This window comes from Sorex fumeus, unplaced genomic scaffold (genome assembly GCF_029834395.1).
Source record: "Sorex fumeus unplaced genomic scaffold, SorFum_2.1 ptg000143l, whole genome shotgun sequence".
NCBI lineage: Eukaryota > Metazoa > Chordata > Mammalia > Eulipotyphla > Soricidae > Sorex > Sorex fumeus.
Genome location: NW_026606200.1, coordinates 2,377,599 through 2,449,300, shown reverse-complemented (window position 1 = coordinate 2,449,300; position 71,702 = coordinate 2,377,599). Strand labels below are relative to the sequence as shown.

General features: G+C 46.8%; 3 protein-coding genes and 1 pseudogene across 3 annotated transcripts; 3 read left to right on the top strand and 1 right to left on the bottom strand.

The window, feature by feature from the left end:
* Positions 1 to 23,257: 23,257 nt before the first annotated feature.
* Positions 23,258 to 25,247, bottom strand: LOC130016031 (GTPase IMAP family member 6-like). The gene is made up of 2 exons (XM_056106788.1): positions 25,163 to 25,247; positions 23,258 to 24,194 (listed from the first exon to the last, which is right to left on the bottom strand). The coding sequence occupies exons 1-2, from the start codon at positions 25,245 to 25,247 to the stop codon at positions 23,404 to 23,406; spliced, it is 876 nt and encodes a 291-aa protein (XP_055962763.1). The 3' UTR covers positions 23,258 to 23,403.
* Positions 25,248 to 34,043: 8,796 nt separating this feature from the next.
* On the top strand, positions 34,044 to 35,036 carry LOC130016030 (GTPase IMAP family member 2-like). Its single transcript, XM_056106787.1, has one exon. The coding sequence runs from the start codon at positions 34,044 to 34,046 to the stop codon at positions 35,034 to 35,036; it is 993 nt and encodes a 330-aa protein (XP_055962762.1).
* A 10,606-nt stretch (positions 35,037 to 45,642) lies between these two features.
* On the top strand, positions 45,643 to 47,463 carry LOC130016028 (GTPase IMAP family member 1-like; annotated as a pseudogene).
* A 6,226-nt stretch (positions 47,464 to 53,689) lies between these two features.
* On the top strand, positions 53,690 to 57,886 carry LOC130016017 (GTPase IMAP family member 5-like). The gene is made up of 3 exons (XM_056106776.1): positions 53,690 to 53,912; positions 54,805 to 54,853; positions 55,814 to 57,886. Exons 2-3 carry the CDS (start codon positions 54,811 to 54,813, stop codon positions 56,698 to 56,700), a joined length of 930 nt encoding a protein of 309 aa, XP_055962751.1. The 5' UTR covers positions 53,690 to 53,912; positions 54,805 to 54,810; the 3' UTR covers positions 56,701 to 57,886.
* The last annotated feature ends 13,816 nt before the right edge of the window (positions 57,887 to 71,702 follow it).

The window sequence follows — 71,702 nt, the reverse complement described above, 5'->3', positions numbered from 1 at the left end:
GAAGTCAGCCAGCATTTGTGCCGCTTGGCTAATGTTTAACATTCATTAATTTAAAAAAAAAAAGGCCTTTGTTTCTGTTGAGACTAAAGTGGTCATCGAAGCCCTAGCCAAATAGGGCATTCAAACTCAATACATCAGGATCCTCTGAGAGCTGTATTACGGATTCACTACCAGGATCTCACCATTCTACAAGTAAGTGATCATTCATGTCAATAGAGGGGTTCGGCAGGGTGATACCATTTCACCAAAACTCTTCAGTGCCACCCTTGAGAATGTCATGTGACAACAGAATGGGTAGGGATGGAAGTGAAGATAGACGGTCGGCAACTACACCACCTCCACTTCGCTGATGACATTGTCCTAATAACACCTCTTGAAAAATAGCACGTCCACTTCCTCTCACTCCCACCACACAATCAAGCTCTGAATATTTCAGGGCTTTCTCCTTGGAATCGAGCCACTCCGAGCTCTTCTCCTCTCAAGACTGATTTTTTTAAGGTGCAAAGCATGAAAATTTGATGGACACATACATGATGAACTATTACTATAGTTAAACTAATTAACAGCTGACCTCATAGTGGCATTTGTGTGAGTAATATGACAGTTTCTGGAACCTACTTTCAAGCTAATTCCCGGTATTCGGTGCAGTTTTAGGCAACATCACCCCGTGCTGTATGTTTGAGCTCTCCACTGCACCTTCCTTACAACTGCAAATCTGCGTCCCCAGACCAACATCTTCCACACTCCCCCTGAGCCCCTGGGGACCCACCACCCGAAACTGCTTCTCTCTGCTGAGTTCATTAGATTTCACATGTAACTGAAATCACACGGTGTTTGTCTTTTCGTGTCAGCCTCATTCAACTTAACACAATGACCTCCACATTCATCTTGTTCTGGCAAATGGCCGTCTTCCAGCCTGAACAACATACCACTTTGTTCATGTATAATATAAATTCATAGACATAATACATAGGACATATCCATACACATGCATAGACGTAAGGCTTTCAGACATCTTCTGATGGAGAAGGGAAGGAACTTAAGAATGTTCAGAAAAAAGAAACCATCTAGGTTTGCTGCATTGGTGAGGTCAGTGAGCAATGGGTGCTTGATTCTAAGAAGCTTGGGCTGGGCTCAGCCAGTCAAGCTCTTGAGAGGTGCATGCGCGGGTTCTGGGGGAGCCTAGGAGCCGGTCAGTCTGACCAGCAGCAGACCAACCTCATCAGACTCGGCACTGTGTTTCCTCCCCACTCCCCTGCCTGCCCCAATCGACTCCATTCACACCGGAATCATGAATGCTTATAAATCAGAAAATCTCAAAGAATTAAAGGTATAAGGATGACTAGAAACCAGGAGGAAAAAATCATACTTTTTCATGTCAGGAAAAAAATGTTGACGAGACCCCCCCGTTCAACCCCTACTTGTCCATCTTCATCATTTTAGTGCCTTAAAGCTGCCTGAGGTTCAGGACCCGCGACTGTTCCCTCCAGGACCCACCAAGGCCTTCCCATGTTCTCCATCCCACTTTGCCGAGAAGCAGCTTGTTTTCAGTTTGGGGGTGTGGTTGTTTTGCTTTTCAGCAAAGGTGTTGTGCAAAGCTCCTGTTCTGTCTTGGAGGCCCCAATGGTAGACAAACATCTGCAGATGTCCCATCCTTGCTCCCAGGGACACATTGCCCAGGCCTGTGTCCCTCTTTTTTTCTTTTTTTTTTCTTTTTTGCCTTTTGGGTCAGTCCTGCTGGCAATGCTCAGGGGTTACTCCTGGCTCTGCACTCAGGAATTACTCCTGGAATGCTTGGAGGACCATATGGGATGCTGGGGATTGAACCCTGGTCGGCCGAGTACGAGACAAACACACTGGATCATGTGTGCCTCTGGATCATGGCCATGTGGGACCTTTAATAGACAGTGGTTGGATGTGGTGTCATTTTGGACTCCCATCCAGGTGCACTGAAGGAGAAGGGCCCACACCTCCCCTGTCATTTGAGGCTTGGCATTTGCCTTTGCCACCACTGCCACTCTTACCTGGAGCTTGCTGACTTCTAGAAAATGGTGACCGCCATGGCTCCTAGAGGACAGGCAGAGGAACGGCACCTGCTCCCATCTAGGGCAGCCCAGCAGAAACAGCTTATTGCAAAGTCCATGGCGATCTCGGCAGCAAGTTGCTCGGGTCCAAGATTCCTTTGTGTGTCCTAAAATTTTTGGTTTTTTGAATGGTGAAATATAGATACTCCAACATCACAATAGACTGTGTTTCCAAGGGTTTTAAAATCTCTTTCAGAAAACTTGGGACCAAGTTGATGGAGGAGGGTGCACTATGAATAGCACTGGGTTCAAAGTGCAACAAAAGAAAGAGCAAAACTATTCTGAAAGAGGCGCCACAGGAGAGGTACCTGGCAGTTGCCAGCAAACAGCTCTGGGAGAGTTTTCATGGGAGGGACCTCAAAACAGTATGGAGGTTCAGTGGTACAGCCCCAGAATTGGTGGAGGGATGAAGCAGATAGACACACACGTGGTGGTCAGGTGATATTAATGGAATAATGTAAGTCCACGCACAGATTTATCAATCTTACATTATGAAATTGGCAAATACTGTAAAATAGAGCTTTGTGTTTGTATTTCTTGGTCTCTTCCTTCTTCACTTATTTGTTATAACCCTAAAAATAGCTTCATTGTTTCCTTGAATGTTGAATGTTCCACAGTTTGTCTGATATAGGTTATATGTTTAAACAGTGGAATGTCAAGAAATAAAAGCTCTTTATTACAAGGAAAAACAAACAAACTAAATTATCTAACATCTGCCTGTGGGGCAGGTTGAGTGGTGGTGGGAATGTGGAATGGTGGTGAGATTGGTGTTGGAATAGTGAATTAATAAATTATTGTAAAAAACTTTATGAAAATAAAATTTTAAAAATTAATTAAAAAAACTTTTAAAAAACAAATAACTGTGTACTCCCAAGCACAACACAAAAATACAGTATATACACTAACAAGAATGCACATACACACTACATTCACACTAGGACTTACACCCTGAAGGCACTGGGCATGTTTCCTTTCTCTAGGGCGTTGTTCTTTTGTGGATTTGTTGATCCTTCCTTTGGCAGTGAACACACTGCAGCAGAAGGTGGGGGGTTGCTAGACACAAAACACACACCTAGAAGTTGTCAGATTCCAAATCCAACTCAGAATACGGAGCGTGTGCTTTGATCACGTTTGGTTACTGATAGACTCTGAGTGGTAAAGTGTGTCTGGAAGCATTGGTGGTGGGAAGAGGGAGAATTAGAAGTATGGCAAGCTATACAATGTCAATGGATGATATTCCAACCTATCGTGTAGTCATACCTGCAAAACATCTCTTTTATAAGGTGCTTCCCACCTGAGAGCACTGGGCCAGGAGACCACATCAAAGGAAGTTCCCCCTAAGCCAGGTGCTGAGGACTTGGATCTTAGCCCTCCACAGGAGCTTCTGGGGCCTCTCTTTGGCTCTTTAACCTCCTCCTTAGGCTCTCCCATACCTCTTTTGGGCCTGTCACTGTCCAGTGGAACCTTTCCTCAGAGATAGGAACCATAGTTCCAGAAGATTCAGGTTGGGGCAGAGAACAGAGACCTTCAGGTCTCTCCAGAAAGGCCAATCCTCCGGCCTCTCAGAGGACAGAGTTTCCTCAGCAGTGCAGCCCTGGAGCTCATGGTCTCAGATCACAGACAGGAAAAGATTGTTTTTTTTACTTGTAAAAAACATTCACTACCCAAATTCTTCTCAGGGTACGTGGCCTCAGAAAACGAAAGAGAAAATGAAAAAATTTCAGATGGGAAGTGGGTGGAGAGGAAGTGAAGGGCTGAGCTGGTTCTGTGCAAGGGGAGTCTGTGGAGAACAGATTGAGGAATTGTTTCTTCCTGGGGAGCAAACAGGATGAGGGTGTGGTGAGGGGTGAGGGACGCAGCAGGAACCCCTCAAGGCCACAGCCATGCTCCTTTCCACCTCCCTGTAGCCAAATTGTTGTTTCTGTGTGAAGCAGAGAGTTAGAGGGACGTTGAGGAGGACCCCCGTACAAACACCAGCATATAGGTCATGAAAGAAGCATGATGAGGAAGTTGGCATCTGTATATGTTGTCTGTTTTGCCTTGCAAGTCTCATGCCAATGACACCTTGGAGTCAGCAGCAAGTGTCAGCCATAATCGTGTCTCCCACCCTTCTCCAGATCATTCTACTCTGGGTTCCAACCAGCAGCCATGCTGCTCATCTCTGACCTCCCACCTCTTCACCAACACCCATGAGGCAACTGTACCAGTATATAACCATTTTACATGGTCTGATTGGTTTTCTTTTTAAGTTGTGAACTGGCTGGTCACCTACAAGATGGTCAGACTTCTTCATCAAGACCCTGAACAAATGGTTTGAGGCTTTTCGTGATCCTAGAGTGAGCAGATGCTATTGGGCTACAATAGCACGTGTCATGGATGATTTGAAGACATTACTGGTGCCTGCTCAACCAAATCGATGAGCAGCAGCATGACAAGTGATTCAAGTGATACATGTAGCCTTGTCATGCAGTGTGGGGAAGATGATTCAAATGATTTCAAAAGTGGGCAAAGGCCATGACCCAGTAACTGCCCAGGTCAAATCACAGCTCAGCCCCCAGCCTCTCTCTCACACTCCCCTGCAGTTTTCACTGCCGTCCTGGCCAGGACGAGCAGGGTACAATAAAACCCAGTGAATGCATGTTGGGAGAAGTTGATAGCAAATATTCAAACTGTGGGAGTTTACACTGTGCGTAGCATGAAGTGATATATCAGTCGGTTGGAAGCGCAAAAACAAGACACGCGAGAGGAGCGTAGAAGCACAGAGGGCTGGAGCTGGAGCAATAGCACAGCACAGCAGGTAGGGCGTTCACCTTGCTCGCGGCCGACCTGAGTTCAATTCCCAGCATCCCATATGGCCCCCCCATTTTTTTGCTTTTTGGGTCACACCTGGCGATGCACAGGGGTTACTCCTGGTTCTGCACTCAGGAATCACCCCTGGCGATGCTCAGGGGACCATATGGGATGCTGGGAATCAAACCCGGGTCGGCTGCATGCAAGGAAAACGCCCTACCAGCTGTGCTATTGCTCCAGCCCCCATATGGTCCCCTGAGCGCCGCCAGGAGTAATTCCTGAGTGCAGAGCCAGGAATAACACCTGTGCATTGCAGGGTGTGACCCAAAAAGCAAAAAAAAAAAAGAAATAGCACAGAGGGCTAAGGCTCGCTCTGGGTCAGTAACGAGAAAAGGCCTTTGGTGGTTTCTTTTTACTTACTTTCCTATCTTAAACCTCTCCCGAGAATTCAACAAAGCAGAAAAAAATCATCAACAAAGGAACACCGGGCACAGATTAGGGAAAAAAACAACCATCTCTCCTGTTAATGTCACCTGGCATCACCCAGCTTGCATGTCATTTATAGCCGTTGATTTGAAAGTACAACCTGAATGAAAATGGCTTGTCTAAGTAGTCTTCTCTTGGGTATATAGAGATGTCTTCAGGCCTGCCAGCCACCCTGGATGAGTGCTTTGTGTTCCTTCCCTTTTGTTTCTATTCCAGAAGAGAATGGAAGCGTTTATGGCACTAAATATGGAACTTTGAGTGAAGGCAAGAAAGTCTTCCGCTCTCAGAAAATCCAAGCCCGAAATAAACCCACTCTTTCCTCACATTTTTCTCACCTCAAGCCCAGTGACAGAATCCATATAATCTAACTGGAAGAAGGAAACAGGTCCCCTCCCACCTTATGGTCACTCTCATGATAGCTGGGCAATGTGGGAATGAATCTTGAAGTCAGAGGCCTGAGGATTTGGATGGAGCCCAGTTGTGCAAACGAACCTTCTTTCCCATGCTCAGCTATAACGACGGTGCATTTCCAGGGGAATTTAGTACCTGTGTCTCATGCTAAACACCCACAATCATTAAGAATAAAGAACCAGCACAGAGCAGAAGGGCTGAAGAACCAGCTAGCTGTGGGAGCCTGAACAGGTGGAGGAGGCCCTGCCTCAGAGGAGCCTTGGAAACCCCTGAGGACATATTATGTGCTGGGCTGGGGTCACCCTCTGCACCCAGATTTGGTTAGAATTTCTCTCCCCCAACAGCCAACTAGGTCCTTCCCACCTGCACTTCTGATGGCGTTGGTCTTCTCCAGCCCGGCCAGGTCATCTGCCCTCACACTCCGCCTCCCAATCCCAAGCATCCAGCTCCCCATCACCCCACCCAGGGACACTCGGCTAAGCCTAGTGCAGGCCCAGACCCCAACACCTGAGACACCTCACCCCAGGGATGGTGAATGCGTGGGGGACCTTCCACATGCCCAGGTGCCTGTGGGTGCAGGCAGTAGCACTGCTGTCTCCTCCCTGCGTCTTCTTGTGATGAGAAATCCCTGGCCCTCCCCACAGTGCGGCCCTTCCCACTCTTGGCTCTGTGGTCTTCCTGCACACCCCAGCTTCATAACTCGGTTCACAAATTGCATGTGCATGTGAGCTGAGATGAATAATAATTTCAACAGGGCAAAATCTCATCTAAGGAGATTACTCCAGATTACTAGGAGATCTGCTCAAGGGTGGGATTCCAACCAGGATGTGTTGCTTTCTTTCCTCAGCTAGTAATCCACTTAAATAGTTACAGTAAATTTACTTCTAATATTTCTGGCAATGTCATTTTGTATGAGCATAGTAAGAGATACCAAACTTAAAGTTTGATTAACAGAGTGTGTCCATGACCATGCTCTTAACTTATAGTTAAGCATTATGGCACTTGGCCTGGCCCATTTTGATGGCAGGGTAGCTCACAACTTGCCCTGGGTCCATCAGTCCCTCGTCAGGAACCAGATCTTGGAGTGCTAGGAACTAAGGGCAACTAAGGTTTAAGTCAAGTAAATACAGATGCCCAGGAGTAAATATTATTTTGGAGTCAATTAACTACCATGTTACATGGCATGGCATCAGTTGTCTTCCTGTGTCTATACAAAAAGGACATTGCTAAATAAACTATATAAATGACATCAAAGAAAAAGAAAATGAATATAGGATTATTAGTTGTGCCTCAGTTGCTTTGTTCTTGTCATGCTTAAGACCACTCTCCACATGTTCGGACAAGCCTCATGCATGAAGGAACCGGCAGAAGAACACAGGTGTATGGGACCCGGGGCGTAGATCTCTAAGCCTGCTCGGATTGGGACTGGGGCCTCCTCCACCCAGATCCCCCATCTTCCAGTATGTAGGCTTTACACCCACCAACTCGTGTAATCCCATCAACAGCTAAGACCCAGAGACCATAAAACCATGCTCCCAGAAGAGAACAGCGCAGAGTCTCCTGCCTCCGTGCCTGGCTCTCCTCACCGGGACCCTTGAAGAAGGGTGGGTTGAGTTTCCCTCACCACCCCTAGCAGAGCCCCGGCAGCTGAAGACCCCAGGTTCCATCCACAGCCATGCTTACGACCACTCTCCACACATTCGGACGAACCTCATGCATGAAGGAAACAGCAGAGGAACCCAGGTGTGCAGGACCCGGGGCATAGATCTCTAAGTCTGCTCAGATTGGGACTGGGGCCTCCTCCACCCAGATCCCCCATCTTCCAGTATGTAGACATTACAACCACCAACTGCCCCCCCTCCCCCGACACCGTGTAATCCCATCAACGGCCAAGACCCAGAGACTATGAAACCCTGCTTCCAGAAGAGAACAGCACAGAGTCTCCTGCCTCCGTGCCTGTCTGTCCTCACCGGGGCTCCTTGGAGGAGGGTGGGTTGAGTTTCCCTCCCCACCCCGAGCAGAGCTCCGGCAGCTGAAGACCTCTGGTTCCAGCCACAGCCATGCTTAAGACCACTCTCCACACGTTCAGATGAGCCTCACGCATGAAGGAACCAGCAGAGAAACCCAGGTGTGCAGGACCCAGGGTGTAGATCTCCAAGCCTGCTTGGATTGGGACTGGACCTCCTCCACCCAGATTCCCCATCTTCTACTATGTAGGCGTTACACTCACCAACTGCCATGTAATCCTATCAACAACCAAGACCCAGAGACAATAAAACCCAGCTTCCAGAAGTGCGCGGCTGCATTCATGGCAGCACGACATCTTATTATCTAGTTCTTACTCTGGAGAACCTCATACGCTACCAAAAGTATCCTGCCCACAAGGCAGAGTCTGGCAAACTCCCCATGGTGTACTCAATATGCCAAAAACCAGTCATAATGATGGGTCTCATTCTCCTGACCCTGAAAAAGCCTCGAATGTGGTCCTTTCTAAAATCTCAGGGCTAGGATAAAGGAGACATTACTGGTGCCTGCTCGAGGAAATCGATGAACAAAAGGATTACAGTGATACAGTGCTACAGTTGCTTTGTTCTAGGAGTGGCTCAATAAACCTTAAGTTGGAGCAGCAAAGTGTTATCCAACATCTCCCCCTTTTCTGTTTACAAAACACAAAACATTGAAATTTTAATACACCCTTGAACCCAGAGCAGTTTCTGTTAGAAAGTGTCCAATCATTACTCAACATCATGGTTGACAGTAGTCTGCACTGTCCAGAGGTGGTGAGAGTCATTTTTCTGAGTTTTGACAACAGTAGCAGTAGTGATCACAGCATTGAGTCTCTGAAGACCTTCAATCAGAAGTCTAACAAATTGTCAGGCAGCCATGTAAAGAAGCTAGAGAACTTTTTGCAGTCTCTCTGATGCTCACTCCTCCGATTTCCTTGTGACTTCAAGTTGAAATCGATTTGGGTGACTGGAGTTCAGAGGGCTAAGTAGTTTCTGAAGGTCTAAGAGTTGAATTCAGCAAATAAATTGACTCCTAACAAAACGTAGTGGAACCCAAAATTTCTTTGTGAGGTTGTCATCTGTTGAAATATAAGCATAGACTTTTCATCCTATGAGGAGTTTCCCCAATACATTCAAGTGAGAAAATATCTCCTTTTTAGTTTTTGTTTTAACATTCTCTATGTCGACATAAAGCCGCAGTGTTCCCTATTTAAAATAGGTAGCTCCAGAATAAGAGGCTACAGGGGTGTGCGGAATGGAAATTCTAATCTCCGCTTACCATTGCTCAAGTAAATCTAGTCACCATGAGTTCAGAGGTTTGGGTGCTATGTAGGGCTGGACTGTGGCTGTAACACCCTCGGGGCTAATACATTTTAACCATCTGGAACTCTGCTGGACAGAGGAGGAAAATATCTTGCCTACTCCATGCAAACTGTAGGGTATTTCGTGCATGGCCCAGTTACAGGACCAATATTGAGTATAGATGTTAGAGGCATTGACTCCTGAGTCAATCATTCCCTTAAATTTCTTTCTGTGAATCTCAAGAATTACATGTGCACCTTTGCCCTCCATAAGACGGGCAGCATAGGCTATCAAAGGATTAGTGCTGCCAAAATCTCCCCTGCTAAGGTGAGTGGATTGACCTGGCATAACAAAATGAAGCAAGAGAAGCTGAGCAATATGCTCTACCTTATCAAATGCCCAAACAGTAGGCACCATAATAAAGATTATTATTTCACCAGCATAATCAGAATCAATGACCCCGGCATGAACAGTGATTTTCCTTAATAGTTAAACTACTTCTCCTGATTTACAGCATTCAGCCGAAGAGAAGGACAACATGGAGGGCGGGATCCACAGATCCCGAAGGAAAAAAAAAAACAGATTCCAAAAAGAGCCGAGATCATCGGGAAGCCCCAGATGGGATAGGTACCGCATCCCGCCTCCCCCAGATGGAACCCCGGTGACCAGAAGCCTCTACAACCACAACTCGAGTATGCGGGAACTAGGACTTTTCCTCAAATCTGCCAGGACTACAACTCCCAGGTAACCTCAGATTCTGGAAGTCATGCCCACAGCCCGCCCCCCAGTGCCATATTTACAGCATTCAGCTGAAGAGAAGGACAACATGGAGGGTGGGATCCACAGATCCCGAAGGGAAAAAAAAAAAAAACAGGTTCCAAAAAGAGCCAAGATCATCGGGAAGCCCCAGATGGGGTAGGTACCGCATCCCGCCTCCCCGAGATGGAACCCCGGTGACCAGAAGCCTCTACAATCACAGCTCGAGTATGCGGGAACTAGGACTTTTCCTCAAAACCGCGCGGCCGCTCATGCAGCTGCGCGGTATCTCTCTATATACAAAGTGATCCATGGGAAGTAAACCACCCAACGTTTCTCTCTGAAAATCATAGTTAAGTTTGGAGCATGGCCACAGCCCCAGAAACACAAGGACTTAATGCATAACCCAGCAGCTTGGAGCAGAAAAGTGAACGGGCTATGCGTTAATCCAGGCCATCATGACTGTCCGGAGGGGAAAGGGTGTTGCCCCATTCGCCCTCTCCTCTCTGGAAAGAAAGATGGCGGCCACATGGGAGCCATGTGGACAGCAGGTATGAGCCGGGGGTGCGGGGGCGACTAAAACCTCATGGGAAAGGGGGCGTTCCGGTCCGTCCTTCATGCCCTACCGAGGTCACCAGTTGCCCCCCGCGAGCGGCTCTCCAGCACGGCCACGGCCCCAGAAGCACAAGGACTTAATGCAGAACCCAGCAGCTTGGAGCAGAAAAGTGAAAGGAATATGCGTTAATCCAGGCCATCATGTCTGCCCGGAGGGGAAAGGGTGTTGTTCCCTTCCACCCTCCTCCCTCTGGTAAGAAAGATGGCGGCCACATGGGAGCCTTGTGGACAGCAGGTATAAGCCGGGGGTGTGGGGGCAACTAAAACCTCATGGGAAGGGGGGCGTTCCGGTCCGTCCTTCACGCCCTACCGAGGTCACCAGTTGCCCCCCACGAGCGGCTCTCCAGCACGGCCACGGCCCCAGAAGCACAAGGACTTAATGCAGAACCCGGCAGCTTGGAACAGAAAAGTGAACGGACTATGCGTTAATCCAGGCCATCAGGTCTGTCCGGAGGGGAAAGGGTGTTGCCCCAGTCGCCTTCTCCTCTCTGGAAAGAAAGATGGCGGCCGCATGGGAGCCTTGTGGACGGCAGGTATGAGCCGGGGGACTGGGGGCGACTAAAACCTCATGGGAAGGGGGGCGTTTCGGTCCGCCCTTCACGCCCTACCGAGGCCACCAGTTGCCCCCCACTAGCGGCTCTCCAGCACGGCCCACGACTCCAGAGCACAGAAACCAATTTCTTAACTATCTGACTTTCAGTAGAAATACTTCCAGGGTCAATAAGTAAAATAGCAGAAATCCAAAACCAACATATAATTCTTGAACCCAGCTGTAGAAAGCAAATCACTTCACAATGCTTTGTCAGCATGTCTGATTTGGGGGGGGGTGGGTAAACGCTAAATAATAGTGGTGAATCTTTTATTGAAACAATGAATCTAATCAAAGCAGATAGAGTGTTAACTAGAATTCATCTGCCCCACAGGAACTGGGAGGGGTGGGGAGTGGGGTTTTATTGGGGTTCTTCATGGTAAAAAATAAGTTTTGGTAAAGGGAAATGTGCTTGATATTTGCATGACTGAGACCTAAACCTGAAAGCTTTGTAACCTTTCCCATGGTGATTCAATAAATAAATTAATTAATTAAAAACAAAAAAAATAATAATAATAAAAATAAACTACTTCTCCCTAAGAGTAGGCCTATAGTGCCTCATGGGATAGGTCCCCTTACCCCAGAATTTAATCTATAGGGACACTGGGCAGGGGTTATAGTAACCATATCAGGGCACGAAATATCCAAAGCTGAGCTTCCTGCCATAGTTGACTGTAGCAAATCTACTGATTGGAGCTCTGGGGCTCTGTTTTGGGAAGATGGGTTGCAGACTGGAAAGTCCCCTGGTTTAAAGGGGGCCTAGGACTCGCCCCCTTACTGGTTTCCCGAGATCGGGTTACCCATAGCATCAAATCTAGCATGGCAGTCTCTGGCCCCGTGGTTTCCCCTCTTACACTGCGGACAGGGCCCAGGTGGTGCTTTCGAAGAGGTAGGGGGTTTCCTGCAATCCTTTCGAAATACCTAATTTACCACAATTGTAACATCTTTTATGAACTTGTCTCTCTACTGCATAGGCCTCAACAGCCTTCATCTAGGCCTTATGTCTAACAGAACAACATACTTTCATGTAACCCATTATGTCCTCTTTTTCCTTAGTGGGTCACAGAATAGTCTGGCAATCCTCATTAGCATTTTCCAAAGCCAATTGTTTGGACAGGTTTTGCTGAGTCACTTTACACTTAAAGTGCAATGTAACCTGCTTATCAATTGCACCCATCAATCTCTCTATAAAGTTTGCATATGACTCTGAGGCTCTCTGAACAATCTTGGTATAACTTCCCTTAAATTCGACATCTGCATCAATCTTTTCCCAAGCACTTAGGGCTGCGTCATGGACATGAGCAAAAACAGCACAAGGTGGCAGGGTGACTTGCTCTTTTAGGTCTTGCCATGTCCTTTCACCTATTAACATCTCATAAATCAATTTAATCCCAGAAAATTTTTGTCCAGCATGACCTAAGTTATGAAGTTTTTTTTTGGCCTTATTCCTGAATGACATCCTCCATTGCATGTACTGAGAAGGGCTTAAACACGTTTTAGCAACCACATGAAAATCATGAGGTACATAATAGGCACTTTTTCACCATCTTATAAGAGATTCCTTACAATACAGATGTATAGATCTATACAAAATACAGGCCTTTTTAAAATGGTTGAATAAATCTATTCTTAATCCTTGATAAAAATGGAGGCTGCCTCTCCTCCATTTGGACTTGGCGATTGGGAGCACATCCTGAGCAGTCTGGACGCCACTTGGCTAAGCCATTCTCGGACTCAGAATCCGAAGGAGTGGCAGCAGACTCATAATCCGCATCACTTTCATCTGATGCATTGGAAGTCGAGTCATATGGGAAGACATGAGGATCTCTCCGTAGGGAACATTAATTCACCAGCATCAGAAATATTTTCACTTTGAGAGCACTGGAAACACATTTTTCTCTTTGGAACTTAGGTATTGGAGGAGCTGAGGTTTACTTATCCTTAATATCCTCCTCCTCAACTGTACTTCTCCAAAACAGGAGAATAGAATTAACAATCTCCCACATAACCCAGAATTCCATGGGGATCTTAGTTCCTTCTTTAGATGCCATGTAGACACTTTTCTTAACGTCTTTCCAAATCTTGGTGTCAGAGACCCTTCATCTGGGAACCACGGATTGACTTCATAAACTACTTCAAGCAGGACTTGAATTGGTCTCTGGAAATACAGTTTTCCGGGCTCCCTGTTCTTCAGGAGGGATACTGAATCAAATCCATAAATGACTTGGTCCGTTCATTCTGGCTCGAGAAACACTGAAATATCCTCAGAAGGCTCAAAATCTGTCCCATCTTAGTGAGTCGTATGGCTACGATTCTAAATCCTAGTGCCCTAAAGGATCCACTATTCCACTCTGCTCTCAGTGGGGGAATACAACTAGGACTTTAAAGTTACCAGTGATGCAAAAATTTGTACTTACCTCTGTAAGCAAGGATCCTTACCGTTAGATGCCCACCATTGGGGATTCAGGCCTTCACGCTCACCCAGGCATGCCAGATGTTCACTTGATCACTTGACTTCCCATTAATCGTCGATTTGCTCGAGCAGGCACCAGAAACGTCTCCAGTTGTCCCTGTCACGTGCTAGTGTAGCCCAATGGTGTCTGTTCATTCTAGGAACACGAAGAACCTAAAACCGATCGTTCATGATCTTGATGAAGAAGTCTGACCATCTGGTAGGTGGGTGGCCACGCAGTCTTTTGACATCCCGTGGAATCCAGTCGGTAACAGCTCTAGCCCAGCGGTCATCTTTAAATCTCATTACGTGACCAGCCCATCTGATTTTTGATGCCTTGGCAAATGAGACAGCATCCCTGATTCTTGATCGTCGATGGAGGTCAGAACTTCAGATTCTTTCTCTCATTTGAGTGAAACGTGATATTCCAAGTATAGCTCTTTCAATTCCTCTTTGGGAGACCTGAATAGTGTTCTCATCCTGTTTGCGTGAGGCAAAGGTCTCTGAGGCGTATGTTAGTGCAGGAAGAACAGCGGAATCAAAGAGATGTGCCCAGAGCCGGAGGTTCTTCGTCCTCTTAGCTATTTCTTCGACGCTCTTGAAGGCGTTCCAAGCCACTCTCTTCCTCCTGCGCAGCTCGGGTGCCAGGTTATTTGTCATGTTGACTTCTCGACCTAGGTATACGTAGCTGTTGCATTCGGAGATGGTCGTTCCATTGAGAGCAAATGGAGTGTCAGGAACGAGGCTGTTTCTCATAAACATTGTCTCGTAAGGTTCAGCTGTAGTCCGACCTTTCCACACTCACGGTCGAATTCGGCCAGTGTAGGATAACACTCTTTTGTCCTTCCTCAGGTAGCTTGGTTTTATCAGGTAACACCCATCTAAGGACACTGAACTTGTATTGTAAGCAATGTCCTTTCTGTGTGAACACAGGAAGACAGTTAATATTATGCTTTGTAACTTGGGAGTTGATTGACTCCGAATCATATTTACTCCTGGGCATCTGATTTCTTAACTCAGTTGCCCTTAGTTCCTAGCACCCCAAAAGCAGGGTCCTGACGAGGGACTGAAAGAACCCAGGGCAAGCTGTGAGCTACCCTGGCATCAAAATGGGCCAGGCCAAAGAGCCACGATACTCAACTATAAGTTGAGGGCATGATCATGGACAAATGCTGTCACGATCCAAAAGTAAGTAACGACGAGACTAGGACCCTGCTGGAGCTAGGAAGATTAACCTGGCCTGAGGACTGTGGGCCCCGGCGAGGAACAGCCAGGCACGGGGGCAGGAGACTGCACTGGTCTCGTCCAGGAGCTGGATTTTATAGTCTCTGAGTCTTGGCCGTTGATGGGATTACACAGCGCCAGGGGGCCAGGTGGTGGGTGTGATCCCCGCCTACTGGAATTTGGAGGATCTGGGTGGAGGATGCTCAACTCCAATCCGAGTAGGCTTGGAGATCTCAGCCCCGGAACCCGCGTGGATTTGTCCCTCTGCCAGTACCTTCATGTGTGCGGAGAGTGGTCTCAGCATGGTGGTGGCTGGTCCTGGAGGTCTTCGGCTGCCGGAGGCCTGGTCAAGGCGGGGAGGAAAGCTCAACCCGCTCCCCTCCAAGGGGCCCCGGCGAGGAACAGCCAGGCACGGGGAGAGGAGACTGCACGGTTCTCGTCTGGGAGCTGGATTTTATAGTCTCTGAGCCCGTAAACACACAACCTTCGGCGTGATAATATTTTAAAAGCCAGCATTAGTGCCGCTTGGCTAATGTTTGGTGTTATTAGAACAATGTCATCAGCAAAGCGGAGGTGGTGTAGTTGCCGACCATCCATCTTCACTCCCATTCCTTCCCATTCCAGTTGTCACATGATGTTGTCAAAGGTGGCACTGAAGAGTTTTGGTGAAATGATATCACCCTGCCAAACCCCTGTCTTGACATCAATGATTACTTCTTTGTAGAATGGTGAGATCCTGGTAGTGAATCCATAATACAACCCACAGAGGATCCTGATGTATTGAGTTTGAATGCCTTGATTGGCTAGGGCTTCAATGACCGCTTCCATCTCAACAGAATCAAAGGCCTTCTTTAAATCAATGAACGTTAGACAGAGCGGCATCTTGAACTCCCGAGAAACCTCGATGAGCTTGGTTATTGTGTGGATATGTTCGATGGTGCTGAATCCTTTGCAGAACCCAGCTTGCTTGCATGGTTGTCCTTCATCTAATGCTCTGCCAATCCTATTTAGGATGACTCGAGTGAACAACTTGTAGATGACAGACAATAGGCAGATGGGGCGATAATTGCCAATGTCATAGATGTCTCCCTTCTTGTACAGTAGTACAGTCCTGCTGGTTTTCCACTGGGACGGAAGCTTGCATTCAGACAGGTAGCGTGTGAAGAGCCGAGCCAGTGTATCGATGAGTACTGACGGCAGGTTCTTCAGGTGTTCAGGTCTGACCTTGTCTGGGCCGGGTGCTGTTCGTTTCTTTACTGACAAAATGGTGTGTCGAATTTCAGAAGGAAGAACATTGGGAACGACATATCCATCCTGTGAAATTTGGTACGTGGGCAGGTGGACGTGGCTATCGAAGAGATCTGAGTAGAAGTCATGGGTAATCTTCTTCATTGCCCTTCTGGAAGATGTGAGAGATCCATCAGGACTTTGGAGGGCAGTCATCTTGCTCTTGTAGTTGGGGAAGGACAGGTGGGCTTTAGAAATGCTTTTCCCAGCTTCTGCCGCATCTAGGAACACTGCTGCTCTTCTCTCTTTGAGGTCTTCCTGTATCGCATCTCTGCACTGCTTTGCACAGACATTCACTTGCGGTTGCCTGAGGCATGTGCCAAATCCTGTTGACGAATATGAGTTTTCAAAGACAGGCGTTTTTCTGTGGCTATGTCTCTCTTGGCATTCCTTGCACAATTATGGAGGTGCTGAACCAGTCAATCGTATTCTTTGTCAATGTTGCCAACACAGCATCTTCCCATGTTGCAGCAATAGTGCCAAAGAGCTCCCAGCTGGTGGTCATTCTTGGAGTTCTCTTCTTAAACTTTGCTGCCCTTTCTCCCCGCTCTGTGAAGTAGAATTTTGCACGAAGGAGACGATGTTCCTTTTCGGTTTGGAATTTTGGGACCAGAGCGACATCGGTCAGGCAAGTCCGTGGATTGAATATGATGTGGTCTATTTCATTGTGGAACCATCCAGTGGGAGACTCCCATGTCCAACGTTTAGATTTGGCCTTCTGGAACTGTGAGTTATCATTGATGATCTTGGTCGACATGATGAACTCAGACAGTCTCTCACCCTGTTCGTTCCATTCTAGATCATGGGTCCCGATGTGAAGTTCTTCGGCTGATTTTCTTGGTCCTATCTTGGCATTAAAATCACCGACAATGATCTTGTAGAAGGTGTGGTCTTCTTTATAGAACTTCTCCAGCTCCATGTAGAACTTCTCAATTTCTCCTTCATCATATTTGGATGTTGGTGCGTAGAAAACGAAGATAGAAACTGCCGGCAGTGAGTCACATCTATTCAAATGTAAAAAAATTAAACTATTTAATCTGCTGGAAATAATTTATTGGTAAGTTCAATTACCAATTAAAATATAGTTAACATTTGCTGTAACTGAGACTATATTCCAATTAAAACATTTAATTGGTGTAAAAAAATTATTTAAACAGAATACATCCACGGACATGAACATGTGATGTGCTCATGGGCAATAGTATGAGTATGATAGATATAAAATGCACTACAACAGGAAGAGTTAAACACGTTTCTATCAAACTGCAAAGAAATTGTGATGGTAAACTATCTCACATTGCTTTCCTCTTAATCAATCTTAAAACTTATTATAGCTAAATCAAAATTGAAGTATTATATCTTAGGTGAAACATCTATGATTGACATACTCAGAGTAACATGAGAACACTAGTTATCATACTGGATTCTGAATTATTTGGACATTAAAATCATACCTATAACAAATTCTTAAATGAAAACAAGGCATTCCAAATACCAAGAATCTCTTTTAACATGAGGACAGTGAACCCAAATGTGCCAAAAGAAAGTTAGATATATATTAATATGCAGAGAAATTGTTTTGTAGCTTTCTATCTTATGTAAGCAAAGAAAATGTTTTAGTAAAATGTTTAGTTAAAAAAATAGTGAATTCTTCTCCTCTCTGAAAAGAAAGATGGCGGTCGCATGGGAGCCTGGTGGAGAGCAGGTCTGAGCCGGGGGTGGGGGCGTGATGGGTACGTCATGGGACGGCGGGGGGGCACTCGGGCCCATCCTTCACGCCCGACCGAGGTCACCAGTTGCCCCCCACGAGCGGCTCTCCGGCACAGCCACAGTCCCAGAGGCACAAGGACTTAATACAGAAATCCAGCAGCTTGGAGCCGAAAAGCGAATGGACTATGCATTAATCCGCACCATCTTGCCTGCCCGGAGGGGAAAGGGTGTTGCCCCATTCGCCCTCTCCTCTCTGGAAAGAAAGATGGCGGCCGCATGGGAGCCTGGTGGAGAGCAGGTCTGAGCCGGGGGTGGGGGCGCGATGGGTACCTCATGGGACGGGGGGCACTCCAGTCCGTCCTTCACGCCCGACCGATGTCACCAGTTGCCCCCCACGAGCAGCTCTCCATCACGGCCACGGCCCCAGAAGCACAGAGACCAATCTCTTAATTATCTGACTCTCAGTAGAAATACTTGCAGGGTAATGAATAAAATAGTAGAAATCCAAAACCGCGCGGCCACTATTGCGGCCGCGCAACACCATTTAATTCTTGAACCCAGCAGTAGAAAGCAGATCATTTCACAATGCTTTTTCAGCATTGCTGAGTTGGGGGGGGGGGGTAAAGTCTAAATAATAATGGTGCAACTTTTATCAAAATAATGAAGCTAATCAAAGTAGACAAAGTGTTAACTAGAATTCATCTACCCCACAGACTTTGGGGGTGGTTGGGGGGTGGGGGTTTATCGGGGTTCTTCGTGGTGAAAAATAAGTATTGGTAAAGGGAATTGAGATTGATATTTGCATGACTGAGACCTAAACTTGAAAGCTTTGTAATTTTCCTCACAGCTATTCAATAAATAAATAAATAAATTTTAAAAAATAGTGAATTTTTCAGAAGAATTCTGAGTTTGTTCTAGCAGGCACTTAAATTATTTGTAAATCACATTACCCTAAGAAAGATTAATTTTAATAAGGATAGAAAATTTTTCTACGTTCCTCATCATTTACTGCAAACTCTTTTTCCTGATGTACATGTTTCAATCACTTGATCACTTCACATCCCGTTACTCATCGATTTGCTCGAGCAGGTGTCTAATGTCTCCATTCGTCCCTGTCACATACTAGTGCAGCCCAATGGTGTCTGCTCGTTCCAGGAAAACAAAAAGCCTCAAACCGGTCATTCAGGGTCTTGACAAAGAAGTCTGACCATCACATAGGTGAGAGGCCACGCGATCTTTTGACGTCCCATGAAATCCAGTCGGTAATGGCTCTAGTCCGGCGGTCGTCTCCAAATCTCATTACGTGTCCAGCCCATCTGCTTTTCGACTCCTTGGCAAACAAAACAGCGTCACTGATTTTTGACCATTGACAGAGGTTGGAACTCCGGATTCTTTCTCTTATTTGAGTGAAACTTGATACTCCAAGCATAACTCTTTCGATTTCTCTTTGGGAGACCCGAATAGCATTCTCATCCTGTTTTTGTAGGGACCACGTCTCCACTACTTCCACTACCTACACTACCTAGCCGCCGCCATGTTCCAGGACGCTTTCAGGATGCTTGGGCCGAGACTCAACACACAAGTGTTTTCTTACCACAGAACCAGGTAAGCAGAACTCTGTGACCTTGGACTCCAGGCTCAATGGACCCGAGAACAGAGATTCTCTGCCTGCTCCCACCAATCTCCAGCAACCAAGGAATTAAAACTAGAAGCCCCACCCTACCCTGCCCTGTCTGCTTCCACCAACCTCCAGCGACCCAGGAATTACACACAGAAGACCCACCCTACCGGTACTAGAAAAATACCTCACTGGCAGACCTCCACTACCTCCACTACCTAGCCGCCAACACACTCCAGGACATTTTCAGGATTGTGCGGCCGCTTTGTGGCCGCTCGACATATTATAAGACACTTAATACCCATCTTCCAGAATTGCCACACCATATTTGGTAGGGTTCAAATATGGTTTGAACCATGGGAACACCTGCAAGGGCGATTAGAGGCCTCTCTAAAAGCCTCCATCCCTCTCGGAGAGCATGGAAAGCTACCGAGAATATCCCGCCCACACACCAGAGCCTAGCAAGCTATCCGTGGCGTATTCAATATGCCAAAACCAGGAAATACAATGGGTCTCATTCCCCTGACCCTGAAAGAGCCACCAATATGGCAGCATTAAGAAGGATGAGGAAGGAGAGACTGATAAAATCTCAAGGTCGAACTGGGCTGCCAAAATGAAGAAGGATAAAAGTGACCGTCTGGGTTTGGGCCCTCAGTGATGAGACACAGTGGGCTTCACGGGATGGGGGTGGAGGCAGCCTTTTCCTCCCCATCCCAATGAGACCCCAAGTCGCTGACCATGAACGGCCTTTCTGGCTCCTGATCAAGCTGCTCAACAGCCATGATCCAAGAGACTCAGGAACAAATATCAGAGCCCTGCAGGTTTGGGCAGAAATCCCTTCAGATTTAAGTGTCAAAATTTCAGAATTTCAAAATTGCACAGCCGCTACTGCAGCCACGCTGCAACATCATATGTTATTCATAACCAGCAATAGAAAACAAGTTGTCTACTGTTGCCTTTTCAGCAGATCTGAGTGTTGGAGTAAAATCTCAAATAATAATGGTGGGTCTGGTGTCAAAGTATTGTATGTGATCAAAGTAGAGAGAAAGTAATGTGGAAATCATCTGCCCCACAGGTAGGGGGAGGGTGTGGGATGGGGGTATACTGAGGTTGTTGGGAGTGGAGAATGGGCACTGGTGAAGGTACAGGTGTTTCATTGTATGACTGAGACTTAGACCTAAAGGCTTCGTAACTGCTCTCATGGTGATTCAAAAAATAAAATTATAAAAATCTTTTTTAAAAATAGTAATGTGGAGTTCATGCCCAATTCAATCAGCTAATCAGTGGCGGAGTAAATAGCAGTACTCCTACATAAAATAAAAAGTGACTGTCTGTACATGTTTTAATTGAGTGAAAATTCTCGTGTTATTTTTATTTAGTTAAATGCTAGGAACGGGAGTGAAGATAGATGGTCGGTAAATACACCACCTCCGCTTTGCTGATGACATTGTTTTAATAACACCAAACATCAGCCAAGCGGCACAAATGCTGGCCAACTTTGACCGTGAGTGTGGAAAGGTAGGACTACAGCTGAATCTTACGAAGACAATGTTTATGAGAAACAGCCTCGTTCCTGACACCCCATTCGCTCTCAACGGAATGACCATCTCCGAATGCAACAGCTATGTATACCTAGGTCGAGAAGTCAACATGACAAATGACCTGGCACCCGAGCTGCGCAGAAGGAAGAGAGCAGCTTGGAACGCCTTCAAGAAATAGCTAAGAGGACTAAGAACCTCTGGCTTCAGGCACATCTCTTTGATTCCACTCTTCTTTCTGCATTAACATATGCCTCAGAGACCTGGGCCCTATGCAAACAGGATGAGAATGCTATGGGGTCTCCCAAAGAGGAATTGAAAGAGTTATGCTTGGAATATCACGTTTCACTCAAATGAGAGAAAGAATCCAGAGTTTCGACATCCGTCAACGATCAAGAATCAGGAATGCTGTCTCGTTTGCCAACGTGTCAAAAATCAGATGGACTGGTCACGTAATGAGATTTATAGACGACCGCTGGATTAGAGCTGTTACCGACTGGATTCCACGGGATATCAAAAGACCACGTGGCCGCCCACCTACCAGATGGTCAGACTTCTTCATCAAGATCATGAACGATCAGTTTGAGGCTCTTCATGTTCCTAGAGCGAACAGACGCCATTGGGCTACACTAGCACGTGACAGGGACAAATGGAGACGTTACTGGCGCCAGCTCGAGCAAATCGCCAATTAACAGGAAGTCAAATGATCAAGTGATCAAATGCTAGGAGTTTCTGGTAGTGTATGGCCCAAGCCATCAGGAGTTGTGAGCCTGCAAGAACACACCAGGAGCCGAGCAACAGTCTTAGACCACCAGTCCAGAAAACGGAGAGGGCCTGAAGCTAAGGGGCACATTGTTCCCTTAGAGTTCTTGGATTTACTGTGGTTGGGTTTATGTCTCAGTCTCAGCTATTCTCTCAAAAGCAGTTCCCCAGTATTGAGCAATCACACCTGAACTGATCATCTCAGCATCTTTGTTTTTCCCATGGTTATTCTTTTATTCAAGATTTACCCACTCTCCTCTCCTCCTACACATACCACAAGCCCACTTCCATAATTGTACTCCTGCTTGCCATGAGAAATTTGTCTCTCTGGCCCTGTGGTTTTAATTTTCACAAGAATAAATACCTGAGGAAAAGAAAGAAAATATAAAACATAGGTTGAGGAAGAGTTGACCCTATTATAATAAAAAGAAACACTATAATCAAGTCAAATTTTATTCATTTAAGAGAATAATACATAGAAGATAAACTTTTGAGTTTTGATTTTAAAATCCTGGCATAAACTTTTGAGTATGTGAAATTTTAATACCAGTATTGTATTTTTAATACAGAATATGTTGCACTTCATATCAATGGGAAGTGGACCATAAATTTAGTTCTGGTACAAAAAGCTTTCTTAAGAATACAACAAAATAAGTCTATGATCAGCCTTGACTCTCTAGTCTGTGTCTTTCAACAGTAGAGGTACTTAAACTTCCTCAGGAGTTCATTGATTCGGAGGAAGATGACTGCCATGACGTCCAGCTGTGAGACCAGAGGTCTGTAGGGTTGACAGAGAGACTCTCCAATCAATGTATTATTATGCAGACAGGCAAAAGGCAATGTCCTAGGTTTTGAGGTGATTCCCAAGGACTGTCAACACCCAGGGAAATTTCTTTTTATTTATTTATTTTTTTATTAGTGAAACACCATGAAATACAGTTATAGACTACAAATTGTTGTGCTTGGGTTTCAGTTATACAATGATCAAGTACCCATCCCTCCACCAGTGCCCATCCTCCACCACCACGGGTCCCAGCATCCCTCCCACCCCGCATCCTCCCCATCCCACCCTGCCTTTGTGGCAGGGCATTCCCCCTTGTTCTCTCTCTCTTCTTTTAGGTCCTGTGTTTTGCAAGATAGGCATTGAGTGGCAACCATGTTTGATCTATAGTCTACTTTCAGCATGCTTCTCCCACCCTGGGAGGATCCTCACAACACCCTTTATTTAGTGCTCTCTTTTCTATCTGAGCTTCCTTTTCCCCTAGCACGTATGGCTGGCCTCTAAGTCATGGAGCAAAATTCAACCCAGGGAAATTTCATCCCCCACCCTGTCATTCTGCCAACATCATTTCTGGAGAGGAAGGAAACCACGGAATATGAAGTCCCCTGTTCTTCTCCCCACTCTGACACGCATCGTCCACATTGGAGGAGAAATTCCAGTGGCCGTGATACTCTGGGTGGTCATAATGAAAGAATGAAGCACAGTCTGCCCAAAGTTTTGATTCTATCATGACAAAGGGAGTCATCTCAAGAAGGAGAATGTCAACGAGATGCCACGTTGTGTGTGAGGGACCCCAAGGAGAGAGGACCCACGTGCTCTGGGATGTGAGCTGGAACGAGGGAACCTGCAGCCCCCAACCACAGCAGACACCATGGCCTGAGTCTGGGAGGGTGAGTGCTCCATGGGAATAGAGAGAGCAAGCCTAGAAGCTGGACTCTGGCCACAGGAGGCTGGCGGGAAACAGCTGTGCCCAGTCACAGGCCAGCCTTCCCTCAAAGGAGCGCTCTCCCTAGGACACGTTTGTGGGATTCCTCAGATTTCCTCTGGACCCTGCACAACTCCTCTAGCCAAGCCTCCACCTCCCACTTCTCCTGGGAGCCTTGCCTCAGAAAAGTTGGCCTCGCTGGCCCTTCCCCGTGGGGCCTCTCCTGCCAGTACTGGTAGGCACTGTTGCTGTAGTGCCAGCCCTCGTTCTCCCACAGCACAACCTCCACCTGCTCCATGAGCGCCCGGAGCTGGTCCTCCCGCTCACTCCCCTGTGCCCTGTTATTGAAGCCGCAGTGGCGCCGCCCGCACAGCACATCAAGCCTGTCCAGGTACTGGTTGTCAGAGCCTCGCAGGTACTCGTCCAGGGAGTCCCCAGCCAGGTCTTCCTTGCGGGTGAACACCAGGACGGTGTGTGCCAGCACGCTCGGCCCGAAGAGCTGCTGGAGGCGCAGGGCCGCCTGGCGATCCTGCTCTGTGAAGCAGCCCAACTGAATTACCAGCAGCACCGCGTGGGGCCCTGGGGAGGACAAGGTGACCGCCTTGCACATGCACTGGGCAGACTCCATGGGAAGGTCCAAAGGACTCAGGAGATCAGGGGTGTCCATCACCTCCAGCTGCTTCCCGGCCCACTCCCTCATCCCCGTCTGGAAGTCCTGTGTCAGAGGCAGGGCGCTGACTCTGGACTCGAACAGGGTCCGGCCCAGGATGCTGTTGCCGGTGGCACTCTTCCCACTTCCGCTCTTGCCCACCAACATCAGCCTGAGCGTCTGCGGGGTCTCCTGGCTCTCCAGCACACCTAGATTCGAGGAAAAGCAGAGGGCTAGGGCTTGGATGCCGTTCACCTGCGGGGGCCTGTGGGGAGGTTCCCTGGCCTCTTGCGTCGCAGACAGCACCGCCCAAGCGTCTCTTAGCATTTCTGAACAGTGTGTGTGTGAGCTGGGCCAGCAGTCCTTGTGTGTGCGGGCAGGTGCATGTGTGCTTATGTGGAGGGCGAGTTGCTGCTTTCTCTGGGGAGGTGAAAGGTGCTCTCTGTCTGTGCTCTGAGTTACTGCAAAGCTGGACACTGGCTGAGACCTCTCTGGACACCCCGGAACTAGTGCTCATTAGTGCTCAGTTGTTTTTCTTTTTTATAATGTTTACCTTTGTGTACAGAAGTTGTTAGACATGTACTGGCAAGTTTTTTCTATGAGGTTACATACTTCATTTGAATGTTTTCCATTGTTCAAGTCAGGAAATGTGAGTTTTATGCAGTGAAATAATCACGTGTGTTCCAATACCTCATAAATCACGAATATACTCTCCCAGGCAGGAAATGAACAGGCACCTGCATCTGTCTCCCCAGGTGAGTGGCAGAGTTAAGCTCATGAGGGTTGAGCCCATACCCACGTCAATGTCTCTTGGGGAGAAGCCTCAGGAGAGGGACTGGATCTGAGGCGGAGGCCAGCACCACCTGCTTATATCTCTGTATTCGAGGCCTGAGGGCTGGTCCTGGTGAACCAAACCCACTGCAGGGCTATTGGCTCCCGGCCTCGGGGGAAGGGAAGTGATTGTCTCCCAGGGGTCAGGCCCTCATCCTGGCGAGAACTTACCAGGAGATTCTGTCACCTCCGGGGTGAGGACAGACCCCACCCCAAATACCCTCCACAGCAGCCCCGGGGAGTCAGTCTCTGTGTCTGTTGAGTCCTCTGGCTCTGCGAACTCCACCTGAACTGCAGTTCGAGTCTGCGCGTCCTAAGGCCCTATCTGCTGGGACAGTTGTTTTACCTGCCTGCAGGTCTGCGTTAGGATCCTGAGACTGCACTCCAGCTCGAGTCTGGGAAAGGATCCACTCAGATTCTTCCTCCTCCATCTAGAAAGAAAAGCACAGTTCCATGTCCTCTTGCTTCCACCAAGACTGAAGAGGCACCTGACTGTCTCTTACAGAAGGACTGGGTCTGCTTCACTATGGCAGAATCACATTGGTTTCTGCTTCTTCCTCCACAACAGGGAGTTTAGGTTTACTGAGTAATACCCATCACATGCTCCTGAAGCACTCCCATTTCCTCAGAATTCATCTTTAACTTCTCTGTGCTCTGCTTTCTCTACCTGTTAGTCACTCGTTTCCCCTAAGCAGTACCTGTGACTTGTAAAGTCAAAGTCTCAAATTCTCTGATTTTATATTTGTAAGTAGGCTATTCTCTTTCAGGAGCTGGGTTTTATAGTCTCTGAGTCTTGGCTGTTGATGGGATTACATGGCGCCAGGGGGCCAGTTGGTGGGTGTGACCCCTGCCTACTGGAATTTGGAGGATCTGGGTGGAGGATGCTCAGCCCCGATCCAAGTAGGCTTGGAGATCTGAGCCCCGTGACCCGCGTGCCTTTGTTCCTCTGCCGGTACCTTCATGTGTGCAGAGAGTGGTCTCAGCATGGTGGTGGCTGGTTCTGGAGGTCTTCGGCTGCCAGAGCCCTGGTCGGGGCGGGGAGGAAAACTCAACCCGCTCCCCTTCAAGGGGCCCTGACGAGGACAGCCTACTTCGTAGAGCAGGTGCAGTCACTCATGCCTGAGGAATGAACAGCCTGGAGCCGACAAGGGCCCTAGGCTGTCATGTGAGGGAGAGGAACAGGGCTCCGAGCAGGGAAGGACTGTCTGAGCAGCAGCTCTGGGGGCTGAGTGAGGGCTGGAGACACCGGGGCCTTAGGACACAGAGAATGGCCAGGCTGGGCCTGTGGGGAAGGCATTTGGCATGACAGCAGATGGGTGGCTGGGGAGCAGGAGGAGGGGGACACAGCCCAGGAGAGTCACACTCTGCTAGGCCCCAGGAGGTCTCAGCTGTCACCCACACAACGGTTCCTCAGAGCAGTCCCTCTGCCTTACCTCAGTGTCCCCATAGGTGGGGGCAGAGCCCAGTAGATGCCCATTGCCTCTTCCCTGTATGATCCCAATGTTATCTTGTGACATTTTAGAGCACAGCAGGTCCACACCACCTCAGCCAGGAACTCCTGTCCCCTCCTGATGAGAGCACACACGCCCAGGGACTGGCATTGCCCTCGTCCTGTCCTTGCTGGACATTTTCTGCCTAGTGGACAGGCAACCATGTGACCTTTCCCAAACATGTAGGAACAGGGACATGTTGAAGTCACAAGGGCTCCTAGGAAGGTTCTGGGCTTGGGGACCCGGAAAGACAGTTCCGTGGCCACAGTCACTGGCCACCATTGACCTGGCAGCTACCTCAATCCACCCCCAATGCCCAGGCAAGACCTGTGACACACAGTGTGGCTCCTGTCACATCTACTGGCTGAGTCAGTCATGTCAGCCCTAGTTACAGGCAGGGATGGACTCAGTCCAGGCTAGTTGGACTTCCCCAGGCTGGCCCTGAGCAGGAACTGACCATCTTATAGAAAAGCCTCACCCAGACCCAGACTCTTCTCTAGTGAGGCCCTAGCATGTTCCTATCAGAGGGCTTCTGGAATGATCTCTGCTAACTGCTTTTCCCTTGGGCCCTTTGTCTTTGACTTCCTCTGCCCTTGGCGGAAACTGACACTGCACTTTACCAAGGAAGTCTCCTTCCACGAAGGGAAAGGTGGACTGAACAGAAGGGCAGAGGTTCCACGATATGAGGCAACCCTGGGGGCTGGAGAGATAGCACAGCGGGTAGGGCATTTGCCTTGCATGCGGCTGACCCAGGTTCAATTCCTGGCATCCCATATGGTCCCCTGAGCACCGACAGGAGTGACTCCTGAGTGCAGAGCCAGGAGTAACCCCTGTGCATTGCCGGGTGTAACCCCCAAAAAAAAGCAAAAAAAAAAAAGAGGCAACCCTGGAGGGAAAATTAAACCCTCTGCAGCATCCAAAGAGTGTCTACCCTCATACCCCCTCTCCTAGAACAGCCATACATGACACCTCGCCGGAGCTGCACTCTATAGTCTGTCTTCAACACTGACCGAGGGCGGCTGCCCTCTGCCTTTGAGTATTTCTCAAGAATGACAGTGATGGAGACTGGAGAGAGAGAACAGCAGGAAGGCGTTTGCCTTGCATGCAGGTGACTCGGCTTCAGTCCCCAGGACCCCATACGATTTCCTGAGTAGTGCCAGGAGAAATCCCTGAGCACAGAGCCAGGAATAAGCCCTGAGCACCACTGGATATAACAAAACCCCCAACCACTCCCCCAAAATAATGACAGTGACAGCAAGGTCTCTGCCCCACAGAGACAACCAGACATGTTGAGGCAGAAGCAGAGGGGACAAATTTCCCCACCATGAGTGACAGGTCTCCCTATTAACCCAGTGACACACAGACATAACAAGCAGCAGCACTCACAAACATACCCTCACAAACACAGACAACACATGCAAACATACACACGACACGCACTTACACAGGTGCTCCAAACACAACCCACACAGACTCAAAGGCATTCACTGCACATGGCCACCACCACCCCCACAGGGCCACTTTCCGCCCTGCTGGCCGGGTTAGGAAGCCCACCTCTGCTTTCTGCCCCTGTGAATTCCTTGTCTCTCCTCTCAAAGCGTCAGACTGTCTTTGGGGAAAATGTGAAGAGAAGCAGCAGCAGCTTAAAGGATCTCAGATGCATGAAGATGTCACCTAGATTTTCCACTGAAATGAGACACAAAAGCTCAGTCACAAACCCGCCTCATGAAAGAGAAAAGCAGGAAGTGGCAGCAGGAGCCAGCACAGGCGCGCCTGTTTCAGATCTGCTTTCACATTGGACCTGCCCTTCGGTCTCCAAAACAGGAAATACAGAAATGCAAAATGAGAACTCACAAGTTTTTTTGAAATGTCCCTTGTGGGAGAATCTTTCCCTCCTGCACTTACCAGTGCCTCTGTTTAAGGAAAGCAAAGACCTAGTTTTCTTCCTCTGAATCCTCCTTCCCTTTAATATTTTCTCTCAGGAGGGCTGAAATATTCTTTCTGAAGCTTGGACCCTCAATCACTCATGCGATAAAACTTAGAGTTGTCATAGTTCCCAAATATTTCCACTTGAATGAGAAGGTAAAGGCAAAGAGAAAGTCGAGAATATAGGTCTACAGCACACTGCTGTTGAGGGAGCAGTAGCTGAGTAGCACGCTAAGGGGAAAAAAGCCCTCCGCGGCATTCAGGTAGGAAAGGAAGAAATCAAGCTCTCACTATTCGCAGATGATATGATACTCTACTTAGAGAATCCAATAACCTCCACCAAAAAACTCCTAGAAACAATAGACTCATATAGTAAAGTTGCAGGCTATAAAATCAATACCCAAAAGTCCATGGCTTTCCTATACGCAAACAGTGAGAGAGAAGAAAGCAACATGAAAAAAACAATCCCGTTCACAATTGTGCCCCAGAAAATCAAGTACCTAGGAATCAGCTTAACTAAGGAAGTAAAGGACCTGTACAAAGAAAACTACAAAACGCTACTTCAGGAAATAAAAGAGGACATGAGGAAATGGAAAGATATTCCCTGCTCATGGGTCGGGAGACTTAACATTGTCAAGATGGCAATACTACCGAAAACATCGTATAAATTCAATGCAATCCCTATAAGGATACCCATGACATTCTTCAAAGAAATGGAGCAAACACTCCTGAAATTTATATGGAACAATAAACCCCCACGAATAGCTAAAGCAATTCTTGGGAAAAAGAAAACGGGAGGAATCAACCTCCCTAACTTCAAACTGTACTACAAAGCAGTAATAATTAAAACAGCATGGTACTGGAAAAAAGGCAGAACTGCAGACCAATGTAACAGAGTTGAATACACTGACATCTCCCCTCAATCATATGATCATCTAATCTTTGATAAAGGTGCAAGTAATGTGAAGTGGAGTAAGGAAAGCCTCTTTAATAAATTGTGTTGGCATCACTGGATGGCTACATGCGAAAAAATAGGCTCAGAACTCTGCCTAACACCATGTACAAAAGTAAGATCAAAATGGATTAAAGACCTCAACATCAGACCAGAAACCATAAGGTACATTGAAGATAAAGTTGGCAAAACCCTCCATGACATTGAAGCTAATGGTATCTTCAAAGATGCCACGCCACTGGCCGAGCAAGTGAAAACAGAGATAGATAAATGGGACTATCTTAAACTAAGAAGCTTCTGCACTTCAAAAGAAACAGTGACCAAAATACAAAGACAGTCTACAGAATGGGAAAGGATATTCACCCAATACCCATCTGACAAGGGGTTGATATCAAGAACATACAAAGTACTGGTTGAACTCCACAAGAAGAAAACATCCAACCCCATCCAAAAATGGGGCAAGGAAATGAACAGAAACTTTCTCAAAGAAGAAATCCGAATGGCAAAAAAGCACATGTGAAAATGCTCTACATCATTAATCATCAGGGAGATGCAGATCAAAACCACAATGAGATACCATCTCACACCTCAGAGACTGGCCCACATTCAAAAGAACAAAAGCAACCGATGCTGGCGTGGATGTGGCGAGAAAGGGACACTCCTTCACTGTTGGTGGGAATGTCGACTGGTTCAACCCTTCTGGAAAACAGTATGGACGATTCTCAAAAAATTAGAAATTGAGCTCCCATTTGACCCAGCAATACCACTCCTGGGAATATATCCCAGAGAGGCAAAAATGTATAGTCGAAGTGACATCTGCACTTGTTTGTTCATTGCAGCACTCTTTACAATAGCCAGAAACTGGAAGAAACCTGAATGCCCAAGAACAGATGACTGGTTAAAGAAACTTTGGTACATCTACACAATGGAGTACTATGTAGCTCTTAGAAAAGATGAAGTCATGAAATTTACATACAAGTGGTACAATATGGAAAGTATCATGCTAAGCGAAATGAGTCAGAAAGAGAGGGATAGACATAGAAAGATTGCATTCATCTGGGGGATATAAAGTAACAAAATATGAGATTAATACCCCAGAATAGCTGAGATCAGCACCAGGAGGATTACTCCATAACTTAGAGGCCAGCCGGGTATCCTAGAGGAAAGGGCAGTTCAGATAGTAAAGGGAGCACCAAATAAAGGATGTTTGGAGGATCCTCCCAGGAGGGGAGACGCATGTCGAAAGTAGACTATGGACTGAACATGTTTGCCACTCAATGCCTCTTTTGCAGACCACAACACCCAAAATGAGAGAGAGAACACAGGGGATTGCCCTGCCACAGAGGCAGGGGGGGATGGGGGGATGGGGTGGGGGGATATTATCTATGGTGGTGGAAAATGGGCACTCGTGGAGGGATGGGTATCTGATCATTGTATAATCGAAACCCAAGCACAAAAAATTGTAAATCTACAACTGTACCTCATGGTGTTTCACTAATAAAAAAAAAATCTAAAAAAAATTTAAAAAGTCCTCCACATCCTCAAAAGTATGTTTCCAGGACTCTGTCAGTCCATCCAACTTCTTTGACTTAAAAAGGACTGTTGGAAGAAGATACTGAAAATATTTCATATGTTGACGTGACAGTTAGAAAATCATTTTAAAATGTTAACCAGCTTCAAAACTCCTTTACAACCTAGCCTATTCATTCTAATTTTCCCTTCTTGTGCTCAAGTTGCTACTTATGGATCAGTCAATAGAATCATCCCAGAGGGCCTATATGTTGAATTGCTTTACTTTAAATTATTCTGTAAGTGCCTTAATTTCTCTGTAACTGGCTTAACATCATTAATTCTTAGAAGTCATCCTGCTTTTCTCCCATTCCTCCTATTGTCTGAGTAATTAAATTGATTCTCTTTCCTATTGAAATAAATAACTTTATTATTCACAATAATAAATAATTGCATGGCAATAATTAAATTATTGTTGAATCCTGGTAGAGCACGCTGACCCTTGCCCCACAGAAGCTCACAGGATATCAGGTAAGTATTTTAATCCTGAGGGTTTTTTATGCAGCATAATCTGATGTAATTCAATTGATACAGAAGAGATATCTGTTGTTTCTTTTTCTACTGACTCTTTTAAATGATTTATTATCTAGGGGAATTTTCATCATCTTTGATTGATAATTGAAATGTGAAAAGCCTCAAGACAGAAATCAGGGTGATTTTAGAGAGGGTTTATGTGGTTTCTTTTGTTTTTTACTTAATCAGATATTAAGAGAAGGGAGTTGATGCAACTGAACTGCTAAGCATCCTTGTCGGATCGGTGCATAACCCAGGTCCCATCTACAGCTCCCTGTTTTCTGAATCAAAACTCAGGCTCCAGAGAGGCATCTGCCGACTCCACTCAGGCACAGAGCAACTGACTTTCCCTGGGGTAGACCTTAAGCCCTGTTTCAGTGATTTGGGGGTTTTTTCTTGTTATTTTTATTTTTTCCTCACAATGGTATTTGCCCTTTCTTTCTGAATATATAAGTCAGAGTTTTCCAAAGATATAAAAAGAAGTGTGTATGAATTTTCTTCCCCTGAATCCTCCTTCCTTTCAATATTTTCTCTCAGAGAGAAGGTTGAAAACATTCTTTCTGAAGCATGGACCTATTTCCACTTTTACATGTGTATGTGTCTATGGGTGTACACGTGTGTATATGGGAAAAACGGGACAGATAAAATGAATTGGCTTCTAAGGTTATTTTAAGTATTTGGTATTGTGTAATGATGGGACTGAAAACCCCCAGATCTACATTCAGCAAACCAAAGACCCTGGGGGTCCACAAGGATAAACCAGTCAGTCCAAAGACCTGGAAAACAGGGGAACTAATAGTAGAATTCCAGTTTCACCACAAAGACCTCAGACTCACATCCTAAGACACATCCATGTCCCCACTCAGAGGAAGTCAAAACAATTTTGCCCTGCTTTCCTGTCCAACTGAAATTATACAACACACTTTTTTTCATTATGGATGTGCAAAGACCAGAAAAACACATCGCTACTGATTAAATTTTCCATTTTAACTATTTGCCTTTTGTATGAGGCATAAATGAGAACTTTAGACCAATATCCCTGGAAAGAACACAGACTGCTGTTCACTTTCTCTTCCACTTTCTCTTTGAGACCTGACCGATCTCAAGTTTGATATGAGAACGTCTGTGCTGTTAACCAAAAACCAGGTAAGTTCACACTTATGAAAAGTTCTATCAGATGATTTCTAGTTCCCAAACTGTGCTGGAGGCAGGGGGCCGGGTTTCAAAGAACAACTTTGCCCTCTTGCCAGGATGACTTCAGTTTATGGGCTGCTTTAGTTTCTATTTTCCCGCAGAGTTTCTCGCAGAAAGAAACAAAGGGAAGACTTGAGCCACCCTGTGGGGTCGAGCTTCAGGCCTGTGCAGCTCTGGGACAAGGAGCAGGAATTCAGCAAGAAAAGCACGTGTGTGGTGAAGGTGGCTCCCTCATGCGAGGGGAGCAGTCACGGGCTCCTGAGCAGATAGAGTGGGGTCCAGTCCTGACGGGGCCAGTACGGTGCTTTTCTATGTTACCAGGAGGATGTCTGCCGGTGTCCAGCTGAGTTCACGGAGTCCCTGGGCAGGGACTCAAATGAATATGTGGTACAGAGATTGCTCCAGGAAAGGTTCCATGTTGGGAAGCAGAGAAGGAATGCAACTAAATCCACACAGGGAAGCAGATCCAGGAAATGAAATGAGAAAAGAAAGGTTGTGTCCCAGGAAAGCAAGGAAAGAGCAGGAGGTCCTGCGAGGAGAGAGAATGACAGCAAGATGGGCACAGCGTGGCCAGAGCACACTACAGTGAGTTGGGCGCTTGCCTGACCTGGGTGGCTGACCTGGGTTCCATCCCCAGAACCCCGTAAGGCCTCCTGAGCCCCACCCAGAATGATTCCCAAACACAGAGCCAGGAGTGAACCTTGAGCAACACCAGGTATGGCCCAAAAAGAAAAATATAAAGAAACAGGCCTGCTGAAAGAGCACTGAAACTGGTGAGGCACCACCCACTGCTTCTTTACTCACCCCAGGAGACTGAGGTTTCTCTGTAAAACAAGGAGAGCCGTTCACTCTCCACCCACCTGTAGGCCATGGGCAAACAAATGCGGGGTGTTGAGAGAAGGTTGTAGGAAAGCAGAGTCTCACGTGGCTCTGAATGGAAAAACAATCATTGTCTTGTTGGTCTCAGTCTCTGTGTCTCTGCGGAACAACACTGGACCAAAGTCAATACAGTCACTGGTAAACAGCTTCCATGGGGCCCTATTTTCTATATCCTGTCCCATTTTATTAAAAAGTCATACTCTCCCTCTAAGCCATGAGGAAATATCTGCTGATTCTTCATTCGAGTTATTTTGGATACTCATTCCAGCATGCCTGTCACTTAGCTACTCGTAGCTGGTCTTGACCAAGTTTCTACCTGTCCCAGACCAGTGGAACCATCTCTTGCTTTGAAATAGTCATGCTACCGGATCCACCTAGAGGTGTAATCCAGTCAAAGCTCTGACCTTCTGAGCTCTAACGATACAGGGTCCACCATGCACAAGGTAGCTTCTGAATCTATCTCACTCCCCAAGGACTTTTGTTTAAGACCCTACATAAAAATGTCCTGCAGTGCTAGAAAGAGCTAGAAAAATCTTGGAAATCATTTCTTATTCTATTTGATGTTCATTGAGTTCTATTTCACAAATGAAGCCTATTGGGAGGACATCATTTCCCACAATGTATAAATATGTCCTTATTGACATAGTCCCTTGGCATGATTAATGCAGTAATAACATAGTAACTTGCTCCTAACAGGATTTAATATGAAGAGCCAAAACACCAGAGGATCAGAGCTGAGAATCATTCTGGTGGGTAAGTCAGGGACTGGCAAAAGTGCAACTGGAAACAGCATCCTAAGAAAACAAGCATTTGAGTCCAGACTGGGGGCCCAGGGCATCACGAAGACGTGCAGTGAAAGTTGGGGCAAGTGGGAAGAAACTAATGTGCTCATTGTGGACACACCGGATGTATTTTCTGAGGAGGGTCACTCGGATGCCCTGTACAAAGAGGTGCAGAGGTGCTACTGGCTTTCCGCACCAGGACCCCATGTTTTGATCCTAGTGATACAGCTCGGCCGGTTCACCACCCAGGACCAGAAGGCCGTGCAGAGAGTGAAAGAGATTTTCGGAGAGGAAGCCCTGGCACACACCATTATCCTCTTCACACACAAGGAAGACCTTGAAGGAGACTCCTTGATGGAGTACATCCACAGCACAGATAACCAAGCCCTCCGGGAGCTGGTGGCAGTGTGCGGGGGACGAGTATGTGCCTTCAACAACCATGCCAAAGGGGGCAATCAGGATGAGCAAATAAAGGATCTGATGGCAGTGATCCAAGGTCTGGTGATGGAGAAAGGTGGTAACCACTACACCAATCTACTGTACGGCCTGGGAACAGGATCAGAATTTGAACCCGTGTGCTCAGAGGACAGATTGCAGGATTTCAAAGGGCATCTGAGAAAGTCCAGGGAGACTCGGCGATGCCATTCAACCATGGTTGCCGTCAAGTGCCTAGGAAGAGCCTTGACCAAAATGCTAGTGTGTCTTTTATTTTTTCTTCATTTGTTTGGGAAACTCCTAATTATGTTCTGTGGAATCTCCAAAGTGTGCCCCCTTCCTCTCTGCTTATTCTTTACTATGTGCTCTTGGTTCTGTAGCTTCCTGTTAATTATACCCAAAAAATTAATGATAATTTTGAGAAATACCACTGGACATGCAAGTGTCCCAGATCATAGCTTTAGATCAGTAATTGTTTAGTCATTGTCCTATAGTGAATGAATCACAGTACCTGATGTCCATCAATTGTGAGATACTATGGAACTTTCAATATTAATATACTAATTTTGTTAGTAGATTAATTATTTAAAAGGCACTGCTTTATATAGTACAAGAACCTTTTGAAAGCTATAAACAAAATTCTTCTCATTTATCTCTAACAGTTACATGCTCCTAAGTTCTCTCTTTCATCTTTAAAATATAATTTCTACTGAATATAATAAGGTAGCAATGAAATGTATATTACATTTATAAAACAATAATAAAATTCCTGAAAGTATGTCTTTTTATTGAGTCACCATGAATTACAAAGATACAAAGAATCATCAAGTAAATAATCATTATGATTAATTAGTCACTAGGGAAAGAAACAATAGCCATAAAAGGAATAAGGGGACAAAATTGGAGTTTTAGATTCACAAAGAATAATTAAGAAATGTGAGTTAACTCAGAGAAAAATAAAATTATCAATCCTGAGATTAAGCAAGTCAACCTTGAGTTGTTGGGAAAGTTGATTTTAAAACTTCTGTATTCAGTTAAAATCCTCCTGTGCCACTAATATTACAAAATAAATAGGTATGCAAAATTGTTCTGATCCTTCTCCATTGTTTTGGGGACTGAAACATATGCTGTATCATAGATATATGATTATCATTAGTAATAACATACTATGATCATTAGTACTCTTACCTTAAAGTAAGAGTTTGAGGCATGGAGTAAAATATAAGAAACTTACAAATACATTCCATTTACTCTCTACCCTTCCATTTTGGATTATTACTTCATCAATAGAAAGCTCATGTCATTATTATTTTGCCTTGGTAAATTTTCTTTATTTTTATTTTGAGAGAGACATACCAACTTTGTTCAGACAGCTCCTGGCCATGCTATGGGGACCATGTCTTCACATTAAACTAATCAATAATCAAATTAATTGTCATTACCTTTCCCACTGAAGTGGAAATGAAAACAGCAGGAGTGTCAGTCATTCAAAAGAGTCTGTCCCCTGAAACACATGGAAAACAGGAAGTCGAAACTTTTTCTATCTTGAAAACAAAGAAAAAATGTGCTGGCGAGAAAGAGATGAAAAGTTAGAGTCTGGACAACAAAATGCAAAAAGCTCAGATTTTACTTCCTCCAGGGACAATCCAATTCAAGAAGTTTCCCTCAGTTAGGTAGGTCAGATAGCTGGTTGGTGGTATGAACAGGCCAAGGGCCCAGCCTTTGGTAACCCGTTCACCACTTGACATTGGCTAACTTTCTAGCCTTGCTCTCATCATCCTCTTGAGAGAAGAGAGTGTAATTAGAATTGATGGTACCATCGAGAAGCAAAACTAGGTCTGTACTGAGTCCACCCTGAGAACTGGGTGAAGTATTCACACCCAACATGCCACCAGTTCTAACATCCTCCCCCAGCTAGAAGACTTTCTTTATCAGAGAATGATGACTCTCTGCTTCCAGAATCTTCTTTCAGGCTAGAGTCAGTGTGGCATTGCACCAGGGTGGCATGACCATAGGCATGTCCAGTCAATGAGCGGCTGTTGACAACTGAATCATATTCTTAGGACTGGGATGAATTTTCTCTGCACCATTTTTTATGAGGTTGTAGTGAGAAAATCCCTACATAGAGCAGGATAATTGAAAAATTACATCAGTAACTAATTCTAGAGCAGGGACAGGTCTCAGGGATGAACAATCCCCTTGTCTTCCTCAGGCACAGCAAGGTATTTTTGTTTGGTTTGGTTTGTGGGCAATACCTAGCATTGTTCAGGGCTTACTCCTTGCTCAGCACTCAGGAATTACTTCTGGTGGTGCTCAGAGGATCATATGGAATGCGGGAGATCAAACCCAGTCGTCCACATGCAAGGGTGGCACCTGACCCCCAGCAAGATATTTGATATCAGGAGCCACACTGGTCCACACATCTCCTAAGTCACAACAGGAGGGGATATTTGTAGGAGAAGCCCTGCAAAACACATCTCAGTGTAGAGTGTGTGTCTCTTTTAAGTTTTCACCCGCCCTCCCCTGGGCTTCCTGAGCCCTTTGGTCTGAGAGCAAACAGACTTCCTCTCTGCTGGGAGGCACCAGCCCTCTGTTCTCACTGCCCAGGACACAGCAGCAGGTCAGGGACTTCTCCAAGCAGCCTCAGCACCTGTCCCAGGAAGGTGAGTCAAAGAGGGGAAGGGCTCTGCTAGCAACCAGAAGGAAAGAGGTCCTGGAATGTTTCTGCCAGAGCACCTACATTCGCCAGGCACCACACAATAACATCCCAGCAACCCAGAGAGGCTTCCAGAGTCTTAAGTCTGTTCTCACTTTCCAATGGATCTAGCTCATCACTTGATCACTTGACTTTAAATTAATCGTCGATTTGCTCGAGTGGGCTCCAGGAACATCTCCATTTGTTCCTGTCGCGTGCTAGTGTAGCCCAATGGCATCTGTTCATTCTAGAAAAATGAAGAGCCTCAAACCAATCACTCATGATCTTGATGAAGAAGTCTGACCATCTGGTAGGTGGGCGGTCACGTTGTCTTTTGACATCTCGTGGAATCCAGTAGGTAACGGCTCTAGTCCAGTGGTTGTCTCTAAATCTCGTTATATGACCAGCCTATCTGATTTTTGAGGCCTTGGCAAATGAGACAGCATCCCTGATTCTTGATCGTCGACAGAGGCCGCAACTCCAGATTCTTTCTCTCATTTGAGTGAAACATGACACTCCAAGCATAGCTCTTTCATTTCCACTTTGGGAGATCCAAATAGCATTCTCATCCTGTTTGCATAGGGCCCAGGTCTCTGAGGCATATGTTAATGCAGGAAGAACAGTGGAATCAAAGAGATGTGCCCAGAGCCGAAGGTTCTTCATCCTCTTAGCTATTTCTTGAAGGCGTTCCAAGCCACTCTCTTCCTCCTGCGCAGCTCAGGTGCCAGGTCATTTGTCATGTTGACTTCTCAACCTAGGTACACATAACTGTTGCATTCAGAGATGGCCGTTCTTGAGAGCGAATGGAGTGTCAGGAACGAGGCTGTTTCTCATAAACATGGTCTCGTAAGACTCATCTGTAGTCCTACCTTTCCACACTCACGGTCAAAGTCGGCCAGCATTTGTGCCGCTTGGCTAATGTTTGGTGTTATTAAAACATCATCAACAAAGCGGAGGTGGTGTAATTGCTGACCATCTATCTTCACTCCCATTCCTTCCCATTCCAGTCGTCACATGATGTTCTCGAGGGTGGCACTGAAGAGTTTTGGTGAAATGGTATCCCCCTGCGAACCCCTCTCTTGACATCAATGATTACTTTTTTGTAGAATGGTGAGATCCTAGTAGTGAATCTGATGTCAGTCGGCCCCACGGGTGACTTATGTGAAGTGGGGAGGAGAAAGATGGTCACTTTCTCCCCACCCACCTCTGCCACCAGGGACCCAGGGTTACTGGGTTCTTGTCTCGCTTTGCAGAAATGAACTTCAGGAGTAGAGAAGCAGTGAAGTAAATAGATTTTATTTGGAGGATTTTTAGGTATGGAGGGAGAGAGAATGAGAGAGTAGTGTACTCAAGAGAGAACATGGGCTTCTCCAAGGGCAGAGAGAGCCCCTACAAACATACATGAAAGTATGAAAGTACACATCTCAAGAAGGGAGATGCAGGCGACACATGTGCTCGGGCACCACATGTGCTCAGTCACGTGGGCATAAGTACACATGGGCTTGGGCAGCATATGCGCACCCTTCCTTTGTTCTAGGTGGCCTTTATAGGGTTTCTCCATCCTGCCCCCATGTGGGGCTTCTTCCCAGGTAAAAGTTCGTTGCTAAGGAGGTTACATATCGAATACACAACGGATAGCTTGCCAAGCTCTTCCCTGCGGTCGAAATACCCTCGGTAGCTTGCCAGTCTTTCCGAGAGGGATAGAGGCTTTTGGGGTGACCTCTAATCACCCTTGTAGGTGTTACCATATTTGAACCCTATCAAATATGGTACGACAATTCCGGAAGATGGGTATTTAGTGTCTTATGATGTGTCGCGCGGGTCCGGAAAGCATCCTGGAGTGTGGCAGCGGCTGGGTAGTGGAGGTAGTGTCCATTCGATATGCCAAAACCAGTAATTACAACTGGTCTCTTTCACCTGACCCTGAAGGCTTCACCGACATGGCAGCACTGAGAAGGATGAGAAAGGAGAGGCCGACAAAATCTAAGGGCCGAACTAGGCTGCCACAACAAAGGAAGACACAAATGATCTTCTGTACTTTCAATGCACGTACGCAAGCATCAGATGCATCCATCGAGGACCTGATGGTACAAGCGCGAATGATCAAATACGACATCATTGGTGTGAACGAGAGAAGAAGACACGAATCTCACCATGCCGTTTTTGACACTGGAGAAGAATTGTTCCTCGGAACATGTGATAAAAGAGGTGTTGGAGGCATCGGTGTCCTTGTAAACACAAACTTGGCCATAACCATTGATTCATTCGAATGCCTAACAACCCGATTCGGATGTTTACATTTGAATAGATGTGGCTCACTGCCGGCAGTTTCTATCTTCGTTGTCTACACACCAACATCTAATTATGATGAAAGAGAAATCAAGAAGTTCTACATGGAGCTAGAGAAGTTCTATAAAGAAGACCACACCTTCTACAAGATCATTGTGGGTGATATTAATGCCAAGATAGGACCGAGAAGATCAGCTGAAGAACTTCACATTGGGACCCATGGCCTAGAATGGAACGAACAGGGTGAGAGACTGTTTGAGTTCATCATGTCGACCAAGATCATCCATGGAAACTCACAGTTCCAGAAGGCAGAATCTAAACGTTGGACATGGGAGTCTCCAGGTGGACGACTCCACAACGAAATAGACCACATCATATTCAATCGATGGTTTTGCCTGACCAATGTTGCTGTTGTCCCAAAATTTCGAACGGGATCAGACCACCGTCTCCTTCGTGCAAAATTCTACTTCACAGAGCGGGGAGAAAGGGCTGCAAAGTTCAAAAAGAGAACTCCCAGAACGACCACCAACTGGGAACTCTTTGGCACTATTGCGGCAACATGGGAAGATGCCATTGTTGACAACATTGATGAGGAATACGATCGACTGGTACAGCACCTCCATGAATGCGCGAGGAACGCCAAGAGAGAGATAGCCACAAAAATACGCCTGTCTCCGAAAACTCTTGAGCTAATTCGCCAGCGTGGTTTGGCGCTTGTCTCAGGCAACCGCAAGCTAACGCCTGAGCTTGCAAAGCAGTGCAGAGATGCTATCAAGGAAGACCTCAAAGAGAGAAGAGCAGAAGTGCTGGTAGATGCGGCAGAAGCCGGGAAAAGTATTCGTAAAGCCCGCCTGTCCTTCGCCAACTACAAGACCAAGATGACTGCCCTCCGACGTTCTGATGGATCCATCACATCCTCCAGAATGGCAATGGAGAAGATTATCCATGACTTCTACTCAAATCTCTTCGATAGCCATGTCCACTTGCCAACATACCAAATTCCACAGGATGGATATGTCGTTCCCAACGTTCTCCCTTCCGAAATTCGACATGCCATTTCGTCGGTAAAGAAACAAACAGCACCCGGCCAAGATAAGGTCAGACCTGAACATCTGAAGAACCTGCCGTCAGTACTCATCAATACACTGGCTCGGCTCTTCACACACTTCGTGTCTGAATGCAAGGTTACGTCCCAATGGAAAACCAGCAGGACCGTACTACTATTCAAGAAGGGAGACATCTATGACATTGGCAACTATCGCCCGATCTGCCTATTGTCTGTCATCTACAAATTGTTCACTCGAGTCATCCTAAATAGGATTGGCAGAACACTAGATGAAGGACAACCATGTGAGCAAGCCAGATTCCGCAAAGGATTCAGCACCATCGACCATATCCACACGATAACCAAGCTCATTGAGGTTTCTCGGGAGTTCAAGATGCCGCTCTGTTTAACGTTTATTGATTTAAAGAAGGCCTTTGATTCTGTTGAGACGGAAGCAGTCATTGAAGCCCTAGCCAATCAGGTCATTCAAGCCCAATACATCAAGATCCTCCGTGAGCTGTATTGCAGATTCACTACCAGGATCTCACCATTCTACAAAGAAGTGATCGTTGATATCAAGAGAGGGGTTCGGCAGGGTGATACCATTTCACCGAAACTCTTCAGTGCCACCCTGGAGAACATCATGCGACGACTGGAATGGGAAGGAATGGGAGTGAAGATAGATGGTTGGCAACTACACCACCTCCGCTTTGCTGATGACATTGTTTTAATAACACCAAACATCAGCCAAGCGGCACAAATGCTGGCCGACTTTGACCGTGAGTGTGGAAAGGTAGGACTACAGCTGAATCTTACGAAGACAATGTTTATGAGAAACAGCTTCGATCCTGATGCCCCATTCACTCTCAATGGAATGAACATCTCCGAATGCAACCGCTATGTGTACCTAGGTCGAGAGGTCAACATGACAAATGACCTGGCACCCGAGCTGCACAGGAGGAAGAGAGCGGCTTGGAACGCCTTCTCAAACGTGGAAGAAATAGCTAAGAGGACGAAGAACCTCCGGCTCCGGGCACATCTCTTTGATTCCACTGTTCTTCCTGCATTAACATATGCCTCAGAGCCCTGGACCCTACGCAAACAGGATGAGAATGCTATTCAGGTCTCCCAAAGAAGAATAGAAAGAGCTATGCTTGGAATATCACGTTTCACTCAAATGAGAGAAAGAATCCGGAGTTCCGACATCCGTCGACGATCAAGAATCAGGGATGCTGTCTCATTTGCCAAGGTGTCAAAAATCAGATGGGCTGGTCACGTAATGAGATTTAAAGACGACCGCTGGACTAGAGCTATTACCGACTGGATTCCACGGGATGTCAAAAGACCGCATGGCCGCCCACCTACCAGATGGTCAGACTTCTTCGTCAAGATCATAAACGATCGGTTTGTGGCTCTTCATGTTCCCAGAGCGAACAGATGCCATTGGGCTACACTAGCACGCGACAGGGACAAATGGAGACGTTACTGGCACCCGCTCGAGCAAATTGACGACTAATGGGAAGTTAAGTGATTAAGTGATTAAGTGAAGGAGGTTACAAGGGATAATGGGAGTGGTGATGATCTTCTTTGAAATTCCTTTCCTGGCCTTTTGTTCCTGCAGGAGCTTCTTTGGGCCTGTTGCTGGAACCAGGTGAGGGTCTTATTAAGCCTTAGTTCCTGTTTTCCTATTTTCTGCAGGGCTAGCTTTTGTCATTGCTTCGGGAAGGGGACTTCCCTGTCTACCTGCCTACATCAAATCTGTAATACAGCTCACGGAGGATCCTGATGTATTGAGTTTGAATGCCCTGATTGGCTAGGGCTTCAATGACTGCTTCCGTCTCAACAGAATCAAAGGCCTTCTTTAAATCAATGAACGTTAGACAAAGCAGCATCTTGAACTCCCGAGAAACCTCAATGAGCTTGGTTATCGTGTGGATATGGTCGATGGTGCTGAATCCTTTGCGGAATCCGGCTTGCTCGCATGGTTGTCCTTCATCTAGTGTTCTGCCAATCCTATTCAGGATGACTCAAGTGAACAACTTGCAGATGACAGACAATAGGCAGATCGGGCGATAGTTGCCAATGTCGTGGATGTCTCCCTTCTAGAACAGTAGTACAGTCCTGCTGGTTTTCCATTGGAACATAACCTTGCATTCAGACACAAAATGTGTGAAGAGCCGAGCCAGCGTATTGATGAGTACTGACAGCAGGTTCTTCAGGTATTCAGGGCTGACCTTGTCTGGGCTGGGTGCTGTTCATTTCTTTACTGAGGAAATCACGTGTCGGATTTCGGAAGGGAGAACATTGGGAACAACATATCCATCCTGCGGAATTTGGTATGTGGGCAGGTGGACATGGCTATTGAATATATTTGAGTAGAAGTCATGGATAATCTTCTCCATTGCCCTTCTCAAAGATGTGATAGATCCATCAGGACGTCGGAGGGCAGTCATCTTGGTCTTGTAGTTGGCGAAGGACTGGCAGGCTTTATGAATGCTTTTCCTGGCTTCTACCACATCTATGAGCACTGCTGCTCTTCTCTCTTTGAGGTCTTCCTGTATCGCAACTCTGCAGTGCTTTGCACAGACGTTCACTTGTGGTTGCCTGAGGCATGCGCCAAGCCACGTTGGCAAATAAGCTCAATAGTTTTCGAAGACAAGTTTTTTTTTGTGGCTATCTCTCTCTCTTGGCATTCCTCGCACAATCATGGAGGTACTGAACCAGTCGATCGTACTCCTCGTCAATGTTGTCAACAATGGCATCTTCCCATGTTGCAGCAATAGTGCCAAAGAGTTCCCAGTTGGTGGTCGTTCTGCGAGTTCTCTTCTTAAACTTTGCAGCCCTTTCTCCCCACTCTGTGACGTAGAATTTTGCACGAAGGAGACGGTGGTCCGATCCCGTTCGAAATTTTAGGACAACGGCGACATTCGTCAGGCAAAACCATTGATTGAATATGATGTGGTCTATTTCGTTATAGAACCGTCCACCGGGAGACTCCCATGTCCAACGTTTAGATTCGGCCTTCTGGAACCTTGAGTTGCCATGAACCTTGAGTCTTGGTTGACATCATAAACTCAGACCTGTTGACATCATAAACTCTCACCCTGTTCATTCCATTCTAGGCCATGGGTCCCAATGTGGAGTTCTTTGGCTGATCTTCTCAGTCCTATCTTGGCATTAATATCACCTACAATGATCTTGTAGAAGGTGTGGTCTTCTTTATAGAACTTCTCCAGCTCCATGTAGAACTTCTCAATTTCTCCTTCATCATAATTGGATGTTGGTGCGTAGACAACGAAGATAGAAACTGCCGGCAGTGAGCCACATCTATTGAAATGTAAAAGTCCGATTTGGGTTGTTAGGCATTTGAATGAATCAATGCTCTTGGCCAAGTTTGTGTTGACAAGGACACCGACGCCTCTGACACCTCTTTTATCGCATGTTCCGAGGAACAATTCTTCACCAGTGTCGAAAACGACGTGATGAGATTGGTGCCTTCTTGTCTCAGTCAGACAAATGATGTCGTACTTGATCTTTTGCACTTGTACTATCAGGTCCTCGATGGATGCATCTGATGCTAGCGTACATGCATTGAAAGTACAGACGATCATTTTTGTCTTCCTTTGTTGTGGCAGCCTAGTTCTGCCTTGAGATTTTATTGGCCTCTCTTTTCTCATCCTTCTCAATGCTGCCATATTGGTGACGCCTCCAGGGTCAGGGGAATGAGACCCATTGTAATTACTGGTTTTGGCATATTGAATACACAACAGATAGCTTGTGAGGCTCTGCCATGTGGACCGAATACTCTCAGTAGCTTGCCAGGCTCTCTGAGAGGGATAGAGGCTTTTGGGGCGGCCTCTAATCTAATTTTGGGATCTAGCTCATAAGTAATGGAAAGTGCAACTCTCCAGCCTAGAAGACAAGGCTCTTGCTTAGGAGCAAAGGCTGCCTTAGTTACACTCCCTGAGCACTGTAAGAGAAATGTGTGCCAGAACATCATCTCTGGACAGTTAGACTGTGAAAGGCAGGAAACACTGTCAAGCTGCATAGCCAAACCTCTGTACCCATAGCTGGTCCAAGGCAGAGCAAGCTGATATGTGGCCATTGGGATGAGGACGAATGTACCCTCTCCCCCGCTTCTCTCTGCCCTTCCTGGACACTCCAGGGCCATCTCAAAGGACATCTGAGGTTATAACTTGTTCAACACCCCCAAACGTCACTACTCACCCCGCTGACAGGGACTCTCTCGATTTCCAACCCTGCAACGAAGGGTTCCAACAGAAAATTGACTTCATGTTTACAGTTTTGTGAATTGGTTTTTATCAGAAATGAATCATATTCTCTGACAATGGTTTCCAAAGTGTGTACTTTAAAAAGAAACAGTCAAGTAGTTCTGGAAAAGAGCAATATTTGAAGGCACTGGGTAACATGAATTTTGAGTTCTGAATATTCCGAATATAAGGTTCTTCGTTTCCTACCTACACGTAAGAGGAATAAGATATTGCATCTGGGGCTTCCCTCCCCTCTTAAAAGACATTTTAAAATACTTCACACACCCCCTCCCAAAGCACGTGGGGAATGACTGTGAGTCCCCACGAGGCCTGTGGTCCCTGGAGCCCACAACCTCCTTCCACTGGGGCAGGAATCACTGGCTTCAGCTAAAGTCTCCTTCGCTCTAAAGCTCCTGGGCATGTGTTTCTTTCAACTCAGTCATTGCAGTTTGTAGATTTCGAAGAACAAATAATAACTATCATAAAATGACCAACACAAAAAACTCTCAGGTCCAATCTTAGGAAGATGACAGGGGACCAGATACAGAAACACAAACCACTGGAGTGGAAGTAAAACTGTCACTAAAGTATATGACAGAGGTTCCAATGTTCATGCCTAAATTTAGATGTCCAGAGGACATGGCCCCAGAACTTTTTTTTTCATAGCAATGTAACTCATTTTACAGACTTTGCCTGCCACAGTGCAGGTGATTTTACTCTCATAGAAATACGTGCATGCGTGAATGAACGAACTAACACACTGGATTTGGACTCTTGCAGGTGGGCATGGGAGGTCGGAGGATGGCAGGGGATGAAGAAAATGTCTATGGTGAGCACATGTCCCTACACATATACGTGTCCCTCGGGTGGGCACTGGGGAGGAGGGGGAAGGGCAACTCAGAACCCAACAAAGACACAACCCAAAGGGGAAACCAGCAGGAGTCCTGAGGGTTTGTTTTAGCTGCACCCCGACCTGCCCAGCTGTGAGGGTCTGTGATCCTGGGCTAGCCTGTGCCCCACCACCACCACCAAAAAATGCAAAATGCAGATAATAAATACACAGCCCAGTTGGGATAAAGGCACCAGATCATGCACTGCAGAGACACAATTTTTTTGGCAGCAGGAGATGGAGAACAGAGATGGAAAGTCAATCCAGCATCCAGTGAGACAGCGGGCTTAAGGGGAGGAGGCTGGGTGAGGGGGCTGGAGGGAAAACTGATCTCACCTAGAACTCTCCACAAACTCAAAACAACAAAACTATATTTCTAGTACAGACACGCTTAGACAGAACTTCCCAAGGTTGGAGCCCGAAGCTCAGAGGGCTGCACTGAAAGGACCACTCAGCTACCAGAGAACAGCCTGGGGCTGCCCACAGGGACAGCAGCTGTGATTGAAATTGCAGTGTCTGGGACCCCAGACACACAGTCCTTCCTCTTGGGGGGTGGGAGTGGGGTCACCTGGGAGAAGAATTGCAGAGGCCACAGATGTCCTATATGGAGCAGCTCTGCAAGAATTGTCAGAAGAGGAATGTTCTGGAATGGCAAAGGTTCGCCAGCAGTTATAGGGGCCTGTGAAGAAGCCCAAGGCAAAGACGGGGGAAAGGTCTTTTCACAGGAGTCCAAAGTAACCCCAGGGAATTTCAGTGTGAAAACTAAAGGCACAGGTCCCGGGTTCGGGGTTCAAAGGGTCTGGGGGAGGCAGCTTGGCCCGGAAGAGGGGATGAGAACTAATAGTTTGTCTGTCCCCTAGATCCCGAGGCCAGGCAGTTCCTGCAGGAGGCCAATCTGAGGCTCCTCCTGGTAGGGAAATCTGGAACCGGGAAAAGTGCCACAGGGAACAGCATCCTGGGCCGGGAATGCTTCCCGTCCCGGCTCAGCGCCACACCCGTGACCACAGCCTACATGGTGGAGACGTGCAGGTGAGGTTCGTGGCACGTGGAGGTCCTGGACACGCCGGACCTTTTCAGCTCCGACATCCCCGACTCGGACCCGCAGTGGTGGGAGTGGGGCCACTGTGTCCTGCTCTCGGCTCCGGGGCCCCACGTCCTGTTGTTGGTGACCGAGCTGGGCCACTTCACCCTCGAGGACCAGCTGGTCGTGAGCGCCCTGAAGGCCGCTTTCGGGGACGGCGTGCTGAAGCACACCATCGTGGTCTTCACGCGCGGGGAGGACCTGGCAGGGGGGGTCCCTGCGGGAGTACGTGCGCGATGAGGAGAACCTCGCGCTGCGCGAGCTGGTGGCCAAATGCGGGCACCGCATGTGCGCCTTCAACAACCGAGCCACGGGCGGCCAGCGGGAGGCGCAGGTGGCCGAGCTGATGGCGCAGGTGGAGCAGCTGCTCAGAGACCAGCGTGGTGACCCCTACACCGGGGGGCCCTTCCTGCAGGCCCAGACCCCGGGCTTGGGCAACACCCAGGACCAGCTGCGCAGGGTGGCGGCGAGCCTGGCCGCGCGCATGCACAAGCCCCGAAGGCGGAGAGGGCTGCTGGCCCAGCTGTGCGCCTGGAACCGGGCGCCGGGCAACCGCCCATGGGTGGGCCTAGCCGTGCTGCTTCTCTATCTGCAGCAGGTTTACCAGGGCGCTGGGGAGCATCTCAGGAACAATTAGAGCAGATGCACAACGCGGGGACCAACCAGGAAGGAACCGTGACCCGGAGCAGGAGACGGATCAGAGCGTGTCCGGCACTACAGAGAGCGGCACTCTGACCTTTTCAGCCCCAGGTGTCATTTTTGACCTTAGATTCGCACTTGTACAATAAATCTGTCCAACTTTAAAACACCCTTCAAATGTCTTAGTACTGATGCATCTCTCTTCTCTGGGAGAAATATAAAATGGCTTGTGTTTTTATAGTAAAGGTCTTTCACGTCTTTTTGTTGCGTTGATTCATTGGAAGGAAAATGTTTCTTTGATTGTGAATGATTTCGGACACTGTTTGGAATGCTGTAGTCTTTTTATCTCCACCTCTGCTAGTTTTTTATTTGCATATAAAGATGCCATAAATGTTTGTGTATTGACATTACAGCTTTCTACTTTGTTGTACTGGTTTATTGTTCCTCGATTTGCTCAAGCGGGCCCAGTAACGTCTCCATTGGAGACTTTGTTGTTACTGTGTCTGGCATATCAAATACTCTCGGTAGCTTGCCGGGCTCTCCTAAGAGTTTTTTTTTTTTTTTTGTGAGCTTCTTGAGGTCTTCTATGTATGTTACAATGTCATCTGCAAATGGTGATAATTTGACCTTCTTCCCAATATGGATCCCTTTGGTTTCTTTATCCAGCCTGATTGCTGTTGATAGGACTTTGAACACTTTATTGAATAAAAGTGGAGACAGTGAAGGCTGGAGTGATAGCACAGCGGGTAGGGCGTTTGCCCTGCATGAGACCGACTGGGTTCGATTCCCAGCATCCGATATGGTCCCCTGAGCACCACCAGGGGTAATTCCTGAGTGCAGAGACAAGAGTGACCCCTGTTTATCACCGGGTGTGACCCAAAAAGCAAAATAAAATAAAAGTGGAGACAGTGCACACCCTTGCCTTGTGCCTCAGAGGGAATGTTTTCCATTTGTCAGCACTGAGAATAATACTGACTGGGTTTGTTATAGTGGCCATCACTAACCTGAGGGTGCTTCCTTCTATCCCTAGTTTGTTCAAAGTTTTAATCATGAACAGGTGTTGAATTTTGTCAAGCTTTACCTGCACTGACTCATATGATCACATGATTTTTGACCCTCCTTGGATACAGTATAGGGATACAGTATATTACACTAATTCATGTACATGTGTTGAGCCATCCTTATATTGATGCGATGAATCTCACTTCATTGATTCTTTTGATATTTTGCTAGCATTGGTGCACTAAGATATTGTTGCTGAATCAGTGTTGATCCAGGAAATTGATCTGAATTTTTTAATACATTTCTATCTGCTTTGAGAATTAGTGTGATGCTAGCTTTGTAGACACTGTTAGGAAGGATTCCTATTCAATATTTCACAAGAGTTTGAGGAGTAAAAGTAGTAAAATTTCTTTGAAGGTGGAGCAGAACTCACCTGTGACCCATCTTGACCAGGGCTTTTGTTCTTGGGAGATTTTTAATTACAATTTTAATTTCCTCGTTTTGATTGGCCTGTTCCAATTTTCTATCTTCTTCTCATTTAGTTTTAGAATCTTTAATGATTCTAAAAATCTCTGTGTTCTAGGTTCTCCAGTTTACAGTGTAAAGTTGTTCATAGTAACCTGTGATGACATTTTGAATTTCTCAAGAGTCTGTGTGATTTCTCCCAAGTATTTGCTGCTTACAGAAAACACACCTGAATTCACAGGATAAATACAGTCTCCAAGTGAAAGGATGGAAAACAATCATACAAACCAATGGTAGACAAGAAATATCTGGGACTGCTATACTTGTATCAGGAAAAACAGCACTCAACCTAAAGAATTTAATTAGGGTCTGAGGCAACATTACAGCATGTAGGGAGCTTGTCTTGCATACAACCAACATGGGTTTGATCCAAGGCACTCCCTATGGTCTACCAAGGATATTCAGGAGTGATCCCAGAGTGCAGAACCAGAAGTAAGCCCTGTGCACCACCAGGTATGGCCACAAAACAAAATTAATTAATTAATTAACAAAACCCATATAGCACAGCAAAAGCAGTACTAAGATGGAAATTCATAGCAATATAGGCCTTTATTCAGAAAGAACTGTCACTGTCACTGTCTTCCCGTTGTTCATCAATTTGCTCGAGCGGGCCCAGTAACGTCTCCATTGGAGACTTTGTTGTTACTGTGTTTGGCATATTGAATACATCACGGGTCTACAGCCATACCACCCTGAACGCACCCGATCAGAAAGAACTAAAAAGCTCAAATAAAAATCTGAAGTACACATTTTAAGCATCTAAAAAAGGGTGAACACATGAATTCCAGAATTAATAGAAGGAAGAAATTAAAAACCAGAGCAGAAACAAATGGTAGAGCAACCAGGAAAACAATACAAAAAAGTCAATGAAACAGGAGCTGGTTTTTCGAAAGAATAAACAAGATAGATGAACACTTGGCTAGAATCATGAGGAAAAATAAAGAGAAAATGCCTGAGTCAAATGAATCAGAATGAAAGGGGAGCTATCATAAAAAGACAAATCCCAATGCATACCTCATACCATATAATATTATCTTCAATGTGGCTTTCCAGATGCTGTTTCTCCATGTTAAAAAGACATTAAGAATCAGAATTCCCTCCAAGTTTCCTCCTAGGTTTTGGTAACAGTCAGATCATTTGGTATGCTTCAAGAGCTCTTGTTGCTCTCATTCACTGATGCTTGATGGTTTGGCATGCTGTTTTCTTTCTAGACTTTGTTACCCAGGATTCCACAATTAATAAGATTGGAAATGCACCCACATGCAATAAAATCAAGTCAACCATCCATCAATTAGTCTGAATTAAAATTTACTGAGGATGCTCTGACATCTCACTCTAGGAAGCTCCTGACTCCTGAAAACCCCTTGGCCTAATACAGAGAGATGCATAATTGGCCAACTGCTTCCTTTGCTTTTGGTTTGTCTTACTGTGTAGTTTTAGTTTTAATGTTCTACTGTATACTCCATCCCCAGGTGGGAAGCTCCTGAAATGAGTTTTCTCAATACAGGCATGCTCAGTGTCAACGTTTGTCTCTGTGAAATACAGCTGGTTTTCTCGGTGGCGCCTGTCTACCTCATTCTCCTTAACAGTAAAATTGGAGGATGTATGGAGGAAGAAGAAGATGGGAAACTGTTCTAGTTGAGCTCTGAGATCCTTCTGCCTCTACATGCCCATGGCTGTGCCTTTCCATTCAAAAAAACTCATTTATTTGCTGGCTGAAACTGTCAAGCGACTGATAGGTGCTGTTGAAACTAACAGCAGCAAAAACTGTGGTTTTCGCAGAACACAACATTGGTCATAGTCTTTCCTGTGTCTTCACTGCTCTGTGTCTCCTACCTGCTGTGCAAATAAACCTCATCCACCCTCTCTACAGATGAACCAGGTGTGCACACCCTTTCTGTCCTTACCCAGTGCTGTATTTCATGTTTCTGAATATGCAAATAAGCAACTATGAGGGTCCTGCTTGAGGGTCCCAGCAGATAAGATCATCCCAGGCCAAGAACCTCAGAATCCCAGGTCAAGGGGTTCTGATCTTGATGTAGACCCTGGGCAGCAGGGTAGAACTGCGCTGAGGAGACAGCCAACAGAATCTCCCAATTATTTTAAGTCCCAAGGGGCTCAACATGTGAGGAACCAGAACTTTGGTATGGGATATGTCCAGATAACATGCATACCCCAAGATGTCTGGCCCCATCCCCCAGACATGCCTGCTGGGGATTCAGAGAACCCTTGAAGTAAAATGTCAGTGGTAGTTTCATCAGGAAGGAAATAGTGTTCTGGGCAGCACTGCTTGATATAATATACCTCTTTTTATTTTTTCTATTTAAATTCGGGCTTCCCAACTTTCAGCAGAGCCTGCATAATGCGGATACCTTCAGTCAGTGGCAAAGAGTCTCAGACTTCCAGGCTCCTTCTTCGGATTCATTCCCATCTATCTGAAGGCTGGTGAGGGGGTGGGAGATACCTCAGCAAGCCTATAATCAGCGTATAGTTTCATGGGTCTGTGCTGCCTGGTGCAATAGGAAACCAGCCCTGTTAGAACACACTTCAGAGAAACCAGATACATTGACTGTGACAAAACGTTTATGGATCCCAAGATCCTCACCTGGGCTCACTGGAATCACTGATGATGCTGAGATAAGGGGGAGTCTTCTTGGACTTCCAGGAAGTGCCACCTACTACCCCCAGATTCTGCAGGAACAGCTGGACAAGCTGCCAGCCTGCAAAGCAGCCAGGATCACCTGGCAGGACTCCTCTAAATCACCCAGAAATCAGGAGCAGAAACGGGTAAGTCAACAGGAGCACCAAGGTATCCAGTCGGTCTTTGGGCTCTTCTGCATCCACCTGCAATGGCCAAACTGGCTGGGTACAAGATGGAATTCACTGGGCAGTTAGACATCACCGAACCCAGACAGCTCTAGGTAAGCTTCTCTGCACCGACCGCCCTGCACACTAACACTCTGTTTCCATCTTGAAAAATAGCACATTTCCTCTCACATTTCCAAATAGTCCATTTCCTCTCACTCCCACCACACATTCAAGCCCTGAACATTTCAGGCCTTTCTCCTTGGAATCGAGCCACTCCAAGCTTTTCTCCTCTTAAGACTTTGCCTATCTGATTTTTTCAATCAAACGTGAGTATGGTTAAGGTGCAAAGCACAAAAATTTGAAAACATACATGATGAATTATTACTATGATGAAACTAATTAACAGCTGACCTCATAGTTACATTTGTGTAAATAAGGTGACAGTTTCTGGAATCTGCTCTCCAAGCTAATTCCTGGTGTTCAGAGCAGTTTTAGGCAACATCACCCCATGCTGTATGTTCAAGCTCTCCAGTGCACCATCCTTACAACTGCAAGTCTGTGTCCTCAAAACAACATCTTCCACGCGCCCCTCGGAGTCCCTGGGGACCCACCACCTGAAACTGCTTCTCTCTGCTCACTTCATTAGTTTGCACATGTAATTGAGATCTCACAGTGTTTGTCTTCCTGTGTCAGCCTCATTGAACTTAGCACAATGACTTCCACGTTCATCTCGTTCTGGCAAATGGCCATCTTCCAGACTGAACAACATGCCACTTCGTTTATGCAAAATATAAATTCATAAATAAATAAATAAAAAGAATATAAATTCATAGACATAATACAAAGGACATATCCATATGCATACATAGACATAAGGCTTTCAGACACCTTCTGAGGGAGAAGGGAAGGAACTTAAGAATGTTCAGAAAAAGAAACCATCTAGGTTTGCTGCATTGGTGAGGTCAGTGAGCAATGGGTGCTTGTTTCTAAGAAGCTGCGGCTGGGCCCAGCCAGTCAAGCTCTTAAGAGGTGCGTGTGGGTTCTGGGGGGCGCCTAGGAGCGGGTTAGTCTGACCAGCAGCAGACCAACCTCATCAGACACCGCACTGTGTTTCCTCCCCACTCCCCTGCCTGCCCCAATCGACTCTTCACACCAGAATCATGAATGCTAATAAATCGGAAAATCTCAAAGAATTAAAGAGTATAAGGATGACTAGAACCCGGAGGGGGAAAAAATCATACTTCTCCATGACAGGAAAAAATACTGACGAGACCCCCGCCCCGCCCCTACTTGTCTTCATCTGCACTTTAGTGCTTTAAAGTTGCCTGAGGTTCAGGACCTGCGACTGCCCGGTCCAGGACCCGCAAGATCTGCCCATGTTCTCCGTCCCACTTTGCCAAGAAGTTGCTTGTTCTCGGTTGGGGGATTTTTGTTTCGTTTTTTGGCAAAGGACTTGTGCAAAGTTCCTGCTCTGTCTTGGACGTCCCGACGGTGGACTAACAACAGATGTCCCATCCTTGCTCCCAGGGACACATTACCCAGGCCAGCGTCCCTCTGGGGCGGGTCCTGCTTCAGGGAAGGGGCTCGCGCGGGGCTCAGAGCTGCTCGGGGCCCCTGTGCCACCCCCCACCACCACCACCGCCCTCCGCTCCCCTCGCTTCTCTGCGTCCTGGGAGCAGGAACATTCTAGACGCATGAGTCCAGCAGACCTTTCCTGTGTCTTGGGGGCGTTTCTGAGCCTAGGAGTCGGGGACTCTGTCACTGCCTTCACAGCCTTCCCAAAAAATCGGTTTATTTAGCACGTCATGGAACAGCGAGTGGAGGCAGCGGCGCCCCCAAGCTCGGCAGGAAGTTCGGGGCTCAGGTTCCGCCCCAGGCGCACAGTCCCGGGACCTGCTGGCGGCTCTTCCCCGCCTCCCGCCGCGGTTCTCGGGAGCGCTCGGGAATCCTTGATCCTTGCTGCAGCTGCTCGGGGTTCCTGCTTCAAAGCCTGCGCGCGACCCCCCGCGGCCCCCGACGACCCCCGCCGCCCGGACACCCCGACCCCCGGCGCGTCCCTCTGTCCCACCGCGCAGCCCCGGAGCTGGAGCTGGAGTCCCAGCGCCGCGCCCGGTAAGAGGACGCGCAGGGGGGTCCCAGACTGCGGGTCCGCGAGCTCCCCACCCGCTCCAGCATCGCGTGGTTCCGGGCGCGCCCCGGTGGGGTCTCCAGGGTCCAGTCTCTGGCGACGACCGTGAGCTTGGGGGCCAGAGACGGTTCTTAGGGGCTGGACAGGCTTTTATGGGTCCCTGCACCCCGGCCCTCCCTTCTGGCAGGCCCCCCACCTCTTAGCCCCTGTGATCCGCAGGAGCTGCCTAGGGCGAGGCTGAGAACCTAGAGAGTGCCCGATGGTGTCCTTGGAGTGTTGGGGTCTCCTCCATTTCCCCCTAACTTTCCTGTACCCCCAATCCTGATATGCACCCCGCCCCAGGAGGGGGAAATGGAGTCTCAGGGTATCAGAGCGGAAAGGTGGGGTCACCGCATACGGCCCTTGTGGCCCAATAGCAAAACCAAAAATAACAGAAAATGCTTGTTCATGGCAAATGGTAGGTCTTTATCCTTTACTCTGCATCTCTCCACTTCAAAATGCTTGTACCTACGTACAGAACTGCATGATCTTTAAAACAAAAGAAACAAAGTCCAACTGCAGATTTTAACTGGATGATATCTGTATATCATTAAAAATAAATTAAACTGGAAAATGTTATCGACAGATTTGTTGCAAAGTATTTTCCTCTTTCCTGAAAAATGGTGAGGGGGAAAAATGATCACTCCTCTTAGTGTTACCTGGCTTCACTCAGCTTACAGAAAGTCATTTATAGCCATTAGTTCGAAAGTACAATCTGAGTAGAAAATCCAGTCCTCTAAGTAGACTTCTCTTGGGTGTCTGACAAGAGGTGTCCTCAGGCCTGCCAGCCCCCCTGGATGAATGCTTTCTGTTCCTTTCCTTTTGTTTTTATTCCAGAAGAGAATGGAAGCGTTTCATGGCAGCGAATATGGAACTATGAATGAAGGTAAGGAAACCTCTGGTTGTCAGGAGCTCCAGGCCCCAGAGAGACCCACTATTTCCTCCACATTTTTCTCACTCAAGCCCAGTGACAGAACCCACTTATCTAACCGGAAGAAGGAAACAGGCCCCCTCCCTCCTTATGGTCGCTCTCACAATAGCTGGGCAATGTGGGAACAAAACTTGAGGTCAGAGGCCCAAGGATTTGGTTGGAGCCCAGTTGTGCAAAAGAACCTTCTTTCCTGTGCTCGGCTGTAAAGAGGGTGCATTTCCCTGGGCATTTAGTAGCCGTATCTCATGCTACAAACCCACAATCATGAAGAACAAAGAACCAGCACAGAGCGAAGGGCTGAAGCACCAGCTGGCTGTGGGAGCCTGAAGGGGCTGAGGCCCTTCCTCAGAGGAGCCTCAGAGACCCCTGAGAGACCCCTGAGGGCAGACTCTGTGCTGGGCTGGGGTCACCCTCTGGCTCAGCTTTTGGTAGAATTTCTCTCCTCCCACAGCCAACTGGGTCCTTCCCACCTGCACTTCTGACAGCCTTGGTGTTCCCCAGCCCAGCCAGGTCATCCTCCCTCACCTTCTGCCTCCCAATCCCAAGCATCCAGCTCCCCGTCACCCACCAGGGGCACTCGGCTGAGCCTGGTGCAGGCATAGAACCCCTACACCTGAGTCACCCCCACCCCGGGGCTGGTGAATATGTGGGGCACCTTCATGCCCAGGAGTCTGTGGGTGCAGGCAGTGGCACTGCTGTCTCCCGCCTTGTGGCTTCTCCTGATGAGATGTCCCCAGCCCTCCCCACTGGGCAGCCCTTCCACTCTTGGCTCTGGCACCCCCCCCCCTTCTTAACTCGGCTCACAAATCACTTGTGCGTGTCCATCTCTGGGGAGGGAGCGGGATAGCTTGCCTGGAAGCCAGTGACCTAAACTTAAAGAGCTCGGACATAGCTGGGTGCAAACTGTCTCCTCAGGCAGCAGAGCAGGTGCCGGCTTTGATGCTTCGTCCTCCTTGAGGATCGTCCTGGTGGGCAAATCAGGCAGCGGGAAAAGCGCCACCGGGAACAGCATCCTCTGCCGGCCAGTGTTCGAGTCGCACGTGGGTGCCCAGTGTGTGACCAGGCAGTGCCAGGAGGCCAGGGGCACTTGGGAAGGGAGGAGCATCCTGGTGGTGGACACAGCCCCCATCTTCGACGCTGTGCCCCCCACCCAAGACCTGTACAAGGACATCGGGGACTGCTACCTGCTCTCTGTCCCTGGGCCCCACGTGCTGCTGCTGGTCACTCAGCTGGGCCGCTTCACCACCCATGACGCGGTGGCCGCCAGGAGGGTGAAGGAGGTCTTTGGACCACAGGCCATGAGACACGTGATCGTCCTCTTCACCCACAAGGAGGACCTGCAGGGCGAACCCCTGGCTGGGTACCTGGCCAGCGTGAAGGACACGGGGCTGCACGGACTCCTGCAGGAGTGCGGGAGGAGGTTCTGCGGCTTCAACAACCGGGCCACGGGCGCCGAGCAGCGCCGGCAGCTGGCCGAGCTCATGGGCCAGGTGCAGAGCCTGGAGAGGGAGCTGCAGGGCGGTTTCCTGAGCTCAGAGCTGTCCCGGGAGGCGCAGCTGCTGGTGCAGCAGCGGAGCACGGGGATAGAGTGGGCAGAGCAGCACGCGCGCTACCTGGGCTTGGTGCGGCGCGAGGTGGAGAAGCAGCGGCGGGCGGTGGCCGCGGCCCCGGGGCGCTCCCAGGGGGACAGACTGTGCGGAAGCTCGGCCTGGGTGGCTTCTGGAATTTCTGCTTTTCTGATTACCTGCATTTTGATCTTTCTGGCCATTTTAATTTACTATGGTGTCACGCATAGACACTGAGCATTTCCTGACCGTCTCTGCAATCTGCCTCTTGGTTCAGAATCCCTATCCCGGTTTGGGTCGCTGAAATTTCTTCTTAAATAATTTCCCTCTCAAGTCTCTCCTTGCATCGGGGATGTTGCCCGTTTTGCTCTCAGTTTTTTATGTCAATAACATTTGAAGTGTGGGGGGAAGGGGAGGAAGGGGAGTCTTCCTTTGTTAATATAAATCAGATATGAGCAGTTTGAGGGGCCATGCTTCGATGGGGGTGATGGGTAAAGGACTCATTCTGGGGTGAGTCTTAGGAAGCCCATGTAACCTCTAAAACACTGTTGCTGGAAATGGTGCTCATAGGTCTGTACAACTGCCTTCATAACTGCATCAAAACATATGTACTCAGGATTACGTTTAAGCGCCCCAAATCCTGGACCCCAAGTGATTTTGAGTTTTCATACCAAGGCCACCTGCTCCGTGCAATCCTCCTATGTTGCCCGAATTAATCTCATCTGTCTGTTCTTGGTTTTATTCACCTCACTGCTCTTGGTCTAATGAGAGGGAGGGTCCATCCTCAACCGGGAATGTCAGATAAGTCCTTCAAGGTTCCCAGGGAGAGGGGAGGGGGCCTATAGAAATGGGGTGTGCAGCAGTCGCTTTCCACATGCTCAGGTTGAACCTCACCCATGAGAGAATCTGCAGGAAACCCAGGTATGTGGAAATCAAACCCAGGTATGACTGACAAGTCCAGGTTCAACAGAACCACACATGGGTGACTTGCCCCCACCTCCCCCTGTTTCGGGCAGCTTGGCAGTCACTCCCACAAGCCACGTCTGGCTGGTGCCATATAATCTCATCAATAGCCATGATCCAGAGACTCATTATAAATTTCTTGGAAGAGAGCACAAAACGAGACCCTGCAGCAGGCGGTTTCATTTGGGCAACCCAGAGTGGGGATGTGTGAGGCCCCTCCCTTCCCCCAAGGGACCCAGCCCGAGCAGCCAAAAACCTCCAGAACTTAACCACTTTCCATACTCACAGCCATTCTCCACACGCTCAGGCCAAGCCTCACCTATTCCTCAACCGCACAGCCACAAATATGACATCTCATACCTCACGCCATTCATATTCCAAGAAAAGCATACGACATTTGATGGAGTTAAAAGTCGAAGGGAACCAATCTTAGAAATATATTTTTACATATATATATATATATATATATATATATATAATCACACAAGGCTCAATCTTTAACAACATGATAGGAATCTCTTTTACAAGGGCTTCATGGCTCCTGGGTGAAATACAATGGCTCCTCGGAGCTGTAGGATGGGAGAGGGAAATACCAGGGACATTGGTGGTAGAAAATGTGCACTGTTAGAGGGTTGAGTGTTTGATCATTCTATGACTGAAACTCAAACATGAAAGTTTTGTAACTGTATCTCACGATGATTCAATAAAAAAATAAATAAATGTAATAAAATAATGTGAACCACTTTATAAAAATAAAATAAAATTTAAAAATTAGAAAAAGAAATGGGTGGGACTGGAGCGATAGCACAGCGGGTAGGGCATTTGCCTTGCACGTGGCCAAACTGGGTTCTATTCCCAGCATCCTGTATGGTCCCCTGAGCACCACCAGGAGTAATTCCTGAGTGCATGAGCAGGAGTAACCCCTGTGCATTGTCAGGTATGAGCCGAAAAGCAAAAAAATAAAAACTTCATTAATCACTTAATCACTTAACTTCCCATTAGTCGTCGATTTGCTCGAGGGGGCGCCAGTAATGTCTCCATTTGTCCTTGTCACCTGCTAGTGTAGACCAATGGCATCTGTTCACTCTGGGAACATGAAGAGCCTCAAACCGATCGTTCATGATCTTGATAAAGAAGTCTGACCATCTGGTAGGTGAGCAGCCATGCGGTCTTTTGACATCCCATGGAATCGAGTCGGTAACAGCTCTAGTCCAGCGGTCGTCTTTAAATCTCATTACATGACCAGCCCATCTGATTTTTGACACCTTGGCAAATGAGACAGCGTCCCTGATTCTTGATGATCAATGGAGGTCGGAACTCCAGATTCCTTCTCTCATTTGAGTGAAACGTGATATTCCAAGCATAGCTCTTTCAAATCCTCTTTGGGAGACCCGAATAGCGTTCTCATCCTGTTTGCGAAGGGCCCAAGTCTCTAAGGCATATGTTAATGCAGGAAGAACAGTGGAATCAAAGAGATGTGCCCGGAGCCGGAGGTTCTTCGTCCTCTTAGCTATTTCTTCCACGTTCTTGAAGGCGTTCCAAGCCACTCTCTTCCTCCTGCGCAGCTCGGGTGCCAGGTCATTTGTCATGTTGACTTCTCGACCTAGGTACACATAGCTGTTGCATTCGGAGATGGTCATTCCATTGAGAGCGAATGGGGCGTCAGGAACAAGGCTGTTTCTCATAAACATTGTCTTCGTAAGATTCAGCTGTAGTCCTACCTTTCCACACTCACGGTCAAAGTCGGCCAGCATTTGTGCTGCTTGGCTGATGTTTGGTGTTATTAAAACAATGTCATCAGCAAAGCGGAGGTGGTGTAATTGCCGACCATCTATCTTCACTCCCATTCCTTCCCATTCTAGTCGTCGCATGATGTTCTCAAGGGTGGCACTGAAGAGTTTCGGTGAAATGGTATCACCCTGCCGAACCCCTCTCTTGACATCAATGATTACTTCTTTGTAGAATGGTGAGATCCTGGTAGTGAATCCGCAATACAGCTCACGGAGGATCCTGATGTATTGGGCTTGAATGCCCTGATTGGTTAGGGCTTCAATGACCGCTTCCATCTCAACAGAATCAAAGGCCTTCTTTAAATCAATGTACGTTAAACAGAGCGGCATCTTGAACTCCCGAGAAACCTCAATGAGTTTGGTTATCGTGTGGATATGGTTGATGGTGCTGAATCCTTTGTGGAACCCGGCTTGCTTGCATGGTAGTCCTTCATCTAGTGTTCTGCCAATCCTACTTAGGATGACTCAAGTGAACAACTTGTAGATGACAGACAATAGGCAGATCGGGCGATAGTTGCCAATGTCATGGATATCTCCCTTCTTGAACAGTAGTACGGTCCTGCTGGTTTTCCATTGGGATGGAACCTTGCATTCAGACAGGTAGCATGTGAAGAGCCAAGCCAGTGTATTTATGAGTACTGACGGCAGGTTCTTCAGGTGTTCAGGTCTGACCTTGTCTGGGCCGGGTGCTGTTTGTTTCTTTACTGACAAAATGGCGTGTCGGATTTCGGAAGGGAGAACACTGGGAACGACATATCCATCCTATGGAATTTGGTATGCTGGCAAGTGGACATGGCTATCGAAGAGATTTGAGTAGAAGTCATGGATAATCTTCTCCATTGCCATTCTGGAGGATGTGATGGATCCATCAGAACGTCGGAGGGCAGTCATCTTGGTCTTGTAGTTGGCAAAGGACAGGCGGGCGTTACGAATACTTTTCCCAGCTTCTGCCGCATCTACCCGTACTTCTACTCTTCTCTCTTTGAGGTCTTCCTTGATCGCATCTCTGCACTGCTTTGCAAGCTCGGGCGTTAGCTTGCGGTTGCCTGAGACAAGCGCCAAATCACGCTGGTGAATAAGCTCAAGAGTTTTCTAAGAGAGGCTTTTTTTGTGGCTATCTCTCTCTTGGCGTTCCTCGCGCATTCATGGAGGTGCTGAACCAGTCGATTGTATTCCTCGTCAATGTTGTCAACAATGGCATCTTCCCATGTTGCCGCAATAGTGCCAAAGAGTTCCCAGTTGGTGGTCGTTCTGGGAGTTCTCTTTTTAAACTTTGCAGCCCTTTCTCCCCGCTCTGTGAAGTAGAATTTTGCACGAAGGAGACGGCGGTCCGATCCCGTTCGGAATTTTGGGACAACAGCGACATCGGTCAGGCAAAACCGTCGATTGAATATGATGTGGTCTATTTTGTTGTGGAATCGTCCACCGGGAGACTCCCATGTCCAACGTTTAGATTCGGCCTTCTGGAACTGTGAGTTACCATGGATGGTCTTGGTCAACATGATGAACTCAGACAGTCTCTCACCCTGTTCGTTCCATTCTAGGCCATGGGTCCCGATGTGAAGTTCTTCAGCTGATCTTCTCGGTCCTATCTTGGCATTAAAATCACTCACAACGATCTTGTAGAAGGTGTGGTCTTCTTTGTAGAACTTCTCCAGCTCCATGTAGAACTTCTCCATTTCTCTTTCATCATAATGATATGTTGGTGAGTAGACAACGAAGATAGAAACTGCCGGCAGTGAGCCACATCTATTCAAATGTAAACATCCGAATCGGGTTGTTAGGCATTCGAATGAATCAATGCTCTTGGCCAAGTTTGTGTTGACAAGGACACCGACGCCTCCAACACCTCTTTTATCGCATGTTCCGAGGAACAATTCTTCTCCAGTGTCAAAAACGGCATGGTGAGATTCGTGCCTTCTTCTCTCCGACAGACCAATGATGTCGTACTTGATCATTCGCGCTTTTACCATCAGGTCCTCGATGGATGCATCTGATGCTTTCAATGCATACGTGCATTGAAAGTACAGACAATCATGTTTGTCTTCCTTCGTTGTGGCAGCCTAGGTCGGCCTTGAGATTTCGTCGGCCTCTCCTTTCTCATCCTTCTCAGTGCTACCATGTCGGTGAAGCCTTCAGGGTCAGGTGAATGAGACCAGTTGTAGTTACTGGTTTTGGCATATCGAATACACAACGGATAGCTTGCCAGGCTCTTCCGTGCGGGCGGAATACTCTCGGTAGCTTGCCAGTCTTTCCGAGAGGGATAGAGGATTTGGGGGCGACCTCTAATAGCCCTCGTAGGTGTTACCATATTTGAACCCTATCAAATATGGTACGACAATTCCGGAGGATGGGTATTTAGTGTCTTATGATGTCTTATGATGTGTCCGGAAAGCATCCTGGAGTGTGGCTGCGGCTGGGTAGTGGAGGTAGTGTCCGTAGTGTCTGCCAGTGGGGTATTTATCTGGTCCCGGTAGGGGTAGGGTTGGTCTTCTGTGCGCAATTCGATCTCTGGGTGGTTGGTGGAAGCAGACAGGGCAGGGTAGGGTGGGGCTCCTGATTAGAATCCCTTTGTCACCTGTGGTTGGTGGGAGCAAGCAGAGAATCTCTGTCCCTGGGTCCGCCGAGCCTGGAGTCCAAGGTCTCAGAAAGTTCCGCTTATCTTATTTTGTGGGTCTTCAGTCGTGCATGAGTCTCGGCCGGAGCTGCCATGCAGGTCCGGATAGCATCCTGGAGTGTGGCGGCGGCTAGTGGAGGTACAGAAAAAGAAAAAGAAATGGGGTGTGTGGGAACGGGGTGCACATAGGCTCAGTGTAGTGTCCGGAGAGGTAGTCCATGATTCTGCAGATATGCTCCAGGCCTAGGCAGTGTTTTCGACCATGGCCACCTTCTAAGAGAAGGATAAAACCATCCCATGGAAGAGAGGTGAGGGAGGTCCCAGTGGGTTTCCTTGGGGTTAAGGACCATCTCCTAGGCCACAGGCCATCACTGGAAGTTTTAAGCAGGGGGGGTATATTTTTTTTTCTTTTTTGGTCACACCCGTTGATGCACAGGGGTTGCTCCTCGCTCTGCACTCAGGAAATACTCTTGGTGGTGCTCGGGGGACCATATAGAATGCTGGGAATTGAACCTAGGTCGGCTGTGTGCAAGGCAAACACCCTACCCGCTGTACTATCGCTCCAGCCCAGGAGGGTGTGTTTTAGGACCATCACACAGCTACAATGAGGCATTGGGAGAAAGAGAGGCAGGACCCAAGTGGCAGCCATAGATCTGGGATGGGAGGGAGGGCACAACTGGAGGCTTGCAGGGCGCCAAATCACACAGTGTGGTGACTGACAATGAGAAAGAGAAATGGGTTTCTGTCTTGATTCACCTGTGACATGGGACTTCTTCTGTGCTGGGTCTTTGGAGGGAATTTGGGGTGCACAATGGCAGTTGAAGACTTGACATCTGGGTGGACCAGCCTGGGAGCCCTACGGGGCATCAGTCAAGTGTGGAGGCAAAGGAAGATCTCATCCTCCCTCCAAGAAGGATTATAGAACCAGACACAAGCATGGCCCAAGCAAAAGTGAGAGAACCGGGCTAGGACATAGTGGGGTTATGCCTTGCCAGAGCAGAAAGTTCCTATCTCCAGGCTCCCGACTGGACTTCAGTGCACCAACAAGGGGAGCCTTCACCCCAAACCATCCTGTAGTCAATCATTGCTCCTCTGTGTGCGTCTGGGGGCACAGGCTGGAGAGTTAACCCAAAGGCATGATACACTGGAGGAGAATTTCTCATGTGTGAAATTCAGGAATTAAGAAAATCCTGAACAGGGACTGGAGAGGTACTACAGCAGAGGGGAATTGGGGCTTGGAATGGAAACATCCCAAATTTGGTGGTGGGAGGTATAATAGTGGTGTGCTTGGTGTTTGAATATTAAATGTAATCAAATATTGTGAACTTTTTATACAATAAAATAATAAGAAAAAAATAAGTAAATAAAATAGAGGCAAACCTTAACAAATGGTATTTTTAAAATGAAATGGGACTCTTCCTGTTTATTCTGAACACCGTGCCCAGTTTTCTTCTCCTCCCAGGTTAAAAAAATGAAATGGGAAACATTACAACATGTACTCATATACCATTAAAAAAAGGGATCATAGGAGCCAGGAGTTAGCCCTGAGCATTGCTGAGTGAGACCCAAAAATAAACAAACAAAATGATCATAGAAAGACAACTAGAGACAACTTTATGTCATCAATTGGAAAACCTAGAATAACCTAAAAGGAAAAGACAGAATCTTAAAACCTTTTATCATCTCAACATTAAATCAGGAATAAAGAGAAAATATGAACCAATTATAAAGAAGGAAGTTGAAACAAAATCTTTAGTGAACTGAATAGAATCATCTAAAAAGTTTCCCCGAAAGAAAAAGTTCAGGACCAATGTTTTCACTATTACATTGTATCACATCTTTAAAGATGATTTATTATTTATTTGTCTCAATTTTTCCCAAAAATAAAATTTGAAGGAAAGGGAATTCTTAGAAATATATTTTATGAAACTAACATTACCTTAAAATCAAAGGTGAATGGGGACATCACACACACACACACACACACACAAATAACTAGACAAATATGCCTGATGAACATAGAAGTCCAAAGATGCACAACAAAATATTTGAGAATTAAGTATAATAATGTTAAAAGGCCCTCCCGTTGTTCGTCGATTTGCTCGAGCGGGCCCAGTAACGTCTCCATTGGAGACTTTGTTGTTACTGTATCTGGCATATCGAATACATCACGGGTAGCTTGCTAGGCTCTGCCATTCGGGTGGGCGAGATCCTCTCGGTAGCTTGCCGGGCTCTCCGAGAGGGGTGGAGGAATCGAACTCGGGTCGGCCATGTTGGCCGCGTGTAAGGCGAACGCCCTACCGCTGTGAAGTGGATCATATATCAAGCCCAGGTTAATTAATTCCAGGACTGCAAGGAAGGTTTTACATATGCAAATTAATACGTATGCAATGTAATACACCACATGAAAGAAGAAAAGATACAAATCATATGATCATACCATTATGTGCAGAGAAAGTTTATGGCCAGATTAACATTTTTAAGTCACTCTGAACAGGGCATAGAAGAATAGATCTCAACAGTATAAAGCCCATACACAAACAACCCATTGATATCAATGGTGAAAAAACTGAAATCTTTTGTTCTAAAATGAGGCATGAAACAAGGCTGTCCACAGTCACGTCTATTATTCAACTATAGTATTAGAAGTTCTAGACACAGAAATTAGGTAAGAAAAGAAAAGAAAGGACTCCAAATGAGAATAGAGGTAAAACCAATGCTATCTGAAAATGACATGACATATATATAAAATTCCAAAGATACCACTAAAAAAACTATCATAAACAATAAACTAATTTAGTAAAGGATAGTCTATAAGCACAATATGTAAAAATCTGTTCTATTTCACTAAGAAGAACATGATTTTTTTATCCAATTTACTATCAATCATAGGAATCACGTACCTAGCAATTTGTTTAAGAAAAGGGATTTCCGGATATGGAATACAGACCAGAGAGTATGAGGTCTGGGAGAGGGAAATGAACGGTTGGTTGGAAATGGCACAGGAACACTTGTTAAGAATCTGGGGCACAGAGGCAGTGCTAAGGGAGATAAGAGCAGGTACCAAAACCATGGCTGTCAGTCAACAAAGAATTGGGGCTGGCTGAAAGGGAAGGAAGGGCAGACTGGAGGTGACATAGAATGTGACATAGGAAGGTCAGATAGAAGATAACAAGGGGGGATGGGTGGGAGGCAAAGAAGATTGAACCAGAGATAACAGACAAGTGAAGGGTCATAAGCTCTCATATGGTGGTGGTCTTCGGTAACTTTGTAGAACAGGCCCATGAACTTGAACAATATTGTTACCCTATTACCTATACTACAAAAAAAGAAAAAGAAAAAGGAGGTGAAAGACCTTTACATTGAAAACTGTAAGTTGTTAAAAAGAAGTATTAGATGATCTAAGACAATGAAAAACTAGTGAGTGGAGAAATACATTAGCAAGTAGGGACTTGCTTTGTTAACAACCGACCTGGATTCATCCCCCAGAACCACATACAGTTCCTTGAGCCTCACCAGGAGCGATCCCAGCGCTCAGAGTCAGGAATAAGTCCTGAGAACAGTCACATGTGAACAAAAATCAAAATAAATAAAATGAATGAATTTACATATTCATACATTGAAAGGATAAACATTATAAAAATTGTTTTTCTATCCAAAGCAAATTTCTACCTTATATAAGACCAATGTAATCCCTATCAAAATTCCAATGACATTCTTCAAGGATATAGGACAAATGTTACAGAAATTCTTTTGAGCCATAAAAAAAGCCAAAGCAATATGAGACAAAAGAAGAAGAAAGCAGGCATAATTTGCTTCAACTTCCAATTACACTAGAAAGCTACAATAATTAAAGTCATATGGTATTAGGAATCAAAATAAACACACGGTTTATTTAAGGGAATGAATTTAAAAATCTAGATTTAAATCTTAAATTAACTTGTGATAAGTATGACAAGAGCTTAAAAATCGTTGATGTATAAGACTAGGTAGTCACATGCAAAAAAATAGAAATATGTCACTATCACTTAATCACTTAATCACTTAACTTCCAGTTAATTGTCGATTTGCTCGAGCGGGAGCCAGTAACGTCTCCATTTGTCCCTGTCCCGTGCTAGTGTAGCCCAATGGTGTCCGTTCGCTCGAGGAACATGAAGAGCATCAAACCGATTGTTCATGATCTTGACGAAGAAGTCTGACCATCTGGTAGGTGGGTGGCCACGCGGTCTTTTGACATCCTGTGGAATCCAGTCAGTAACAGCTCTAGTCCAGCGGTCATCTTTAAATCTCATTACGTGACCAGCCCATCTGATTTTTGACACCTTGGCAAATGAGACAGCGTCCCTGATTCTTGATCGTCAACGGATGTTGAAACTCCGGATTCTTTCTCTCATTTGAGTGAAATGTGATATTCCAAGCATAGCTCTTTCAATTCTTCTTTGGGAGACCTGAATAGCGTTCTCATCACGTTTGCGTAGGGCCCAGGTCTCTGAGACATATGAGGCAGGAAGAACAGTGGAATCAAAGAGATGTGCCCGGAGCTGGAGGTTCTTCGTTCTCTTAGCTATTTCTTCGACGCTCTTGAAGGCGTTCCAAGCTGCTCTCTTCCTCCTGCACAGCTCAGGTGCCAGGTCATTTGTCATGTTGACTTCTCGACCTAGGTATACATAGCTGTTGCATTTGGAGATGGTCGTTCCGTTGAGAGCGAATGGGGCGTCAAGAACGAGGCTGTTTCTCATAAACATTGTCTTTGTAAGATTCAGCTGTAGTCCTACCTTTCCACACTCACGGTCAAAGTCGGCCAGCATTTGTGCCGCTTGGCTGATGTTTGGTGTTATTAAAACACCCGCTCGGCTCGGCTCTTCACCTGCTACCTGTCTGAATGCAAGGTTCCGTCCCAATGGAAAACCAGCAGGACCGTACTACTGTTCAAGAAGGGAGACATCCATGACATTGGCAACTATCGCCCGATCTGCCTATTGTCTGTCATCTGCAAGTTGTTCACTCGAGTCATCCTAAATAGGATTGGCAGAACACTAGATGAAGGACAACCATGTGAGCAAGCCAGGTTCCACAAAGGATTCAGCACCGTCGACCATATCCACATGATAACCAAGCTCATTGAGGTTTCTCGGGAGTTCAAGATGCCGCTCTGTTTAACGTTCATTGATTTAAAGAAGGCCTTTGATTCTGTTGAGACGGAAGCGGTCATTGAAGCCCTAGCCAATCAGGGCATTCAAGCACAATACATCAAGATCCTCCGTGAGCTGTATTGTGGATTCACTACCAGGATCTCACCATTCTACAAAGAAGTAATCATTGATGTCAAGAGAGGGGTTCGGCAGGGTGATACCATTTCACCGAAACTCTTCAGTGCCACCCTCGAGAACATCATGCGACGACTGGAATGGGAAGGAATGGGAGTGAAGATAGATGGTTGGCAACTACACCACCTCCGCTTTGCTGATGACATTGTTTTAAAACACCAAACATGTCACTATCAGTATGCATAAAAGTTAACTCAAAATGAGTGAAATATCCAAAGTCATAAAATATAATGAAGAGGGACCCGTGGGATAGCACGTGGGTAGAGTATTTGCCTTGCACGTGCCCAACCTGAGATCAATTCCCACCATCCCATAGTATCCCCTGAGCCCACCCTGTAGGATCACTTGAGTGCAGAGTCCAGAGCAGACTCTGAACACTGCCTGATTTGGCCCCAAAACCAAAACAAGTTTTTTTTTTCTTTCCTGGGATTGGAGCTATAGCACAGAGGGTAGGGCGTTTGCCTTGCATGCGGCTAACCCAGTTTTGATTCCTCCATCCCTCTTGGAGAACCCGGCAAGCTACAGAGAGTATCCAGCATGACAGAGCCTGGCAAGCTCCCCGTGTGTATTTGATATGCCAAAAACAGTAACAACATGTTTCACAATGGAGACGTTACTGGTGCAGGCTCAAACAAATCGATGAACAATGGGACGATAGTGTTACAGTGCTACAGTGCTTCTTTCCCCAATGATCAACACCATTTTTTTATTTTTTTTTTAATTTTTAATAGTGAGATATCATGAGGTACGGTTGCAGACTTACACATTTTTGTGCTTGGGTTTCAATTATACAATGATCAACATCATTTTGATTAATGTCAATGCACTGAAAAAAAATGCCAAGTAAAATTTTTGCATTTCCATCCTCCTTCTCCTTTCTAATCCTTCCCCTACACACACACTTTAGAATCATCTTAACAAAGACCCCAAAGATTGACTTTCAGGGAAAGGTAATAGTTTAGTGAATTCAAACCAGAGCAATGGTATAGGTAGTCAGCAATGTAGTGGACGCTAGAGAGCCAAGATGAGAAAACTACAAGCAAAATTGTAGAGTATGGTAAGTGATATAAAAAAATAAATGCACTGTAGCACTGTCCTCCTGTTGTTAATCGATTTGCTCAAGCGGGCCCAGTAATGTTTCCATTGTGAGACTTCTTGTTACTGTGTTTGGCATATCGACTGTGTCATGGGTAGCTTGCCAGGCTTCACCATGTGGGCGAGATACTCTCAGTAGCTTGCCAGGCTCTAAATAAATAAATAAAAGATCTGAACAGCAGGATAACAAAAGGATCAAGGAGCTCCCTTAAGACAAGATGGAGGAAACCTCTAGAAAACAACAGAAGATAGAAAGAAGTGTGAAAAGAAATGAACACGCCAGAGAATGGTGGCATGAGCTCAAGAGGAACAGTGTAAGAATCACTGGAGTAAACTAGCCGGCAGGCTCCACAATTCCCAGAGAATTCTCCGGGCCCCCATACTGAGCCGATATTACCGGGAGGTACCAAATGGGGTAGGTGCTATCTCCCTACCTTCTCCAGATGGAATCCCAGCGATCATAAGCTTCTACAAGCATGGCTCCGATATGCAGGTACCAGGACTATTCTTCTGACATTTCCTGATATGCAAAGTGATCAATGGAAAGTAAATGATCTAGCATTTGTCCTTGAAAGACAGGCTTGAATGGTGGTGGGGAAAATCTGAGCAAAAGATAATGCCCAACCGAAATGCATCTGGACTGTGCATTTAACTATGGTGCTATGCCACCCTGGGAGGGGAAGGGTGTCTGTCCCTCCACCTGTCCCCGCTTGTGGCAGCGGCATGGTGGCCTTCATCTTTTAGACTGTAGTGAACAAACAGGCATAAAACTGCATTGACGAGTCACGTGGGGCCACGTGGGATAGGATGTAAAATTGGCCCTGTTCCCCGCCATGACAATGCCCCGGGTTGGCACCCTCGAATGCCTCCTTCGGCTCCTGAAAGACCATGATCCCAGAGGCACACAAACCAATCTCAGAAACCAGGGGCTTTGGGCAGTAATCCCTCTAAGCTTATTACTAAAATATGAAAAATCCAAATTCGTGTGGCCGCTATTGTGGCCACACAATACCACATGCTCTTCATAATCAGCAATAGAAAACGAATTATCTAATGATGTCTTTTTTGGCAGGTTTGAATGTTGGAGCTTGCAGTTGCCTGAGGCATGCGCCAAACCACGCTGGTGAATTCGCTCAAGAGTTTTCGAAGAGAGGCGATTTTTTTGTGGCTATCTCTCTCTTGGCGTTCCTCGCACATTCATGGAGGTGCTGAACCAGTCGATTGTATTCCTCGTCAATGTTGTCAACAATGGCATCTTCCCATGTTGCTGCAATAGTACCAAAGAGTTCCCAGTTGGTGGTCATTCTGGGAGTTCTCTTTTTGAACTTTACAGCCCTTTCTCCCCGCTCTGTGAAGTAGAATTTTGCACGAAGGAGACGGTGGTCCGATCCCGTTCGAAATTTTGGGACAACAGTGACATCGGTCAGGCAAAACCGTCGATTGAATATGATGTGGTCTATTTTGTTGTGGAATCGTCCACCGGGAGACTCCCATGTCCATCGTTTAGATTCTGCCTTCTGGAACTGTGAGTTACCATGAATGGTCTTGGTCAACATGATGAACTCAGACAGTCTCTCACCCTGTTCGTTCCATTCTAGGACATGGGTCCCGATGTGAAGTTCTTCAGCTGATCTTCTAGGTCCTATCTTGGCATTAAAATCACCCACAATGATCTTGTAGAAGGTGTGGTCATCTTTATAGAACTTCTCTAGCTCCATGTAGAACTTCTCAATTTCTCTTTCATCATAATGAGATGTTGGTGCGTAGACAATGAAGATAGAAACTGCAGGCAGTGAGCCACATCTATTCAAATGTAAATGTCTGATTCGGGTTGTTAGGCATTCGAATGAATCAATGCTCTTGGCCAAGTTTGTGTTGACAAGGACACCGACGCCTCCAACACCTCTTTTATCGCATGTTCCAATAACGTCCGAGCTCGCAAAGCAGTGCAGAGATGCGATCAAGGAAGACCTCAAAGACAGAAGAGCAGAAGCACTGGTAGATGCGGCAGAAGCCGGGAAAAGTATTCGTAACGCCCGCCTGTCCTTCGCCAACTACAAGACCAAGATGACTGCCCTCCGACGTCCTGATGGATCCATCACATCCTCCAGAATGGCAATGGAGAAGATTATCCATGACTTCTACTCAAATCTCTTCGACAGCCATGTCCACTTGCCGACATACCAAATTCCACAGGATGGATATGTCGTTCCCAATGTTCTCCCTTCCGAAATCCGACACGCCATTTCGTCGGTAAAGAAACAAACAGCACCCGGCCCAGACAAGGTCAGACCTGACCACCTGAAAAACCTGCCGTCAATACTCATCAATACACTGGCTCGGCTCTTCACTCGCTACCTGTCTGAATGCAAGGTTCCGTCCCAATGGAAAACCAGCAGGACCGTACTACTGTTCAAGAAGGGAGACATCCATGACATTGGCAATATAGCCCTATCTGCCTATTGTCTGTCATCTACAAGTTGTTCACTTGAGTCATCCTAAATAGGATTGGCAGAACACTAGATGAAGGACAACCATGCGAGCAAGCCGGGTTCTGCAAAGGATTCAGCACCATCGACCATATCCACACGATAACCAAACTCATTGAGGTTTCTCGGAAGTTCAAGATGCCGCTCTGTTTAACATTCATTGATTTAAAGAAGGCCTTTGATTCTGTTGAGACGGAAGCGGTCATTGAAGCCCTAGCCAATCAGGGCATTCAAGCCCAATACATCAAGATCCTCCGTGAGCTGTATTGCAGATTCACTACCAGGATCTCACCATTCTACAAAGAAGTGATTGTTGGTGTCAAGAGAGGGGTTCGGCAGGGTGATACCATTTCACCGAAACTCTTCAGTGCCACCCTAGAGAACATCATGCGACGACTGGAATGGGAAGGAATGGGAGTGAAGATAGATGGTCGGCAGTTACAGCACCTCCGCTTTGCTGATGACATTGTTTTAATAACACCAAACATCAGCCAAGTGGCACAAATGCTGGCCGACTTTGACCGTGAGTGTGGAAAGGTAGGACTACAGCTGAATCTTACGAAGACAATGTTTATGAGAAACAGCCTCGTTCCTGATGCCCCATTCGCTCTCAATGGAACAACCATCTCCGAATGCAACAGCTATGTATACCTAGGTCGAGAGGTCAACATGACAAATGACCTGGCACCCGAGCTGCGCAGGAGGAAGAGAGCGGCTTGGAATGCCTTCAAGAACGTCGAAGAAATAGCTAAGAGGACGAAGAACCTCCAGCTCCAGGCACATCTCTTTGATTCCACGGTTCTTCCTGCATTAACATATGCCTCAGAGACCTGGCCCCTGCGCAAACAAGATGAGAACGCTATTCAGGTCTCCCAAAGAAGAATAGAAAAAGCTATGCTTGGAATATCACGTTTCACTCAAATGAGAGAAAGAATCCGGAGTTCTGACATCCGTCGAC

Coding starts and splice junctions, on each gene's coding strand:
- LOC130016031 (XM_056106788.1), bottom strand. CDS start 25,247: ATGGAGGAGGAAGAATCTGAGTGGATCCTTTCCCAGACTCGAGCTGGA. Junction 24,195..25,162: donor TAACGCAGACCTGCAGGCAG/GTAAAACAACTG, acceptor CCTCGAATCTAG/GTGTGCTGGAGAGCCAGGAG.
- LOC130016030 (XM_056106787.1), top strand. CDS start 34,044: ATGAAGAGCCAAAACACCAGAGGATCAGAGCTGAGAATCATTCTGGTG.
- LOC130016017 (XM_056106776.1), top strand. CDS start 54,811: ATGGAAGCGTTTCATGGCAGCGAATATGGAACTATGAATGAAG. Junction 54,854..55,813: donor ATATGGAACTATGAATGAAG/GTAAGGAAACCT, acceptor CTGTCTCCTCAG/GCAGCAGAGCAGGTGCCGGC.